This window comes from Aquila chrysaetos, chromosome 12 (assembly GCF_900496995.4).
Source record: "Aquila chrysaetos chrysaetos chromosome 12, bAquChr1.4, whole genome shotgun sequence".
Lineage (NCBI taxonomy): Eukaryota > Metazoa > Chordata > Aves > Accipitriformes > Accipitridae > Aquila > Aquila chrysaetos.
Window position 1 is genome coordinate 15,362,118 of NC_044015.1, and position 72,089 is coordinate 15,434,206.

General features: G+C 38.3%; 1 long non-coding RNA gene across 1 annotated transcript; it reads right to left on the reverse strand.

Annotated features, from left to right (window-relative positions):
* Positions 1-6,340: 6,340 nt before the first annotated feature.
* Positions 6,341-28,966, reverse strand: LOC121233718. Its single transcript, XR_005933729.1, has 3 exons — positions 28,884-28,966; positions 8,246-8,253; positions 6,341-6,350 (listed from the first exon to the last, which is right to left on the reverse strand). It is a non-coding gene; the product is annotated as an uncharacterized LOC121233718 (long non-coding RNA).
* Between the last annotated feature and the right edge of the window lie 43,123 nt (positions 28,967-72,089).

The window sequence follows — 72,089 nt, forward strand, 5'->3', positions numbered from 1 at the left end:
TTTGTTTTACTTCAGCAGGAACAATACCAAAGTCTCCAGTAAAATTCCACTACCTCATTACATTTTTTTTATATATATATAAAAACAAAGTTAATACATGTTCATACTATAAAGATTGTTTGACATAATAGTTAGGGAAGGGAATTTTTGTAACAACTGTCAGACTGAGTATTTCCATAATGCTCTTTTGAGTGCTCTTCCAGGATCCTAGCCAGTGATTTGTAAAAAGTACATTTTTCTTGATTGTCTTGTTTTGCCATAGAATATAGCCATTTCCTGTACAATGTCCTATACAATATCCTGTACAAGTAGGATATTTGCAGTGGCATGGCTGTCATTCATTACAAGCTCTTTTAACTTGGGATGATCTATTGTGCTCTTAGATTAAATATTGACCACCAATACGTATAACTTCTTACACAGACTTTCAAGTAGTTGTGGATGTTGACTATCATTATTTCTTTAGTATTTAACTTTCATGTCATTTTGCATTTCATTGCTATATCTGCATTTGGCAGATAAAACTGTTTGGAACACAACATTTTTGTTATGGTCCATTAAAATATATGTATTATAGGCTTGTAGCCCAGTAAATAATGTCCTGTTGCTGGTAAGAGGTCACGGTCTTTGTGTTACATTAACAACACAGGCCTCTAGACTTGGCAGGCTTTGTCTAGACTTGTCTTGGGCTGCCTGCAGACATGTAACTGCAATGAACTAATGACTGAGTAACTATAATCTACTCTGGTTTAGATTTTCTTTGTTTTATAAAATTGTGTGATGTAATACCTACTATTTTATCTATTTTGTAACTTATGGGTAGTTATAACTTGTAGTTATTATATGTAGCATGATTTGAAATCGGACATGAGGGCCTGGAGGAAGACAGGAACAATGAGTATAATGCTGAAGAAAAGTACGGACACTAGAAAGTTTGTCAATTTTACCTATACATAATTTGAAGCTTAAGTATCATTGTAAATGGACTGATAATTCTTTGATTAGGCTGTTAAGGTTTTAATTAGACTAATAACAAAGCCTTGGTTTTGTATATAAAATATATTGCTTTTACCTATAACAAGACCTTGAGTGTAAGAGAGTGGTAGGGGAATTCAAGAAAAATATTTTTCAGCTTGCACACAACAAAATGCAGAATTTCCCTTCCAGTGATGTCTAGATCATAATTAGCAATTCAGCTTAAACTTACCAGTGATATTTACTTACTAGCTTATTTGCTTACTTTACTTTCTCTTGAACAAGTAGAAACCTGAGTCTACCTTCTCTATTTGTAATCTTCCTTGTAATTCACTGAGAATGATCAAAGACACATTATACTGACAGTAGCTGCTGTTTGACCATTGTTCCATCCAACTAGGTTTTTTCCTCTCAGTTTATAAGCATACAAAAAATACTTTGGAAAATCCAAATAACATAACATCAGCTGGGAATTCCCCGTTGTCTTTAAGATATGGCAACAGAAAGTAAAATATTTGTTTTGGGAGGATTTTACATGTTAGGTCTAAAGATCATTATTTTTCTCTCTAACCAGACTTTTCAGCACAGAACTGTAAAAATATTTGGCCAAAATCAGTTTTAACAACACATTGGACACAAGAAGCCTTTCTAACTACTGTGAGAAGCAAGAAACCTCTCAAATTCCTCTGAAGTACTGCAGAACATAACAAGATGCATATGTGGCCCCAGTAATTCATTCATCAGGAGTTCAGAAAAAAACAGAAGAATAATTTAAAGGCTTGGGAGAATCCCATAACATAAAAGTTCAGGCTGTTCAGTTTATCAGTGAATGACTGACCTGATCAGGATCTGGAAGTGTCTAGGGACCTGAATAGCTGGTGATAGAGGATACATTCAGTCTAGCAAACAAAATTCTCAGTAGATCTATTGACTGACATTTGGAGCTAAATAAGAAATCAAGTGTAAAATTAAAGTAACTAAGCACTGGCAAATGATACAAAGAACACAGAACAAGGTTTTCGAGAACCTTGTTTGCTCAGGCTGTACAGTTGTTCTCAGGTGCCTGCGCTCCCTGTATGCTTTGCATGCAGCAGCTTTTCTGCAGTGCTGTGCACAAACTGTGCCCCAGGAAGTGGGCAAAGGTAAGTAAGTAATACAGACAGAGAACTGGAAGAGGACAGTGGCAAAGCATAGTACAAGGAATTAGGGAGAGGGAAATGTGGGGGGGACAGTAGCCTAAAAATAAGAACAATATGACAGTTACATCTTACTTGAGGCAGGAAGATCTGACAAAGTTAAGTAAGAATGCTAGCAGAAAGTGAGGAAAACAGTGCAAATGCACTGTCTGCAGCTCAATAACTTTTCCCTGAAGCTAATGAGACAAGTGTTTTCTGAGTCTGTGGCAGTTGTTTTTTTTTTTTTTTTCTTTTACCATGCTAATCTTACGTTGCTGCTCTCACAGCCTTGTACCTGCAAATCCCAAGAGTGTCGTTATGGTAGGTTCTCATAAGAAACAACTATCAGTGGTCTGAGAATCATCCTTAATCCTCCCACACCCATTGTTTCATAATTTTTAGTTTATATTTTAGAAAACTAAATGTTGTGCATAGCAAAGTTGATATTTATCAAGTACTAAGTAGTTAACCAGCAATATATGTGCACAGAAGCTGAACAACCATTCCACTTGCAACATTTACACATGATTAGCATGCTCCAATTATTGCTGATATTATCATAAAACAATAGGGAGTTTTAGAAGGTCCTGGCAAAAAAAGTATATAGTACTAAGGAAAAAAACATCACTGTGATCTCTGTTGTCACCACCTGCTGCACTGAAGAGAGCACCCAGACAATAATTCTTGTCTCATGATTGACTTTCCTAGATGGCAACTGGGAAGACTTTTCCCTTTCCTGCTTCCTCTCTCTAGCCTTATTTTTTCCCCAAAAGTAACTTTCACTGTTAGAATTAATGTATGTTGTCATCTACAGATCCCACTAATAAATCTTTTTTCATCCCATGCTAGCAAGATTTCTAGCTATATGCAAAAATTGCATGGTACATGATAGTCATGTAAATATTCTCTTGTAGCAGATGAATTTAATTTGAAGTTGCAGCTGATCAATGGTATTGAGGCCTTCATAATACCTAAACGACTTATACACTTAATCTTAAAACTGTGAAAAATATGCTTAAATGTTTTGTCCACCTCAATATTCAAATTTGCAAATTTTATTTTTCATATAGCACTAAATCAGTCCTGAGAAGGAATGTTTCTTTTCCTACAAAATAAAAAGAGACAGAACTTCTATTATACACTTTGGCAATCTTCCACAAGAGCTTATAGGAATGAAGACTCCTAGCCTATAAAAATCAGCGCACACAATGAACACCAATTCTGGTAGCTGAGAGCTACAATAACATTCATCTTCAAAATGCTTGTTTCAATCCAAACACTAACTTTAACTTAATCATGTCTTGAATCATGTTTGTATGAAGCAGACTGTGATAGCTCTAAAACTGCACTGCTTTCTCTCTAAACAATGAAAATGGCAGGACTAATTGTGAACATTTTTCTTCTTTACCTTGATTTTATCCCTTTCTTTATAAAAGTAACTTAGTGTTAAGTAGAATATTTTAGCTGTCACACATTGTCCTCTGTAAATTTTCAAGTGCTTTCTAAGGATATAATTTTTATTATCTTTTCTTATTTTCATGAAGAAAAATGAAAATTTTATTATCTTTTAAATTTTTATTATCTTTTCTTATTTTCCTCTACAGCAGAGGAAAGGCACAGAGGGAGAAGTATAGAGGGAGAAGTTGTAAAAGAATTTGGATTTTCCAGTTTCATAGTTACATCAAAAGGTCTTCTTTAACAATTTCTTGCTTTCCTGTTTCCAAGAATATAAACAAATATACTGTAATAACGTAGGGATAAATGAATCATTTTTTTGTATGATAGAACAGGTTGTAACTTCAGGTGATGAGAATGATAGTGTAAACCCCTGACAGGTTGAATTTGCTCTAAGTTGCTGTTGCACAATTCATAGAAAAGTAGCTGAATATCCAGTAAGAGAGAAATTAAGGACACTAATTAAATTATTCTAACAGCTAATATTTCAGCAGCTTGTTTATGAATAAGTAACATCACTGCGCCACAATAATCATCTTTAAAAACAGAGGCTGTAAGTGGTATGGCAAGATCTGATGCATGAAATGTTTTGCACAGGGCAAAGATATAAGAAATGGAAAAGCTTTGCCAAACTGGTTTAATGATTGGTTGATAGCAAACCAAGTCAGACAGGTAAGGTTGTGGTTTGCATTTAAGTAATTAACAAAAATGCTTAAAAACATTCCCATGAGGATCTGAGTTGAATATTGCCCTAAACTACACTGAGGTGAACGCTCCTTACCAGCAAGGTCAGTCTCAGATTAAATTAGGGAAATATTTCTCCATACATGCAGAAAATACTAAGTTTGAGCTGATTTCTTGTAAAGATACAGGGCAGGTTTTAGAGACTGAGAGAAATACTCCAGAAGGCATTTGGTAAGAACAAGGGTAGAAATTTTGATCATTGTTCTGGTGGGTGTTAATATCTGGGTGATGAAGTAATTTCTCTGTAGAATTTGAGGTCCAGAGCTAACTACATGTGATGCAATGATAATTTAATGGATTTCAAGATGAGTTATTTATAGTTCCCTTTACTTACCATCATGAATAATGCTTCATGTTTCAAATGTACCTTTTAAGCATATTCTTTCTATTAGAATTTTGTATGAAGACTCAGAGAATGAGTATCTTGAATCTATGTAAAGATAAAGGAAGCCATGTTTGGTGTTAACTGATAAACTACCAGTGGTAGTGAGGGGACATTAGGTGATAGAACTGGAATATTTATGGAGATTTATTGGAAGTTAACAGTAAGATTGTAGTAGAAAAAAAATCTTATTTCTTACTATATAGATTACCTGGAAAAGTAAAGCTTTGAGATATACATTGATAGATAAAATAGAGATATTCAAAAGAGAACCTTTTTTTTTCTGTTGGAAGGAAGTCTTGAAGTTAGATCTTGAAAGGTACTTGGGGATTTTGGCATAACTCAGAAGCTTCTGTGAGAAAAATCTTTATAGTGTTTGGAATACGATATCTGGAGAAACCACGTCTGATCAGTGCTTGGCCTGCAGACATTGCTATGCACGCAGTGTATCAGCATGGTGAGCTCTTATCTGTCCTCACACAGCCATCAGATTTCTCTGACAGAGGTAGAGAGACTTTTTGCTAGCTCTTTTTTTTCTCCAGCAGTAGAGTTTGAAAATAAAAGAAATGTCTGCTATAAGCAAAGAAGGCAAAGACAGTCCTATCATCAGATGAGCAGCTGTGAGCATCTAAGCAGACAGACCTCTTTATTGCTACTTTATTTTCTTAGCCATGCTGCTTTGGCTGCAGCTGCTTTAAGAGAAGATAGACAGTGCATGACATACTTTGTATGTTCATCTTGGGAGCGGTAAGTTGCCAAGTTAAACATGAGCACTCTGGTTTTGAAGAGGAGAAAAAGTCTGTGGTCTCATAGTTTACAATTCTGCTTGTCAAGTCCTTTATTGCTTTCATCTCTTCAATAGTTTCATTAGTTCAGTCCTCCACTTGGTACTTTTGTGGACGACAGAAGAGCGAGAGGCAAGGAGGTAATTGTGAAGAATATTATTCAGTATTCTAGACTTAAAATTTTGAGACAGAAATGTTGAAGTCTTCTTTTGGTATTTACATGCAAGATACAAACTAATACAAGAGAGTTTACCATAAGGTTTGTGATACACCTGGTGCTGTCAAGTTCAGTATTTCATTTTCTGCTAAGAGAAATATGGCTAAGAACACAAAAGCATACTAACATTCCTGAAAATGCAGGTTCTTATTTTCATCATTGAAGCTGGAATAATTTCTGATTTTTGATCTTGGGTTGATTAAAATAAGTCTTTTTTTTTCTTTTTTTTTTTTTTTTTCATAACAGTTGATGATATCTGAAATGCATTGTTGCAGACTGTAAAGCACTACATACCTGACTGATGCACTGCTGTCAGCACAACTGGCTGATTACCCTTTGTATGAGATAAACAAGGAAGTGCAGAATGTGTTAAATACTTGTTTTTTATAGAATCATAGAATCATTTAGGTTGGAAAAGACCCTTAAGACCATCGAGTCCAACCATTAACCTAACACCGCCAAGTCCACCACTAAACCATGTTCCTAAGCACCACACCTACACATCTTTTAAATACTTCCAGGGATGGTGACTCAACCATTTCCCTGGGCAGCCTGTTCCAATGCCAGACAACCCTTTCAGTAAAGTATTTTTTTCTAATATCCAATCTAAACCTCCTCTGCCACAACTTGAGGCTGTTTCCTCTTGTCCTATCATTTGCTACGTGGGAGAAGAGACCAACACCCACCTCACTACAACCTCCTTTCAGGTAGTTGTAGAGAGCAATAAGGTCTCCCCTCAGCCTCCTTTTCTCCAGGCTAAACAACCCCAGTTCCTTCAGCCACTCCTCACAAGACTTGTGCTCCAGGCCCCTCACCAGCTTCTTTGCTCTTCTTTGGACATGCTCCCGCACCTCAATGTCTTTCCTGTAGTAAGGGGCCCAAAACTGAACACAGTACTCGAGGTGCGGCCTCACCAGTGCTGAGTACAGGGAGACGATCACTTTCCTGCTTCTGCTGGCCACGCTATTTCTGACACAAGCCAGGATGCTATTGGCCTTCTATAAATTGTTAGATTAAGAGGTAAGGCATTAATGTCAAAATCTAGTCTCCTTTTTTTTTCCACCAGCTATTGAAAGTCAGTGCAGCTCATATTAGCTCTATATTTTTGTTCTTGCTTTTCTACTCTTATTTTACTACTTGAAAAAAGCTATGCTTTCAAATCCCAATGCTCCTCTCTACCGAGTGTATGCATATGAAACTAAAAATCTCTTGCAGGAAGCTTAAAAGGGGGTTTAATGCTGCTTTCATTTGCTTTTCATTTTAATTATAAATAAGAGAAGGGATTGGTATTGGGTATGTTGAAAATTTTGGTTCAGTTCCTTTCTACCATGAATTCCTTATGAAACATTGGAAAATGAGATAATAATATTTTCTTTTTTTTTTTTCTTTTTCTTATCTCATCTTTTCCTTTCCTTTCTCACACTGCAAGACTTTTGGGACAAAGTCTGTTTCTTATTGTGTGAACACCCTTGAGCGTAATGGACTCGGGTATTAGATAAGAACTTTTGTGCAGCTGTAACACAGGAAAAGTGAGAGATATCAAGTGTGTGAGCCAATTTAGTGTGAAATACCAACTTTTAAATACTTTGCTTTACTTCATACTCATGAACAACGAATAATTCCATGATAATGAAATGCAACCATCTGATACATATAACTTCTTTCTTTTTCTTCATTTAACTGCGTAGCTATGCTGTTTTTCTAAAAATAGGCCAATAAATGACAAAAGTGTCTTGGTAGTTGTTTTAGAAAATTTTTGTCTCCCATAGTTCACAAACAGTTTGATAGAATTATGTCTTGTGTATGAAAAATATTGTGAATAAATTGCATTCATAGTTAGAAAACAAATGGACAAATATATTGAGGCAATATTTATTGCCCTCAGACACTCAGCTCAAAATAAAAGAAAACATGATGGCATGACATTACTATACTTTCTTGCCTTTTTTTTTTTCCATTTTAAGAGGGGAAAATATATTGCATTTAGTATCAACTGGCTAAAAATAGGATAAATTATAGCAAATCAAAATATTTCTCAGTATGGAAGGAAAAGGAAAGATGGAGTGATATATATTTCCATTTTAGCAATCGGAAAGGGAAGAAATAGGACATGATGGGAAAGCTGACTAACTGTTCCATTCTCACATTAAAGGAAATGGGTCAAAGTCTGATGTCTTATAAATGTTATGATAATTAGCTGGCCTGGTAGGAAGAACTGCTCAGTAATTATGTGGATACTTTATTGACACACTACTCTTACTAATTATCTAAGCTTCAAATATAGAAAAATGTTGAAAGAAGTGAGAACAGACTATTTATCTACTTAGAATGATAAGGTCACAGATTGTGTGGTCCTTATTAAATGTCAGACATTGCTACTGCTAATTGCCTTCCCCATGAAAATTGAACTGTTTTTGACTAAGTAGAGAACACTGAAAATGTCTATACTTTGTAATAGACAAAACCCAAAAACTTAGAAGAGAGAAATAAACTTTATCGGCTCAAACTAAACATTTATTGCTGAAATTTAGAAAGGCCAATTTAAGTCCCTGGTATAAATGCACAAATGAGGGAAAGAAGGGAACAAAAAACTTCTCCTTTGCCATGTCTTCTAAAAGAGCAGTACTGAAAGTTACCTTATTCCTTCTTTGCAAATAAAATAACCACACTTGAATTTACAAACCAAAAACTTTACATGGAAAAAAAGCAGGGAGAAAAGAAGGCATACATGAAATTACTTCCTTTTTCAGATCAAGGGGGTTTGCACAGAGCAATGAGTTGAACACTATATGCTTCATTAATGTGGTATTCTAGGGAGCTTTACATATCAGTGTTCCTTCCATGTAAATCTTTCATTTTTAAGTCTATTTTTTACAGAAGCCTAAGGAATATTTGAGATAAAACTCTAGTTGCAGTTTTTAGCTGGGTGACAAAATTACATTAATTGTGCATGACAATCAGATCTCTTTACATTTCTGTTTCATTACAATTTGGAATTCAGGCTTTTAGCAAATACATTTCTCCAGGTGTCATAGAAATACACAGAAATTTTGAACAGAGGTACTTGATGATGTAACAGAGAATTGTATTATAGTAGACTAAATATATGTGGATGAATTTTTTTTTTCTCCAGGTTTGAAGGGAATATGTATTATTCCTTGTTTTAGGGTGGTTTTGAGGATTCCCGAGAAGGTAAACACACATACACTGACTACAAGGGAAAAAGCAAGTGTTTTATTAACTACAGCCATGCATTATACTAAAGGTATCTCACAAAGCAAAAAAAAAAAAAAGCAATTAACATACCGACCCAAGGACTATGAAGAAGATAATGAACCTTCTGTACATTCGGTACATTCTTGTGCCGTCTTGTGCCGTGAGCTCAGCCCAGCAGTCGGTAGGTGCCAGCTTTACGTGGACATCCCCACAGAGGCAACAGTGACCTTGCCTTACACCAGCCCACTGCTCTTCGGAAAACCCCGGTATCTTATACATTTGTGGAGGAACGGGTGTCGACACTCGCAGACAATGAGTGCTGAAACACGCCTCGATTGCAACATAGGGAGCCTATGGCACATGCGCCCACTGGCCAGGTGCGCTGCACATGCCATAGCCATCACTTCTATTTGTTCATGGGCTCTGTGTACGCAGCAAATTACCATAATCAGTCAGTCACATCTACTATGCTCTAATCCATAGCAGGACTTTTGCAAGGTAAGCAAAATTATGTGTGGTGCCTTGTATTCCTCCATCATTGCATATACTACCTCCCCTAACATTGCTCAACTTTCTTATCCCCATGAGCAGCATTTCAAACAATAGACAATAAACTGTCTGTTCCCTGTGTTGACTGTGTTTTTTAGTTATCTACTTCTTACTCAGTGTTCATCCACGGACCAAAATTCCATCTTTTAATCCTTCCGTACACATTCCTGCTCAGTGTCTTTTCAAATAGTTTAAGGGATATGTTAGTATTTTGTAAAATTTGATTGAGTTGAATATTAAAAATAAATGAAATTTTAAGAATTTTCTGAAATAATTTACAAAGCTGCATACCAATCAGGACAAAAGTGGACCTGAAGTTTAATTTGAATTGGGAACTGCCTGCTTTCCAGAATGTCTGAACAAGTATGAGTAAAAGTAAGACTATTTTTATGTTGTTGATGTTTTGCTCATTTTCAGAATCAATTATTTTAAAAATAAAGTCATAAAACTCATGAATAATGCACTGGTGAACCAAAGACACCTCTACTTCCTTTGAATGTAAATATAGACATTATTATTTCAGGACCTTCACACAGTAGTAATTCTTTCACTCAGTAGTAATTCTACCTTTAGAGATACAGCTTCATATAGAACTATATTTAGAAGCTTGACCACACAAACACAAAGTATTTAAGGATGGAATATATAAGTGTGTACAGAAGTGTAACTAGTAAGATTATGTGAAGCAATACTTAAACAATTGTTGTACAGAGCATAAGTAGGACACAAGATGAAATACTGTGTACGGTTTTGGACAGTAGTCTTTGAGAAGGATGTGGACCATTTAAATCCAGCAGAAAGCAATGAGAGCAGTGTTATGTATGGAGACTCTGACCTACAAGGACAAAATGAATTTATTGGGGTTTCTTAGTATAAAGAAGATTGAGAAGGGGAAAATGATATGGTAATAGTATCCGAATACATGAATGACTACTAGAAAGAATGGAGTAATCTGTATCCCTGCTGGATGGAAAAAGTAATGCATTTACATTTTAAAATTAGGAAGATTGAGTTTAAACATTAGAAAAGACTTCACGATGAGAAGAATAATGAGAAGGCTGGTAAAGCAGTGGTAAAACAATATTCTTTATACATATGGACAAATGAAGAAGTATTTGGAAAGAATACTCCACATGAGCTGCATCTTCATTCTGGGGAGTCCTTCCAGATTACACTGATTAGAATGTGAAGTCATTTACCTTCTACTCCTTATCATATTTTCTGTTGCATTTGCTAATTATCAAAGAAACTTGTAGATAATCACAGTTTGCTCCCTTCCAGTTCACTATTTTTACCTTATCTTGCAGTGAAGAAACTATCACTGAGGCATGATGTTACTCATTTCCATGGTAACCATTAAGGCAGTGGAATTTCACTGCAGGGAACATGGAAATTAAATGAAAACAAAAGCTTTTGTCAAACATAAATATTTATACCTTTGGGCAACTCTTGGAAAGTACAATAGATGGTTTTTTCAGAAACAGTAAGCTATACAGTAGTAATACTTCAACTGAGTAGGATTCCAGCAGTCTTTCATGGAAGCTTAATTAGGCAGCCTGGAAAGTTTCAATAACCTCACGTTAAAGTTTCTGAGATCTGAATTGTTCACTATGTAAAAACAACCATGAAGCTTACAGTCTCCATTTCCTGCTTGCCAGGCTGCAATGCTCTTAATGTGGTTAGGCCTCAAAAATATACATCCCAAAAGTCTAAGAAATAAGCAGTTCTTGACCTCAGCCTACCCTATCAGTTTATAGTTAATTTGTCTAATAATTATATTTGTAGATGGTTTCCCTTCTAAAATAACTCAAGTATAAATGTCACTTTAAATCACAGACTTTGGTTTCTGTCTTACTATGAATTCTTTTTTGTAAATTTGAATTTTACTTCAAGTTGTCAGTTATGTGTGTGTGTATGTGGTGATAATGTAACTATTCTGTGGCTAAAATCCATTGACATAGTACACAAACTGGTGTTTACAGAAAACAGTTGCTAGCTAAAAGGAAAAAACAGCCTGTTCATGTGGTTGGTTGTATTGAATTTCATTGAGAAAGCACCTCAGTGTATGTACCTTGACTTGTTCTCTTTAACTACACTTGAAGTTAATGACTTTGCTTCATATATTTTGCTTCTTTCCTTTGGAGCTGATGAAGTACTCCATTAGCTATATATTAGATGGCTGCTAATAAGTACCTAATGTTTTACTGGTCAGGATATCATTGCTACACCTGTTAAAAACTAAGATTCAGTTCTTAACTATCACCTGTTTTTTATCATTGCTATATATTTATTCATCCAGGAGGAACACACTAAAAATATTATAGAAGTCACTGCCTAACTTAAAGTTGTGTCAACACACTGAACTCACAAATAAACAGAAAAAAGTATCTTAACTCACTTTAAGATTTGAACCCAAGAAAAGAAGTCATGCCTATCACCTTGTACATTCCAAAATATTCTTTCACAACTTTCTGTTGCTTAAGTCAAGCATATAATAAACACTGTTCTAGCTAGCTGAAACCTATTTCTTCAGATGATGATTTTGACAAGTTATTTTCCTGTTGACACTTATAAAGGACTTCTATAGTTTGAGGCAATAGATAAAATATTCTCGTGTTCTACTGCTACAGGTAGGTGCTGTTTAAGGTATTCTGGTTCTCATAAGTCCAGGGTCAAGTCAAGGGTCTCTTTCTTACTCTTTTTTTTTTTTTTTAAATTATTATTTCACTTACATGATACTGACAGAATTTTTGTTCTACAACTTTTCCTACCCATGCCTTGTACTGTGAGGGCATGTCTGCATAATTAAGGAATAAGCTATCCAGAAAGGTGCCATCCTTACAGAATAGGGGACTGTATTTTCATATTCACTGACTAATAATATGTAACAGTTAGAGGGAATAAAAAAGTCATAGAGCAACCAGTGTCACACTCTGTTAAAAAAGATTTAGGTGGTTGTTCACGGATCATGCAATGGTAAACAATTAGTAGGAATAGAAATATGATTTTTAACTATGTATGATAGTTAAATCTAGATATATTTGGGAAACTAAATTAGAATACTGCATGCAGTTCTATTGCTTACATTGCTATATGGTTGTTGACCTCTAAGAGAAACTGCATAAACAAACATCAAATAGCCTAACAGTAGGGCAAAATGTTTTATACTCTGAGATAAATTGCAGAGAAAATGTCTTAGCTCAGGTAGCTTAAATTGAATCAGGATCAAAACAGTTTGTTTAATTTATAAATGATACAGTTAACTGCCAATCAGTGAACACTCAGGGTGAATATCAATAATACAACAGGTAAACCACAATACAAGATACAAAATGTTAAGACAGCCATAAATTCGTGAACACTGTTTTATAAATTAATCCCCTAAACCTATCTCTTTCCTCACTCTGCCTCACACATACACAGACACACATCCCCCACCCTGCTGTGTGTGCCATCAGCACACATGCCCTCTCCTGGCACTGAGTGTTCTACCTCTTGCACACCCTCTGTGACAGATGCAGGTGCTCCAGCTTCATAGGTACCCCTGCCACTCCTCACACCCCGCTGACCCACACAACAGTGGCAAAGTCCCCCAAGAGTCACCAGCACTCACCCAAGGTGGGTCCCTACATATGCTGTCACCCAATGAGCTGGGTGCCAGCAGATCATGGCATCTGGCAGGGAGGATGCTCTGCCTGGCCTGGGAAGGGCTAGCAATGTCATTGGGGAGATGTCTGGCAGTGTCAAGCCAGGTGTTGAGATTGTTGCTGCGTTAACCTCTGCTTACCCCAAGGTGTCTCCCCACTCTTACAAATTTCCATTCTTTTTTTTTACTTGTTTTTTTAAGCTCACTTTCTCTTTGTTTCAAAAGGTTCTGTGTAATCCCCTTGGTTACTATTTAATCCAGATGGTGGTTGGTTTTGCAAAACTCTATCACTGTTAATTTCCCAGTTTTTAAACAAACATCCTCTCAGACCAGTGTTTCCGGTATTCTGTTCTCACTAGCTGCTGGCAACAAAATTTCCATTACATCATCTGCTAGATATGTTATGAAAAATTACAAGGTAAGTGACACATCTTTAACAAAAAAGTGTAGCAATGTAACATCTTAATTTAGTTTGAAAAGTAGCATGTGACTGGTAGCTGTCCCTTATCTCCTGTCTCACAATGGCAAATAATTGTGCATTGGAATACAAAGAAATGGTGGATTATCCACCTCTTCCTTCCTCCCAAATAGGACTTGCCACGCTTATGAAAGATTGAGCACAAATGAATGAGCCCAAAATAGAGTACTTGCATGACATGTAAGAAAGCAGGGTATGGACAGATCATCTCCTTTGGTTTAAGCATTCTTTTTGGTCTTAAGTATCATGAATGAGGATGTCAGGGAACACCAAAAGCTGGCTGTTGCCTCAGGGTTGGGGAGATGGAAAATGAGGGGGACAACAAGGCTGGCAGCACAGGGTTCTGTTGTGTTAAAGAGTAAAGAAGTTTGGCAGAGAATAAACCCCCTTGCATTCCAGCTTTTCCTCAGATGTCAGAGGGGCTCGGGGTGGCTAGGTTTAGATTCTGAGTGATGTCCAATTCAACACTGTCAGTCCAGTTGCATTCAATATATTGAACTACCATGATTACAGATGCACTAGTAGCGCACTGTACTTTCACTTTAGCTGCATTCAACAAGCTAAAATGGCCAGAGTTTGGTCACGTTCAACAAACTGTCACGGCTAGATTAATGAACAGTACAGTTTATTAAAGTAACAATACAGGTTCTTTTGGATTGCTGGTGATAAATACACTGCCTGCAAAGCTCGTGCAAATGATAATACAGTCGACTACAGGCACATTAAATTATGAAAGAAAAGAGTTTTAAAGAATTCTAAGTTTCCCGGGGAAGTACTCAGTACAGCTGAGTGTTCAAATCTCACCCAATAGGCGTCCTTAGGGAGAGGAAGAGAGGTTCAGCCCGTCAACTGATCCCAGAAGTTAGCAATGTCCTCCCGACTTGTTCACGATGATATCTTCCTTAACAGTCCCCCTCTCTTAAGGCCTTTTATACTATTTTCCTATTTAGGTGGAGCTTGAGTGACTCAAGTCATACATACTTCTACTATGATTGGTATAAAAATCTCCTCGTTTTACTTTTAAAGGTACATGCTAAAAAAAATTCAGAGTACATGTTCAGTGTGGGGGTGGTCATACTTTGGAGGTGGGGAACTTTGGGGATGGAGGTGTGTTTTGGTATTATAATGATATTATAGTGAACAAAGTTCACCCAGAGAACATGATTTTGTGTGTCAGTACCCCAGAACAGGGCACTTCTGATATAAATCAGAAGTAGGGCATTAGGTTGACAGAACCCCCATTATTTTACCTCCTTGTTTCAGTGGATTCAGTGCAGGGACCTACTGTTCTTGTTCCTATCTTTTTCCCTGTCCCTCCGATAATATCACAGAGCCCGGCCACAGTGTCTCCACTCCGCTCCACCCTCTATGTTGCTTCTCTTAGGGTCAGCATACCAAGCTCCCTTGGTGTTGCTAACATCTAAAGTTGCAGGTTATGTTGCTTAGGGAATTACTGTGGAACAGATTCCTTGCATATCCACTGCATTCCACTCTGGAGGTTTACCTCCCCTTAAGAGCAGGGCGGGGGACACACACGTATCAATAAGTCACTTCCAGCAATCATTCCACAGTCCTTGCCAGCCAGGGCCCCTCTCACAGTACTGGAGAGAGTATCAGGCCAGGACTGGAGGCTGTGGCCAGGTTCAACCAAGAGCCCAGGTCATCAGGGAAATTCATGGTGATGAGGCAGGTCTGGGATCAAACCAGCGTGTCAGCCTACAGCTTGGGCCTGCCTCAATGGGGACCATGGCCAACCAGGGCAGGACAATGGCAGACCTGGAGACCAACACCCTATGGTCTTGTTGGGGCAGGGCTGTGGGCCCTGGGAGGTCTGAAACGAGGTCTCAGCCATGGGAAGGAAGTGGGAGCCAGTGGAGGCCAGTCAGGACCAGAAAGACCCATGGGTGTCCTCAGGGTCCTGACAGAGTCAACCTGTTGCCTGATAAAGGCCAAAGTGAAAGTGGTTTAAGAGAAAGTATCCTGGGAAAACAGATCTGGTTTAGGGTTAGGAATGAATTAGTCTCTCACGCCCTTATTCCCCCACTCATTAGCAGGTTTTGTCTGTTCTTCAGTGAAGCACAATAGCTAGACAAATTGGAGATCTGAGTGTTAAGGGCAGATCTCCACATGATCCACATCCATTGCTGCTGAAGGATGACCTGCCCTTGATTTATCTTCTATATGAATTCTTCCAAAATCAGCGCTTGTTTTTCATTGCTGCCTGGGAACAGTGGAAAGTAAAAGAGAAATTCCCCAAACTAACTCAGCTATAGTCTTTTTGTAGGTAGAAATAAATATTAGCCAAGTCTCTTTATCAACACCCGACTAGTTCTTTCACAAAAAATTTCTCTACAAAACTATCCACTAAGACTGGGAATTTCTTTCCAGGTAAAATATATGACTACATGCTTACACAAGCAAACATGAAAACAAACAGAAAGAAAAGCAGCTTTTGCCTTGAGCTCTGGTGATGCCTGCCATAACAACATGATAGATGTGCATACAGCACTGCTTTTTATTCTAATTTCAAAGTTGAAATCCAACCCCAGGTCTGTAGGCCAATGCATTCTGCTTTCTGTTTGTCCAGGGTTGGTTTATTCACATAACTATTTAATTTAGAAGTCTGATGTTTTACAGCAACACCTCCCCCCTTAAAGATATTAATATTGACTCCATTGGATGATAAACACAGGAGTAATACTAAACCTACTTCTGTTCTTAGATTACCATGAACTTTTTTCTAAATGCGTTAAGACACTATTCTTCCAGCTCCTAATCGTAAAATTAATTTTATCTCATACAAGCAAAATGTTACTGCTGGCTGCAGTGTCTTTAGGAAGCTTTTGATCCTACCTCAGGCAATGTGGCTGTTTGTAATGTAAAACTCCCAAATACAGTCTGTTATGACCCACTGGTCAGAAGTTAATTGGCATTCCCCTCTTCCCTTGCTTGCTTATCTGCTTCTATAAAGATATTCATCCTTTTGCTCCTCCTTTTGAGTAAAGAATATGGAATAATATTCATCCTTATTAATTATGATCCATTATTTTAATCTTTATTCACACTGAAGCAAGTGCAGCAGAATTGAACATTGTCAATATAAGACTATTTATTAAGCAAAAGCAGTTGTCATAAGCATCTTGAAAATTTCCCCTTATATTTAATCTCTTACTCCCTCTATTTTCTAACATTATTTTACATTTGTATCAACATGATTCATACTCTGTAATATGATATTATTCCATTTCTGTTTTCAGATATGAAGATTAACAAATAGAATTTAAAAGAATGAATAAACACATATTAAAGCAAGGAACAGGTCTTCAAAGTCTACCATCTCTACCTGATAAAAAGAAATACTTTTTCACCTATTTGCAAAATTCAGTAATGACTTCTAAACAGTTTCCCTAAAATTGAATTTTGGTAAATTTATTGTCTGTCAAAGAAATTGAACCTTGATGAGCTTGTAATTACATAGCTTTGCACCCTTCAAATTGTTTTAAATATAATGGCTTTCTCAAAAAATAAAAATAAAAAGTACCAGGCTATTGACAATCCAAATCTCTTACAGTTATAGAAGCTTTTAGTTTACTTCTTAGTTCTACTCAAGATTAACAATAACAAAAAAAATTCTATGGTATTACAGATATACCTACCTTAAAAGCAGGTTTCTAATTATGGAAAGTCACTACCATGTTCTAAAAGCAATATAACATCAACCACCAAAGTTTTGATTCCAATCATGTCATCTTAAGAATAACGGTAACTTTTTCTTTCACTTAATGATAATAGATTTAACAATAAACTAGAAATAAGAAGTTAGCTAATTAAAATTGTTAGCTAGCTCATTGCAGTTTATTTGTGGGAGACAGGAAGGGGAGAATACGTGACTATGCTTAGATATACTCTGGTCTATGCTTGCTACTACATTGAATGATCATGATCATGAGACTTTCATGATACTACCAAAAAAGACAGTGTGACATCTCAGTTTGGTTATCTGTGTCTGTTTTCAGGGTGGTGTGGGAAATGCCAAAACTCATAATTGTCCTAAACAATCTATCTGCTAAGATGAAATCTTAAAATTAATAGATATAGTAATGAAATTCTTCTGGATTTATTATCTATAAAATTTCATAGACTTTATAGACAGCAATTGGTAGTAAGTTTTGATTGAAAAGGCTTAATGTCCTCAGCCACAGTTACCCACGTCCAGTGAGCTTTGGGGTAGGTATGCTAGAGCCAAATTTGTCAGGATCTTAAGCCCAGCAGAATTCCCCCATCCCAGTCTAACAGATGCTTTCACTTCCTCTTAGGTCCACCTAGCAGCACTGAGCTGATATTCCCATAGGCATCCCCTTCCCCTAACACAGACACTGAAGCACAGTAGAAAACAGGACCAGCCACACTTGCCACATGAACACCAACAGTACTCACATAAACATAAACAATTCAGAAGACCTGGTCCTGTTTCTCCTCTCCAGCTGACCAGGACTGAAGTTCCCTGCACCCTACCTTCTCTGTTGATTCACAGTCTCATTCACAGTCAGACACCTCTTGAATATTAGTGTTGACTTTACGTCAAGAACCCATGCCAGGACCATGGTATAGTTATTTACACTGACTCAGTCTTGGGGTCATTCCCAATGCCTGCTCCTCCCCAAACTGCCTTGAGCCTTTCTGATCCCCTCCTGTGTACCTTCCTTTAAAAAAAAAAAATAAATAAATCACAGAATCACAGAACAGTTAAGGTTGGAAGGGAGCTCTTGAGATCATCTAGTCCAATGCTTCCTCATCCACTCCACTCTGCTCGAGCAGGGTCAGCTGGAGCAGGCTGCCCAGAACCATGTCCAGCCAGGTTATTAATATCTTCAAGAATGGATAATCCACAACCCCTCAAGGAAACCTGCTCCAGTGTTCAGCCAAAAAAAGTGTTTATTTATGTTTAAATGGAATTTATTTAATAGCAATTTGTGCCCATTGACTCCTGTCCTGTCACTTGATACCACTGAGAACAGTCTGGTTCCATCTTCTTCACTTCCCCCTTCATCAGTTATTTATACACATGGGTGAGATACTCTGAGTTTTCTTTTCTGCAGATGGAACAGTCCAAACTCTGTCACCATCTCCTCATATGTTCTTTTGAATTTATCCAAGTTAACATATTGATAGTATCTACTCAATGGAACAGAATTATACATTAGGACACTGTTATTATGTGGCAAATTTTGAGATGGGCACCATTAGACATAATTTTCAGATGAAGAAGTTATTTTTATAAACTATAAAATAGATAGAGCTCTCATGAAATACATGGAGACATAGATGCACATAAAAACCATCTGTCTTCCAAATGTATAGCCTTAGAGAAGTTTATAGACAATACAGATCTTTTGAACATGTTGTATATTTTGTATACTGTATTTTTTCACTAAATAAATGTTAGAACCAAACTTAAAAATATTTATCAGTCTACTTTGAAAAAGTTGCCAGACTTCACACTAGACAACTTCTAGTTTAATGTATGTGGTTAGAGAAGAGTAATATAGTCATGATGTGTTGAATATTGGTTGTTGTACAGGACTAGAAAAATGGGGATGAATTTTTATGTTAAGGAGAGAGAGGCTGTAAATCAAAGACAAAAAAACAGTAGCTTGAAACGATAACACAGAAAGGAAGAAACTGAAGAGGTCATGTGTTCCAGCATCTGAGAAAAGCAAAAATATGTAAGAAGAATCGCACCTATTCCCCCAACAGTTGTAAAGAACTCGAAGCTCAGGAAAAACAGCTAAAGTTGGCAAAACTAAAATCAGGAATTTTAGTGGGGTTCTACTAAAAATGAAATTGCAGAAATGTAAGGTACCTACTAGACTTGCAGTATATCTTGTCATATTTTATTCTTTCACAGTAGGATGAAGCTCTGTGCTTTAAAATACCTCTCTGTATAAAAGTATTATTTGTTTTTACAGACATAATCAAATCCAGTAGCATCATGATGGATAGGCTCAATCTATAGTAATGTATAACAGCTACTTTTTATGCACTTCAAAACTTAACTTATAGTACAACAATGAGGACACAAGAAACAAAAAATATTAATTCATTATTTTTTGATCAAAAATACTTACAAACCCATTCATACAATTAACAGGCTTTCTTTCCTCAAAATAATTTTACATGGATGATGTTTGGAAAGTTTTGGAATCTAAAAATTGAACTCTATTTTCTTTAGCAGTAGAAAAGATAGCTGTGGCTTTACAGCCATCCATTGATGTGAACTTTTCAGAAAAATCTGACTCCAGCTGCTGAGAACTGTTGCTGTAGAACAAAACCAGAAACCCAGTAATCAGCCAGTAATCTAAAATTTCTGTTTAAGAGAACTTCCTAATGATATAATAATAATGTCACATCTTTTGTGTTGAAAGGAGTGCCTGGAAAATGGAGGCAATACTAGTGTCCTTCTACATGTTAATTATAATTTGCTGCTGTGATAGAAACATTGGCTCATGCTCATGAGTATTTGGAGAGTAGTAGTATTACTGAGTAGTATAACCTGGTATTTTGTCTGAAGTTTTAAATAGAACTATTTTGATCCCTCCTTATGATCCTTCCCCTTTTTTTCATGACTAACTAAAATTCCTATCCAAAAAGATAATTCCCATGAAAAAAAAGGATCTCACTCTGCTAGTGGCAGTCTTTTTGGTGATCGCAGTCTAACATTTTATATACAATTTAACACTTGCATTTTATGCTGGCAGAAAACGCTTCGAAAGGTACAGTTTACAGGTAAAAACAAATGAGCTTTCCATAGATCAGATAGGCTGGAAAGCTATGTAGCAGTCTATCTAAATATTGTTGCATGCTTTTTTTCTTAAGTGAATATCTGTAAACTTTACTTCGGTAATTCTTCATATATGGAATATAGTCTTAGATAGGCTTTGTATTTACTCTACAGATAACTAAGTAATTAATCATACAGATGACAGATTAACTGATAAGAGATCATTACTCACTAATTAGAAATTGCTAATTCACGTTGGCAATCACCTATTTTTTCAAAACTTTAAGTTGCATATTGTTAGATAATTCCTTATCTGAAATATGACAGCACATGATGTTTCCTCAGCTGAATTAATGAAATTCCCCAGTCTGACAGGGATTTAAAAAAAAAAAAAAAAAAAAAAAAAAAAACCAGGCCACCAATAAGTTTAACTGGAACTATATTTGTGTTTTTGTTTTACTGCTTTGCTGCAAGAGAAAAGCAGGAAAAAAAATTCATTCTATAACTTTTTCCTTAAGAAATAAAAGTGATTTGTTTTATTTTTAGTTTAGCATAAGTAAGTGAAACATGTCACAAAACAAACCCACAGAGATTAAAAAAAATTTTTTGAAACTTTGTTAAGTAATATAAAAATAAAATATTTTGGCATTTATAATTGGAAAGATTCTATTTTAAAATAGTTTAAAAAAACCTCTAACTTTTCTTAGTTCCCCCAAATAACCTAATCTAATGCAAAATCAGGAAGCTAATTCCTTTTATTATTCAGTCAGTTTCATTCAGCTCTATTTTTCCTTCATTTAGAAGTGCTCTTGACTAGTCATTCACCATGAGATTCTTACCAATCTGTCTTACAATTATTCCTATCTTATGGTGATCTTTTCAGCAATGATTTTTTTTTTTTAATCTGTAGCTCACATGTAATAATTTTCATATTCATATTTTTAAGGATTTTATGGGGGGTTGTTTGCTTATTTGTTTTATTATGGATATCAACTTCATTTGCCTTTTATTTAGAATTGTATTTGTCTGCATTCTTCAAAATTATTTTCTGCAGCTCATCTGTGACTGTGGCAGTCTTCTCCTGTCTTCCTAATACCGTGACAGATGAGGACCTAAGGAAAACTTCCTTTTTGTTAACCACATTACAACAGGGCAAGGTCCTTACCAACCAGGGCCCCAGCTGAGCAGGGTGGTCCCAGGGATGGCAGACAGGATCAGCCAAGAGTCTTGATCAAGAGGGAGGAGTGTGGCCTAAAATCCTGGCATTTTCAGCAGGAATAACAGTAATCTTTAACCCCAGTACCACATATTTTACCCCTGAAAGATGAAGGGTCTGTAGTCACAACCAGAACAAGTTTCCAAAGCTTGAGGAGAATCTGTCCTTCTCTAATTCTATTTTTCTAGTCATCCACAGTATGTCAGGAAAGTAGGGAGTGGAAGAGGGATAGTTATTTAACCTTTATCTTTGCTTTTTATCTCAGTACAGCTACAGCAGGGAAAAGCCAACAGTTGTGTAAACTAGTCACAACTCGTCTTGAGCTTGTTTCTGGGGTTGCAACACACTTTGGTTGTTTCCTGATGTGTGTTACATACTTTCATTCAATTTTTTATTGACAAAGGAGGTCTCAAAAGCCTGCCAAGGAGAGATGTAAAAATGCCTTAGCAACAGCTAGTAGACTGATGAAGTGCTGTGTAAACTGTTTAGCAATAAAACTAGACTGATCTGCTGACACTGTGACTTGACTCTTGACTTCATAAAAGATTTTCTGTTTTCAAGCATAAGGTTACCGATTAGTCAACACACATGAACAAGTCACAGTCAAAATATTCAGAAGCGTAGATGGTGTAGAACCATTGATGCTTTCTCTAACAGTGTCCTGGTTTCAGCTGGGATAGAGTTAACTGTCTTCCTAGTAGCTGGTACAGTGCTATGTTTTGAGTTCAGTATGCGAAGAATGTTGATAATGCTGATGTTTTCAGTTGTTGCTAAGTAGTGTTTAGACTAAAGTGAAGGTTTTTTCAGCTTCTCATGCCCAGCCAGCGAGAAAGCTGGAGGGGCACAAGAAGTTGGCACAGGACACAGCCAGGGCAGCTGACCCAAACTGGCCAACAAGGTATTCCATATCATGTGACATCCCATCTAGTATAGGAACTGGGAAGTGGGGCAGGGAATCGCCACTGGGGGACTAGCTGGGTGTCGGTCGGTGGGTGGTGAGCAATTGCCCTGCGCATCATTTGTACATTCCAATCCTTTCACTATTGCTGTTGTCATTTTATTAGTGTTATCATTATCATTATTAGTTTCTTCTTTTCTGTTCTATTAAATCGTTCTTATCTCAACCAACGAGTTTTACTTCTTTTCCCTATTTTCTCCCCCATCCCACTGGGTGCGGGGAGAGTGAGTGAGCGGCTGCATAGTGCTTAGTTGCTGGCTGGGGTTAAACCATGAGAAACAGCTACATCAATCGTGTTATCAACAGCATCCCTTGCTAGACAAAACTGCAATGTCTGGTTTCGGAACTGCTTTTCCTCTTTGCTTTCATGGTGTCTATACATATGATACAAACCAGTCTTCATGATTATATAAAGTCTTTTGCACGACTCCCATTTTAGTGCCAGAGGTCATGAGCACCTTGCTTTCCCATAATAAAATAAAAAGATTCTCTTTGTGAGAATAAAGGGGTAAAAATTGTTACAGCACTGAAAAATGCCTTAGAAATAATATACAATGAAGTTTTAGTTCAGAATGAAAATGAAGATATGACTGTTACTGATAGACATGTTTTTACATTCACTCCCTTTCAGTCATCAATTTGAATAATTAATATTAGTCTGATAGAGCACTTTATAACAGCAAACATCTAGTGTCCTTTAATAATGAGTCTGCAATTTTTTGCTGGTTTCTATTTACTGCTCAATTTTCTCAATTTTTTTGTAAATTTATGTGTAAAGGAACAGGGAATATTGATGCTATTATATTGTTCAGAAACTGGGAGCAGGTGCAAGGCTAGCAGAATTGGTTTCACTGACAAGGTGGAAAGCTCCTTTCCCTCCTCTATGTCTGGTTGGCTCTTTGAAGCAAGCTGCCTCCACTTTATAGTCAAATTAATATAATATCCACCATATAGTCTCCTGTGACAAAATTCTAATGGTTATTTTGATATTTGCCTGAATACACCATGGCAAGTGTAACTGTGTCGCAGGTCCATCTAAATTACTTGAAGAACATAAAGATAAAATTTGTACTCCCCAGGGCTCAGTGAAAACTTCTGAAGGTTTCAGAAGGATTCTGAGATATGGGGCTTCTTAAAAAACGTAATCACTAGTATGGCAGTTTTCCTTTGAAACTGAGATAGCACAAAAATGCCAATCAATAGCTATGTTTCTTGATACTAAGGAAAAAATAGAAATACAATTTTTGAGTTGTCATATCAATAAGTCACCTCCAGCAATTATTCCACACATGATGCAGCTTGTGCTTATGTTGGCGAACTCTGGTCTTGGCATGGTACAGGTTGGCCAATCAGATATTTCTTCATTTATCTTACCTGATTTTATCCAACTGTTAACAGTTTCTGGCACACCAGGCTTTCTGCTGTTATAGTTTCAACCAATCATCTTAAAGGTCAACAATTAATTTCCTTTCTACATTGTCTTTGAGCTCAAGTTTGTTTATTTATTTCTCTCTCAGGCTTCAGATATCTAGGGCATGCTATATGGATTCCTCTGCAGTAGCTTAACCATTTTAGTACCTCTATACTTAGATTGACTGACAATCCCAACAGCCTATACTACCCAGCATTTCTGAAATTCCTATGAAATTTTGTGGATCTCCTTAACTTAAAACAGAGACAAGGACATTGAAAACTAGTGACAGTTTTCTCCTTCTCTGTAGATGTGTCATGTTACTTCTTTATATGCTCTCATAGATGAATTATGCAGAGAGGGAGAAGATTAAGGGATAGCATACATGTAAGGAAGATCTGGGTATAATTTCCTCATGAGCATAAACTTATATTGAAAATTACAGTTTCAGTGAAACTTCAGAACCATTGATATTTCTGAGATGAAATATTTTGTCTGGAAATTCTTTGGGGTTTTTTTCCAAAGTGCTGCCTTTGCAGGCAGAAGTTACCCACTGTTTCAGATGTCAGTCTGAGTATCTGCATTTTCATTGTATTCAGTAAGCTTTTAAGTGCTCTGTTACAGAGTACAGCTGTTGTCCCAAAAACAGGGTTCATTTACCTGGTGTGCAAGCCAATAACACACAGAGTCAAGATATTTTCAAATTAATTTCATTGATGCGCATGAATGGGTGCCTGTCTCAAGAAAGCACACCCTTGTCTTACTAAAATTCTCACATTTATACACTTAACTAGAATAGAATCATTAAGTTTGGAAAAGACCTCTAAGATCATCAAGTCCAACTGTCGAACCAACAGCACCATGCCCACTAAATCATGTCCTGAAGTGCCTTGTCTACGTGTTTTTTGACACCTCCAGGGATAGTGACTCAACCACTTCCCTGGGCAGCCCATTCCAATGCCTGACAACCCTTTCAGTAAATAATTTTTTTCTAATATCCAATCTAAACCTCCCCTCATGCAACTTGAGGCCATTTCCTCTTGTCCTATACCTAGTAACTTGATAGAAAAGACCAGCACCCACCTCACTACAACCTCCTTTAAGAGAGTTGTAGAGAGCAATAGGGTCTCCCCTCAGCCTCCTCTTCTCCAGACTAAACAACCCCAGTTCCCTCAGCCGCTCCTCATAAGACTTGTGCTCCAGGCCCCTCACCAACTTGGTTGCCCTTCTCTGGACATTCTCCAGGACCTCAGTGCCTTTCCTGTAGTGAGGGGCCCAAAACTGAACACAGTACTCAAGGTGCAGCCTCACCAGTGCCAAGTACAGGAGAACAATCACTTCCCTGCTCCTGCTGGCCACACTCTCTCTCATACAGGCCAGGATGCCATTGGCCTTCTTGGCCCCCTGGGCACACTGCTGGCTCATATTCAGCTGGCTGTCAACCAGCATGCCCAGGTCTTTTTCTGCTGGGCAGCTTTCCAGCCACTCTTCCCCCAGCCTGTAGCGCTGCATGGGGTTGTTGTGACCAAAGTGCAGGACCCGGCACTTGGCCTTGTTGAACCTCATACAGTTGGCCTCAGCCCATCGATCCAGCCTGTCCAGATCTCTCTGTAGAGCCTTCCTACCCTTGAGCAGGTCAACCTTTCCTCCCAACTTGGTGTTGTCTGCAAACTTGCCGAGGGTGCACTCGATCCCTGCATCCAGATCATTGATAAAGATATTAAACATAACTGGCCCCAATACCGAGCCCTGGGGAACACCACCTGTGACCCACCGCCAACTGGATTTAAATCCATTCACCACAACCCTCTGGGCTTATCCATCCAGCCAGTTTTTCACCCAGTGAAGAGTACACTTGTCTAAGCCATGAGCCGCCAGCTTCTCAAGGAGTATGCCACGAGAGAGAGTGCCAAAGGCCTTGCTGAAGTCCAGGTAGACAACATCCACACCCTTCCCCTCATCCACTAGGCAGGTCACCTGGTCATAGAAGGAGATCAGGTTGGTCAAGCAGGACCTGCCTTTCATGAACCCATGCTGGCTGGGCCTGATCCCCTGGTTGTCCTGCACATGCTGTGTGAACACACTCAAGATGAACTGTTCCATAATCTTCCCCAGTACTGAGGTCAGGCTGACAGGCCTGTATTACCCTGGATCCTCTCCCTGACCCTTCTTGTAAATGGGCGACACATTGGCAAGCCTCCTGTTGTCTGGGACCTCATCTGTTGACCAGGACTGATGATAAATGATGGAGAGTGGCTTAGCAAGCTCCTGCGCCAGCTCCCTCAGTACTCTTGATGTACTCCCATCCAGTCCCATAGACTTGTGAGCGTCCAGGTGGTGTAGCAGGTCATTAACTGCTTCCTCCTGGATTATGGGGGGTGTATTCTGCTCTTCGTCCTTGTCTTCCAGCTCAGGGGCAGAGTACCCTGAGGATAACTGGTATCTCTATTAAAGACTGAGGCAAAGATGGCATTAAGTACCTCAGCCTTTTCCTCATCTTTGGTGGCCATGTTCCCTTCTGCATCCAGTAAAGGGTGGATATTCTCCTTGGTTCTCTTTTTATTGTTAACATATTTGTAAAAACATCTTTTGTTGTCTCTTATGACAGTGGCCAGATTGAGTTCTAGCTGAGCTTTTGCCTTTCTAATTTCCTCTCTGCATGACCTAACAAGATCCCTGTACTCCTCCTGAGTTGCCTGCCCTTTCTTCCAGGGATGGTAAACTCTCCTTTTTTTCTTGAGTCCTAGCAAAAGATCCCTGTTCAGCCAGGCTGGTCGTCTTCCTTAGCAGTTCATCTTGCGGCACATGGGAATAGCGTGGTCCCGAGCCTTTAAGACTTCCTTCTTAAAGAACGTCCATCCTTCCTGGACCCCTATGCCATTCAGGACTGTCTCCCAAGGGACCCTCTCAACCAGTGTCCTGAAAAGGCCAAAGTTTGCCCTCCAGAAGTCCATAGTGGTGGTTTTGCTGACTACCTTCCTTGCCTCACCAAAAATGGAAAATTCTATGATTTCATGGTCACTAAGCCCGAGATGGCCTCCCACCATCACATTCCCCACCAGTTCTTCCCTGTTTGTAAACAGTAGATCTAGCAAGGCTCCTCCCTTGGTAGGCTCACCTACCAGCTGTGTCAGGAAGTTATCTTCCACACACTCCAGGAACCTCCTAGTCTGCTTACTCTCTGCCGTGTTGTATTTCCAGCAGACATCTGGCAAGTTGAAGTCCCCCATGAGAACAAGGGCACATGATTCTGAGACTACTGCCAGCTGCTTGTAGAATGTTTCACCTGCCTCCTCAACCTGGTTGGGTGGTCTATAACAGACTCCCAGCATGATATCTGCCTTGTTGGCCTTCCCCCTCATCCTTACCCATAAGCACTCAACATTATCATCACAATCGTGGAGCTCTGTACAATCAAAACACTCCATAAGATAGAGAGTCACCCCACCACCTCTTCTACCTTGCCTATCCCTTCTGAAGAGCTTATAGCCATCCATTGCAGCACTCCAGTCATGGGAGACGTCCCACCATGTTTCTGTGATGGTGACTAAGTCATAGCTATCCTGCTGCACAACGGCTTCCAGCTCCTCCTGTTTATTGCCCATGCTGCGTGCATTGGCATAGATGCACTTGAGGTGGGCTATGAATTCCACTCCCAACATTGGCATGCCTCCCCTAGGCTCATCTCTGGTGAGCCTAGGTTTATCCCCTTCCCACTTCAAACCTAGTTTAAAGCCCTCTCTATGAGCCCGCCATCTCATGAGCGAGGATCCTTTTCCCCCTTTGAGATAGCTGGACTCCATATGTTGCCAGCAAACCTGGTGCCGTGTAAACCTCGCCATGACCAAAAAAAACCAAATTCCACTGATGACACCAGTCTCTGAGCTACGTATTAATCAGGTGTGTTTTCCTACTCCTTTCAGTATATTTCCCTGCCACTGAAGGGACTGAGGAAAACACTACCTGTGCTCCTGATCCTTCCACTAATCGCCCGAGTGCCCTGAAGTCCCTTTTGGTTGCCTTTGGATTTCTCCCTGCAATCTCATCACTGCCAACCTGCACAACCAATAGCAGGTAATAATCAGAGTACCAAACCAGACCAGGGAGTTTCCTGGTAATGTCTTTTACCCAGGCCCCAGGGAGGCCACAGACTTCCCTGTGGGATGGGTCAGGTCTGCACATTGGGCCCTCTGTCCCCATCAGAAGGGAATTGCCTATGACAATTACCCTACTTTTTCTTTTAACAGAGGCTTTCAGAATGCATGGGGCTGACTGACTCAGCCTAGGCACCCTCCTGGATAGGCCTTCATCTACAGTCTGATCTTCATTTGCCTGGCCCTCAAGTTCCAGAGCCCCATACCTGTTGTGTAGGGGCAACTGGGAAGGTGAGGGAGACCGGCAGGGGATTTGCCTGCCTCCCCGAGCAGGGGTCTGTATCCATTCTCCTCCATCTCTTAAGTCCCCTCCCGCCTGGTGGAAAGAGGGTAGGGGGTCTTCTGCTTCTTGTGGAGCCTCCATCTGCTGCCTCTGCCTCAGGGATCGTAGAGTGTGGGTCCATCAATCTATCTCCCTCTCACACTCCCTGATACTCCTTAATCTTTCCACTTCAATACATATTCCTTTCCACTAATACATATTCATTTTTGTTTTCCTTGATGATTGGTTCTTTCTTCTTCACCCCTCATGTAAATTAGTGTGCAGACTCTGTCTTCTTCCTTCATTGTATTCTTTTGAGTAGGTAGTATCATTTGAATAGGTGGTCAAGGAGTCGGTGGTCACAATCTCCCCCTGTAGGAAGTACCTTTTACCTACTTCTTCCCTAATCTTGGCAGTTCCAAGCAGTTCTTCAACGTTTATTGACCAGACCACAATCCATTACCTTTTCTGACATAAACATAAACTCCCATTGTCTCGTAGTTAGTTCCTAAAGCCTAAATCATGTGTAGCTATTGTTTCCCTATTTTAAATATTAACTGATGGGGCGGAGGCGGCTGTACACAGGACTTTAGCAGCTCCCCGATTATTTCAATCATATTATACATATTATTTGATAACACAGCTTGTTTTCCATATATTCAATAAAAAAAGAAAAAAAAAACTTGACAAAGATAACATAAAGTTCTCTGAAATATTAACCAAGACAACTAGGAGGCTAACTATTGTTGTAATGAAATGACATGAATTATTTTAATAACAGCCATTTTTTTCTTGACTCTTAACAGCATTTCTTTATTTAAATTAATAAAAATTTTTGAAAGGTTGTCAGTATGTTATTTTCCTAGGGTAAGATATTTTTCAGCTGAATTCACTACATTTCATCATATCTTACCTATTACAAACTGAGTTTTTAGGTCATACTTTGAAAGGCAAAAATGAGACTGTAAATGTATTTTCTTGAAATGGTTGTGTTATAAACATATAATGATAATATGTCGTGTCTGTACTTTGTATTTCGCAAAAATACCTCATTAGTAGATTAAGAGAGAAAAATTTGGGAGAAAAATACTTGAAACATACTTGCTTATCTTAATATTCTTCTACAAGCTTTTGAAATCTTATTTTCAAATTCAAGTACTGAGAAATGTGGTGGAGATTTATTTGCTAAGTGCCCATTTTCTTTCAAAGTAGCTGTGATTTCAGTGCACTTATGAGTTCTTTCTTGAAGTGTCTTTACAAACTTTAACTGTCACCACAGTCCCCAGTTCACAGTAAGCAGCAATTGTTAAGTTTAAGACTGCCTAGCAGTTACTAACAAAGTAGTAAGAAACAGCATTCTTCATCTTTTAGTGAGGCATTTATATTTGTATGTTTTTCTTTGTCATGTGAATACTGAAATTACAGGTTTATCAGAGCTAAAGATCGGATGTTTGTATATCTTGAGCAAAACAACACATTAACTGCAGAGAGAGAGTTACATATTCACAGCTTTCTTACCTATTTCCTTCTCCTCCTTTTTTACACAATTAGTTTACACCCTTTTTCAAGCATGAGGTCTGTCATCCAGATTCTGGGGTGGAAAAGAGGGATCTTACTGGGAAACTATTACTGTGACAACTGAGAGGTGTCACAATGCTTTTGCATTGCACTGGTTTTCTAGGATGTTTTCTGTCTTTGCTCTCTTTGGTAGGAACTTAGCTATTCTGAAAGCCAAAAGAGTTGTCCTTAAAAGAAACACATTTGTTCAGTGTGTATAATAAAAGTATGTGACTTTGTTTCTGTCACAGAATAAAAAATGAGAAATTATGCTACTTGAGTATAGTTTTTCTTGAGGGAAATCTATAAGCAGCACATACATGGCAATTTGTTATTCTTACTTAATAAGAAAGCTTGCTGCACACAAAGGTGGTTCTTGAGTTTACTGGATTCTTTGTAGGATCATCAAACCAGAGCCAAAGTCTGAAATCAGGTATGCCAACCTAAAGTAAATCCAACTTCAGAATAAAATGTTAATAATAGCAACTTTAAGATTATAGAGTATTTTGGCAAACAAAGGCAGTAAAGCAAGTAGATTCATTTTAATCTAATTATATGAATTCTGTTATATATGGTACCACTACCATTCAAATTACTTCATTTGGAATGTTTTTCTAAAGTATGAAATTCAAGGTAAAATGGTCAGTGAGTGGATTTTGTTTACTGCTGTTTCTGCCATTAGGGATGGAATCTAATTCCTTTGGTTCATGACTTCTTTCCAGGTTAGTTATAAAGGTATTGTCAGAATAGCTGAAGTTTTGCACGTTTAAAGCCCAGTGGCAGGGAGCTGGAGAGTAAGAATAGAAGACAGTTGTATGCCTTGATCTCAATTAATTACAAAGCTTTGTGAAATAAAGCCATTTGTCTGTCCATTGCATCACCTCAGAATCTCTTATTAACTTATGTGCCAGTATACTTTAAAAGTTGCCAGCAGAGAAAGATATGATAATGCAGAAAGGAATAGTGGAATATAGACACCAGAAATAAAAACACACTAATGGCAAAAGAACAGAGATCAAAGTGATATAAAGTCACCTAGAAAGGAGCGAATGTAATGAAAGAAGAGGTAAATTGGACTGTGGCTGAAGGACAGAAAAGAGACACAGTCAAGTAAAACAACAGCAAACAGCTACCTAGGTGAGAGCTACCTAAATGTGCAAAGATCAAGTACTAAACAATTCTATGCAAGAGGGACATGTGCTGACAGAGGAAGATCAAGTACTTGAACACAGTGATCTACAAGATAGAGGCACTAAAGGAAAGAGATTAACTCCTGGCACGCTGCCATTCAGGAAAAAAAAAAAAAAATATGCTTACCAAAGAACTGGAGCACCAGAGAACACACAGATTGTACAACGTGGAGAAATGTATTATAGAGACAAAGAGAACCTTCCTTTGAGCAATAATCATAGTGTTTGGAAATATGTAAGAATAACACAAAACTAGATTTTTATTAGGATGGTTTGTGCAAATGTATGCTATGTATGCTATATATATAGGCAGGAAAAGGATAGGAAACCAGCTAAGTGACTGTGTAGTCTGCTTTTCTGTAACAAATGATGGTCAGTACTCAATTGCCATCAATAGGAGCCAATCTGCAGTCAAACAACAACAGTGATCCTTTGATGTTTCTCTGCTGCTCTGACCCATCAAGGGATAGTTGGCTATGCCCTATTTTATACACAAAAAGGCTATGCCCTATTTTATACACAAAATATGCGTAGGACAACCTGTGGCAGTACACCTCCTCCCCACATCCCGCCATCACGAAACGAAACTTCTCCAGGCAGAGAGAAAGGGAAGGAAACCCTGGAGGCCACAGGTTGAAATTTGAACTGGCCAATCGAGATGCGCCAGGTACACTGAGGTGACCCTCCTGGCCAATAGGGATTAAATGACCACAGGTCAGATTCGACAGGGGTATAAACGGGGTCCCGCTGGAGGACATGTTGGCAGTCCTCCTCAGAGCTGCGGGTCTGCAGTTGGGGACTGCCCCTCGGGTCGGGGTCACCACCCGAGGTAACTCCTCGAGGGAGAGAGCCCTCAGCTTTTAGGTGAGTGATACCTGTGTTTTGGAGCCATCACTTTAAATCTTGGGGATTCTTGAGTGGGCTGTGTAGTATTAATTCTCTTTACATCATCAAGGCTGTGGTTTCATAAAACGTACCAGACTTCTAACTAATGTTTGCTGAAGAATAAATCTGAGTTTTAACACCTGTTGGATTTGGTTAGTCATGCATCTGTAACATTTTAAATTGGCGTAGTCAGCAGGATGGCGTTAATAAAGGAATTATTACAGAAGCATGGCTGCAGCCCTTCTCCCTCAGGTCTGGAATGGGCGAAGGAGAAATGGTCCAACCCAGCAGCGGTCGTGGAGAGAGTAGAACTATGCCACGGAAGTAGTTGAGACGGCAAAGGCAGTGTGCGTGCCCTCCTGGGCGCCTGCTTGATTCAAGCACAAAACCAAAAGAGTAATTCTGCTAATAGGCAAGGGGAAATAGATTGTCTGAAGGTGGAATTGGAGGAAAGGGAGGTGCGATCCCTTATTAAAACAGAAAGGCACACGGATCCGCACGGTGGGAGCCCCCACAACACTATTTGCTCAACCCCTTGGTCGTGACTCAAACTCAGCGAGTTACAAGCCAAGTTTTCACGCAAACTGGGTGAAACTGAAACTGAGTATTTGTGGAGAGTTTCTCTAATGGGGCAGGATTGGATACTGTTGAGTGATGATGAAGTGAGAGGTTACTGGGGTCCAAGAGTGTTTCTGAGTGCTGGACTGGTGGGTGATCAGTCGATAACGTCCTGAGTAGCCTACTGGGCTGGGGGTGTGGACCCCAAGGAGAGAGGAGAATCTGTTACTATCCAGGTAAAGGGACCGTCGGAGTTAACAGAGGGCAGCAGGAAGGTATGCCCAGCCAGTTGTAAACCCCACCCTGAGCCGTCTCGAGCTCGTGGGCGGGTGGGTGGGAACTACGATCCCGGAAGGAATGATCTCTGGCGGAAGGCACTGGCACTGGGGGCACCCCGAGCTGAGCCGTGCTGCACAGAAGCCCTTAACATTCTGAAAGATGAGCTTAAGGCTTATCAGAGACTAGGCCCATTGCACCCACAAGATCCATTAAGGGTGGAATAGGGATTCGCTGAACATGCCTCATACTGTGGCGTGTTTCAAAAAGGGCCACAGGGACCAGCTAGGCCTTTATTATTCTCTTCCACTGCATTTAGAGAGACTGGGCAATGATATTCAGATTGGGAGAAGGGATTCTTTCCCTCACTGGAGCAGTTAAAGAGGCTGAAAAGCTGCGTACCTCACAGGATGTTATAGTACAGGGTCCTTTCCCTCTCTTAAATTCAATCCTCAATGGGTCCCCTCGTCTGGAGGGAGTAGCCCAAAAGGCCACAGTTAGGAAATGGTATGCATACCTAGAAAGGATAAGCCAATTGCTCCCACTAAAGGAGTGTCCGACTAAGGTTTCCAAACTACAGCAACCTGTAAACCCTGACTCAACCTTGTTGGGTCAACCGTGTAAACCTTCTCCGATTGAGGAGGCACCCGAATTTGTGGCAGGCTCAGATATGCAGGCAGTGCGGTTCACGGATACACCTGCCCGTCGAGTGGGATCAAAATGGCAATATAAAGCAGTGGCATTGGAAATTGGTACTGGGAAGACAGTCGAGGAAGAGCATGAAGGTAGTGCACAAGTAGGAGACCTACGGGCTTTATTACTGGCCATAGAGAATGGTGCTAGCATCATCTATACTGACTCTTACGCAACCTTTAAGGGTGCTACAGAGTGGATATGTCAGTGGGAATCTAGTAAGTGGGAAGTAGGTCATGCGAAAGTGTGGAGGAGAGAAGACTGGCAACGTCTCCTGGCAATAGGGAGATCCCGACCTTTAAAGGTGGGATGGGTGAAGGGACATGCTTGGGATGGAAGCCCAGCTGCGAAATGGAATCAGCAGGTGGACCACCTGGCCCAAATCAGGATGGTCACCAGTGAGAAGGAAGATTGGGATAGACTAGCAGAATGGTTGCATATCAAATGAGGCCACTCAGGGAAAGCAGATCTCTATTAAGAATGCCGATCTCGGGGTTGGCCAGTATCTATGAAAACCTGTGAAGCAATTCTTACAGCTTGCCCGCAACGCCGAATAAGGCTTAAGGCTAATCACCCAAATCAAGCTCCGGCCCAGCATATCAGACAAGGCAAGGCTCTTTGGAGCACGTGGCAGGTTGATTACATTGGTCCTCTGAGATCATCTCATGGGAGCGGAAAGACTCACCACATCAGTGCTCGGTGGACAATCCTGGACTTCTAACCTGGTTTTAAGACTGAAGCCTAGTTTGTGCTTTCTTTTAGGACAATGAAGAAACGAGCCATTCCAGTGCTTCTACTGGCAGTGATGATGGTGGCAGGCATGGATGGTGAAGATCTGGATGATAATGTCATGGCAAAAATGATTGACATCAATATATTGCGAGTCCTTGAGCTCGCATGAAAACAATGTAACAATTATAGTTGGAAGTTCAGATTGGATGGGGGAGGAGGCTATACTCATGTTGTTCATAGATGGTCACCAGATGCAGTAAATGCTAGTTCAGTATGAAACACCAGATGTGACTATATCCTCCAACTAACCCATGGGATCACGGGGTGGAGTTGGAATCATACTACACTATGCCCTGAAATGCCATGGGGGTGACTGTGTATGGTACCCAAGGGAACACCGATAGAGCACTCTAGAACTGAGTTTACAACTATCAACCTTAGCTAATGTTACATCTGACAATTTGGGAACTCTTAAACTATCAGTTATAACATATCGCTAAAATGACTATTAAAAATTGGGCTGTATTGGATTAGATGCCAAAGAAAGAGAAGGGTATATGTAAAGTTTTGAACACATCGATGGACAACTACTGTGTTCAGTCTAAATGTGTCAATGTGGCTTCAAGACTAAATCAATGAGAGAATACGGCAAGAGACTCAGAGGCAATTGCTTCTGCACCAGGGACCAGCTGGTTGGGAAAAGTTTTGATATGTTTGGATTTTCTTTCATGGGGTGGACGACCAGCCTTCTCTAATCATTAATTATGCTTGTAGTTATGATTACTGTAATCTATATTGCAATAAGTTCTATCAAACGCTTGGTAGTGAAGCCTGTACTAACGGTTAAGTATACTCCCTTTAAACCTGTCCATACACTGGATATTCCTGTATTTGATATTCCACTTTAATTCTAGACCAGAAGGGAATGATGGCCCACAATGAGCGTCAAACTCACCAAACTGCACCCCCTTTTAACTTTGGAGGCAAGAGGTGACTGTACCACCACTTCAAGGAAACCAGTCGAATCATGACTCTGGTCATGGACTGGATTGTGTGGCAGTACACTTCCCCCCCGGCCATCCCATCAGCAGGAAATGAAACTTCTCCAGGCAGGGAGAAGGGGAAGGAAACCTTGGAGGCTGCAGGTTGAAATTTGAACTGGCCAATCGAGACATGCCAGGTACACTGAGGTAACCCTCCTGGCCAATAGGGATTAAATGACCACAGGTCAGATTCGACAGGGGTATAAACGGGGTCCCGCTGGAGGACATGTTGGCAGTCCTCCTCAGAGCTGCGGGTCTGCAGTTGGGGACTGCCCCTCGGGTCGGGGTCACCACCCGAGGTAACTCCTCGAGGGAGAGAGCCCTCAGCTTTTAGGTGAGTGATACCTGTGTTTTGGAGCCATCACTTTAAATCTTGGGGATTCTTGAGTGGGCTGTGTAGTATTAATTCTCTTTACATCATCAAGGCTGTGGTTTCATAAAACGTACCAGACTTCTAACTAATGTTTGCTGAAGAATAAATCTGAGTTTTAACACCTGTTGGATTTGGTTAGTCGTGCATCTGTAACACAACCATATGTAAAACAGTAGGTATTGTTCCTAATGTATAAAAATTAAGTCGATACAGTACTTTACGAAATTAGTTTGTCCCAAAGACTTTCAGGACCAAATAAATAGCTTTTATTGCAAAACAGAATACTATACCTCGTATAACCCCTAATTCTGACAAGCAAGACAGAACATGTGTAAAATGCTAAACTGGAAGACAATTTTGTAGTCATGCTAAAGCAAAAGACCATTGTCCATTGAGAAGTTAGTGATCCACAAAACAGTTAACCTGAGTAGCTGCAGGCTTGTGCTGTGCTGCACATATAGCTTGGTCTTCAGGAGTGTGCTGTGTGTGCACACCAGCAGGCTACAGGACAAACTTAGCAGGCTGATCCTAACACCAGACCCTATAAGCAGCCTCCATATTATACCAATGATTACAATGCCTGCATATCCTTGTCCATATCTTAAAGTGAAGAAGCACACTCTCATATGAACATCCATTTGTTTGATAGTAGAAATGATGATTAGAATTGTTTTCACTAAAAAAATATTATAATCACTTAAAAGACCAAAATGTTGAGCAACTTCTCCACAGATGGGCTTTACACTGAATGCTGTTTTCTGATTAGAGGTCCACCTGATGTTGCCCAACTTGGGGTTCCCATTACTGGAAAAAACATAGGATTATCTGTCCTCTTCTTCTAGTGTTAGCTCCAACAAATGGTATTTTAATCAATACCTTATGGAGCCTGAGTGCTTTTCTTACTAGGATCATAACGAACAATAGCCATGGTGCCTTGCACCAGTGCACAACAGACTTAATGCCTTTCAGCCGGCTGTGACAGCATCTCAAGATCTTCTGTTAAGTCTGTGATATTGAGGGGGGTCTGGAATTAATGGTGATTCATTTATGCTGACTTCTGAAATGCATGCTAAACTGGCACACCCCCTTCAGAGGGGATTTCGGAACTCCAGAACACACAGAAGGAAGTGCATCCACTTTGTATGGTGTGTAAAAGAAGTCTGTTTCATGATACCTTGTGAAAGTGTAACTGCATGCTAGTTACAATGAAAGAGTACAGAAGAGAGTCTTTATTGTTCAGATTCTACACAAATTTCAAAAGGAAACTTTTGGAAAAAACAGAGATTGGCTAGGAAGCTAAAACTGCTACAGTATTGTAAAAAAACAAACAAGCAAACTAAAGAAAGTTACATGACTGATTGCATGGACACTCTGCTACTGCTTATAACTTTGGGGATTGAAGTCAAATTACCAAAAGAATTTAAAACTAATTCTAGAACAGAGAAAGAATACTTGTATGTTAACAAATTATAGGTGAAGGAGAATTTTGTTTAACTTATTGGAAAATAAGAAATCAGAAGGGAACAGAGATATAACAAGGAGCCCATGTGCTCTTCACATGAGCTTTTGAGAAAAAGTTATCAATACCTCTTTAATTAGATGGTGATCACAATGTTGGGATTGTAAGAATAGTATCTAGAAACAGTGGGATGTAAAATTAGGCTTTATTATATTTGTAGCAGTGAATAGTGTGGTTAAAATGGTTTATAATATATCCCCTTACTTACTCTGAATCTTTTTTGTTTAGTGGTAGTTTTTTAACTTGTTTAAGAACTCTGTACAAAGAAGTTGTATTCCTACCCAATGAGAATATGCAGTGTCATCTCTTGCAATTTAGAGTTCTGCTCTGCATTTAAGGTATTAAACTGCTCATATTGTTGTAACTAGGATATATTAAAAATGTTTCTTTCAAATCTTAAAGCAAGCTTTTTTTTTTTAATGTCAACAGACTCCAGCAAAAAAATGAACTTCCATTTTGATTGTAAGTGGACACAGTAAGAGACAGTAATTCCAAACACCATACAGAGAAAACTATTTATTGCAAGAACATGGTAGATTACTGAAATGTTGTTTTATTATATGTTTTGGCATTTCAAAGTGTGCTGAGGTCCTAAGGCTGCCTGTGGAACCCAGCAGCAAAACTACTGACCTTGGTTATTGGAAGTCTGAGTTATGTTCATGAGCTGTTGAATTTACTGTGATCAATAATAATAATAATAAAAAATGAATCCGGAAGTAGGCAGAGAAGAAACTTGGATGGAAGTATCTAAACCAGGTGTATTATATTTCCAGCTGAGAACCTGAGATGAAGTGACTGAATGACCAATCCAGTCTCACAGAAGAAATCTTTAGGACAGGCAAGATCTGGACACAAATTTTCAGAATTTCACAAAGGAACTTTCTCTTTAAATATCCCTATTTTAATTATAAAAGTAGCAGTTTATACTCCAAGGTTAAGGTCTATGTCTTCCAATGTAAAAGCCATCCCTTTCATTGAGAAACTAAATAGAAATATATGCTGAAGGGAAATGGAAAATCTCTTCAAGCATTCTTTTCATCCATCTAAAAGTTAGTAGCTTAGAAAATTAAGTAAACAGCTAGTTTTCGTAATTCAATCAGAAGTAATTTTTGTAATTCTGTTATTTACTTGAAAATGTGAAGGTAGTGATTATAGGATTATCTACAGAGTTTTATTTATTACAGCAATTATATAAAGAGTCATGCATTCTGAAAAGAACATGTAGACACACTGGCTAAATAACAACAAAGTGTTTCTGCAAATCTAGTTAGGTTTACTTTTATTTTATCATATACTCTCGTATTCTTTCCCTCACTCCTGTCCCTCTTCTCTCAACTCTAGAGAACATAAACTGTAAAACCTCTACATTACAATCTATATATAATTTCACTCAATATAGCATATTATTTAAACACCAAATCACACCCAATTGCCATGAATGCATATGTATTATTCTAGGTAGCTCTTCCTACCTGAGAAATTCTGAGAATTCTGAGAAATGAGAGCTCATATTTCAATTACACTATTCTACAGTTGAAACAGAGCATCACAACATCTACTGAGTGTTGTCATGAGGAAAAGCTACTCAATGCACACAGCTTGAACCAAATCAGCATACAAGTAGTTTAGTGATTTGTTTAAAAAACATCATTAAACAGCAATCAGTGAACATTCAGGATCAGGATCAGCAATGCACCAGATGAACCATAATACCAGAAAGTTACCAAAACTTAATAAACACCTAAACATTTATAAACCTTCTTCCGTAACTAACTCCAAATCTCTCAAACACTTGCCTAGCCCTCCACACACATCTCCCCCTCCACACGCCACTAGTGTGTGCTACCAGCAAACGTCCCTTCTCCTGGTACTGCAGGTTGCATACACTCTGTGGCAGATGTGGGTGCTCCAGCTTCTATATGCTCCTCGCCACACCCTGCTGACCCACAGGCCAGTGACAAATCCATCCAGAATTCACAGCTGCACACCTGAGGTGCTTCCCTACTTGCTGCCCTTGTGCTGTCACCCCATGAGCTGGGTGCTCACGGCATCCAGTGAGGATGATGCTCTGCCTGGCTTGGGCAGGGGTAGCGATGCTGGTGGGGAGTCATCTGGCAGTGTCAAACCAGATTGCTATTCCTGCTATTTCCACTCCAATACCTATACCTACCAGTTACAAAAATTCTTGCTTCTGTCATTCATGCTGGCAACTTTTCTTTCAAAACCCTTCATGCAATTCCTCAGTTACTGCTCAGCTCATGGTGGTTGTTTTCCTCTTCAGCATGACGATTTCTTGGCAAAAGCCCTCCAGACTTCCAGACTGTATTGTGTAGTGTATTTCTCTCTCCTACCATCCCTCCCCCCCCCCCCCCCAGTCGTTTATCTTACTAGGTGGTGGTATGCAAGGCATTTGCCAAGTGTGGGCTGTGCAAGCACCCACACATATGCTGACCTTGGTTTTGCCTCGCAGTAGCATCATTACATATTTGTTGGTGTAAATGTGTAGGGTTTTTTTTTTAATTAAATTCTTAAATAATTGCCCAATTTCAACTGTGTTAAGTAGTCTCATAAAAAACATAGGCTAAGCACCTTGATGAATCAGTGTGCATGTATACAAAAGATTAAATTTTTACTTATGACACACATTGTTATTTTACTATAAAAAATAGAACAGTTCAAAGCAATATGATTTACATAAAACTCCAGAAAAAAGTACCACTAATCACCCTAAAATATGAGTCATAATTTAACTCAACAAATCATTTGCATGTTAGACTCATAAATTGCTTTCTGGCTAGAAAAAAGTTCCTCATTATTAAACTTTACACTAATTTGAAACTGCTGGTAATATCAACAAACAATAAAACACTAATTGCCAGAGAGGAATGAAGCAAACCACATACAAGAATATATTTAGGTTTTATTCTGCTCCTAAAGGCAAAACTTCCATGGAAAACACACATGACTAATCCACTTTTTTGCGACTACTTAAGATAGAACTACAACATAAACAGATACGTTTAACTATCACACATTAGCCAGCAGTACAATGGGACTAGATAACACTCAGCACTGTGCAGGAAATGTACTGTTTATTCCCACAAGTTAGTGCAGGTATGTGTGAATTCATGAATATGCAATGGAGAATAATTTTATTCTCATCAATCGACGTTGGTTCTCACTCTCACTTTCACCATGATATTAGAGTATGTTTTTGGTAGTATAGTAAGTGACACAGCTAACTTTTGCTGCATCTTTCTCTCCCCTTTGCTTTGGAGTTTTGGCATGAGTCTGCTTGCTTCATTACTTGTAGACAGCTACGTGCTTATACCAGAAAAACCTCAATACATTTTGCCTTACAAGAAAGGTTTACTATAGTCCTTAAAACCATTCAAGAATTCATTCAAAAGATTAATTCCAGAATCTAACACTACCAAAAAAAAAAAGTCTTTCCCAAAGCAGAAAAAAAACAAATGTAGAATTCATCACAGAATAGAACAAATACTAGTTTGTCACAGTGCTGACTGCAGTAAAGAATGCATCTGAAATAGATTGTACATTATCATTTATTTGTAATGATATGTGAATGCTCCTAAAATTCCCTTTAGCAACTAAGCAAATAAAACTATAGGATTTTTTCAAATTTTGAATAGTTCTGTACTTATTGTATGAATGATCACCTATGTACAATAACTGATAATCAGATTTCCAAGCACTGAATAATTTTATTTCTTGGTCTTGTTTTGTCCTTTCTCAATGCCAATTCATGAGAATACTCTTAGCTATTAGTCCTCCCAGCCATTTGACAAAAATGGTTGTAATTTTTTCAAGAGTAGGTATACTTCTCACCTCACTGCAAAATAAATATGTTTTAAGCAAACCTAGACTCAGAGAGCAGGGGGAGAGAAGAGGAAAGAAACTCAAAGAGACTAGAGAAATATTATTGGAGGAGCTTTGATTAGCAATGATGAGAGGATTTGACAATTTAAGAATGCATTACAAGAAATACATAATCATCTGAGGGACTAGGTACAAATATGAATGTGTATATGTTCAGCTTTCTTTTATAGGAGGTATCCCCCAGGGCTTATTCATAGTGCCAGAGACTCTAATCAGATTCATTCTGCAGTGTTTATCTCCTTATCTTATTAGCAAATGTAAATTACACTGGAAAATACCTGTTAGTATAAAGATCCTTAAAGCAACCTTCATGTAAGGGTATATATCTCTGAAGTCTCATTTCAGCTCATACTTGTTTTGCACATGCCTATGATTTAGAGATAGATGAAAAGAATTAAGTATACATAAAATGTTTGATAATTATCATAGGTATGTGTGCATATGTACAAGTGATAGGCTCCTCACATTGATATGGGCACACCAAGTTAAAATTGCATAAAAGGTATAAACATGGACTAAAGCAAAGTATGTATTAATCTATCCCATATTCTATAAAATAGCTACTCTAGGTTCAGGATCTCAAAGAAGTTTCTTATTGTCAGCCTGTGTTTTTGTAATAACTAATGAATATTGCCAGCTGTACCCACCCCACAACCCTGTAATGAGGACAAAAGACTGAAACTATTTCAAAGCCATCAATTTCTTCAAATTAAAACTAGATAGTTTATAGTTCATGTTCTCATATTTATAGACACCAGTCATCTCTTTGTCTACTACAGCATTTCTGTTGTCAAGCCAATAGTACTTTGCTTGTGCATCCCATAGTGAGTATGTGGTGACACATTGTGTGTTGGTGCAGACAGTGCCAACAGCCCCTGCTGCCTTGGCTCAATGGCGTGGGTTTGGGTCTGCCAGTAAGAACATCCATAAGTACCCATGTACAATGTGGGTGCCTCCAGCAGCTGAGTGTCACCCTGTCTGCCCTGTAGCTGACACATGCTCACACACACACACAGAGTTGAACAGGACCTGCTACTGTGGTCTCACAAATATACACATGCACCCTGGCTTTCTCTGGCTGGTCCAGTCCAATATTTGCTGGCCATCGTACACTTGCACTCGCTCCAGTTGCTGGCACCACTCATACATGGGTCCCCAATCTGAGGTCCTACTCCAGTTGGACACTATGTCCCTCTAAGCACTGTTCTCAGCCTACTGTTCTGCTTCTCTTCCTCTGGGCTTGTGAAGGTGGGCCTTTGATAGGCTGGTCAATCTCCTGTGATGGGAGTAGCAGGGGCAGGATACTACTTGGGTTGTCCGTCTCTTATTCTTTGCATGTGCAGACAAGCTTTTTATCACTTCAGCTCATGCTTAGAACAAGGGGATAGTTAAACTTGTCTGGTGAATACCTGAACATTGAACAAGAGAGCTGCCCTTGTGGCTATGCTCCACTGGATTCAGTTCATTGAATGTTTCAGCCCTCCACTGTGCCTATGCATGGCAAGGAACACCTACCCAGAATCACCTCCCTACAGTGTTTTAAGTAAGCACAAAGTGGCTTTGTGCTCCCAGTAGAGCCAGGAGGAATCGCCAGGGGTTAACGAAGTTTCTGTTGGGTGCTGTAGGTTTTTATTCACCTTCATTGTCTATGTAAGTGAGGGGTGGAAGGTATTCCTGATCCTATCAGAGATGAGTCTTCATATGGTCAAGAGATATATAAGGTCCTTCATGTCTTGGAATGTCAAAGGGGGACACACCTTAAGACATGAAACATCAGAAAGAAGTAACACTTTCTAAGTGTCGTCACAGGGTTCACTTCAGCATTACTTCAAAATATACAGCCTTGCCTCTGGTCAACACTGGAGATTTGGGCTACCCAAAAATCCCTTGTACTATGCTTCTGATGGCCTGATACAGCTTTGACATGGCATCTACACATCTAAAGAGTGACATGTAGGTGGCTCATAGCTAAGCTGCTCCTTGTATTTTGAACCCATGTGTCTAGGTTGCTAATGATCTCCAATTAAGCAGGATGGATTTTGGCCTCAGATTTTACTGGATGTCTACATAGATATTCCTTCCCTTCTGTTTTGTTGTCTTAGCTTTCTTCAAAGCCTCTGAGCATCAATGCTAATGATATGTTTGTAAAGTAAGATGATTATCTCAGCTCCCATTCAAGGTGTTGACAGCAATTTATGAGACAAAACTCGTTGTTTTGTTGATGAAAGCAGCACCATACTACTTTCCAGAAGCATGTCTGGCTACTTGCATATAGTTACCAATAAACAGACTCCCTTTTTTCTTTTTTTTTTACCTTATTTTTAGCAAAAGCCATGACAGCTGACTGAGAGATGACTTTCCATTCCTGAGTCTTAAGCAGCATGACAGGGAGTTCAATAATCTTATCTTGTATACCCGAGCTCCAGGGGAGTGAAGTGTCTTGGATTAGTATTGTACATTAAACAAATATTTTCAGGGCCATTGTACCCGTACCATCACAAACAATATACTGAAAAAGTAGTCCTAACAATCTCAAGAAGACAAGTAATGCAAATTTGTGGGTTTGAAATTAAAAATTGTGACTATACATTTTCCATGGAAATTGGTGATTGGAAACACCCAAACCTTGATTGTAACTCATTCAAAAAAATGATGTCCAGTTCCAAAAGTTAAGTCCAGTAGACTAGTTGAAGAAGATATTTGGCCATAAGCAGCATGGATTTGAGTGTATAGAGCAGTAGGAACCAGATCATGGTGAGGACAGACCTTAGAATACTTTATCTCTCTTTGTTTTTTGCAGCAGCTGATGGATGGTGGGATAATAATGTACTGGAAAAATCCCTAGAGGAAAACCAATCTATAGCACAGCACATAACCTTCAGTATGTAGGAAGTATACCCAATCCAAGCTACATGGGAAAAAAGATTTGAACCTTTGAGCAATATACAAAGGGGTTTAAAGTTTTAAAGTTCCAACTACTGTAGTATCAAAGTCTGATTAAGAAAATATATCTCCACTTTTTTCCCCAGTCAAATATTTTTTGACTGCGTAAAACTAACTAACTCATCTTTCATGTGGAATTTTTCAGAGAGGATTTTTTTTCCACTTTGCTTGTTTTCCTTCTTCCCATTACATTTTCTGCCTGTATAAACAGGTGTAGTAATTATGCAAAGAACATAATATAAATAAAAACATTTTGAACCAGCCAGGCAGACAATTATGTCAGACTGTAGTTCATCAGTAGCTACAAATGGTATTTTGCAGCTGGGTTCTTAACCTGTTAAAAGAACACATAGGAATAGCATAATATTTTGGCTTCTGATTGAGTCTTCGGATTGAAAAGCTATATACTTACTGAAAAGCAGGGTAAGGCATAGAACAAGCACACAATGTTGCAGGGGATTAGGTTAGGGAATAATTTATTTTTCCTTTAAAACAGTGGAGATGTATTGAAAACAGTAAATCCCTAAAAATTAGAAATGGATCCTGTTCCCAGCTAAGCTTTGCTTTTCCTTTAACCAGCTATTTCCATTTCACCCTTTGTGTTTCAATCTATCTCCTTTATAATATATTTAAAAATTATGTGTCTGATATTCAGCAGGTGTAAATCAGCAGAGTTGTCTTTGCCTCTGTACTACAATGAGTAACAGGAATTGAGAATATGATTTTTTGGGCTGTGAGATCTAAACATGTATATGCACAAATGTGTGTGACTGCCTAGCTATCATGTAAGTGCAGTTATCTGGTGGATGAAAAATTGGACATGAGCCAGCACTGTCCACTTGTGGCTCAGAAAGCCAACAAAAGAATTGCACCAAAAGAATTGTGGCCAGCAGCTCAAGGGAGGTGATTGACCCCCTTTACTCCACTCTCTTGAGACCCCACCCGGAGCACTGCAGCCAGTTCTGGGGTCCACAGTGTAAGAAAGACATGGACCTTTTAGAGTGGGTCCAGAGGAGGGCCATAGAAATGGTCAGAGGGCTGAAACACCTCTCCTGTGAAGAAAGGCTGAGAGAGTTGGTTTTTTTTCAGCCTGGAGAAGAGAAGGCTCCAGGGATACCTTATTGTGGCCTTTCAATATATAAAAAAGTAATATAAGAAAGATGGAGAGAGACTTTTTTACCAGTGCCTGCAGCGACAGGACAAGGGGCAACAGTTTTAAGTGGAAAGAGGGTAGACTTACGTTGGATATAAGGAAGACATTTTTTGTGATGAGGATGGTGAGACTTTGGAATAGGTTGCTGAGGGAAGTTGTGGATGCCCTATCATTGGAAGTGTTCAAAGTCAGGTTGAATGGGGCTTTGAGCAACTTGATCTAGTAGAAGATGTCCTTGCCCACAGCAGGGCTTGGACTAGATGATCTTTAAAGGTCCTTTCCAACCCAAACCATTCTATGATTTGTTGATCTAATAACATAAAGCTGATAGCACATAAATCAGAGTAAGTGGTATGAATGTATAACACACAATATCATATATGTGTACAGTGCATGCTTTTAACATGTTATACAATTTAATTTTACTTTTTGTTCATACTTCTAAATTTTTATTAAAAAATCAGCAACTTTACAGTCTTTACCCATCTCTCAAACTACGCTACAAAAAAGCCAGTTCATTTAGTGTAATCTACTTACACTTTTCATATGTTTTGTTTGCCTATAAATACATATAAAACCAACATATAACACCATTTAAGTAATAATGAATGTTCCGTGTTATACATATTGCAGTAGAACCTTTATAACATCAGTCATAATAAATTACTCTAATTAATTAATGGTCTAGGAGTGGAAATATGATCTGTTGTATTAAATTAGAACACTGTGATGGAAGTAGTCTAATAGTCATTCCTAGCAGAAAGCTTAGATTCAGTTTCTGTATTAACATGTCCAATGAGACATTGAGAATATTTTTTCCTTGCTTTTCCTTTCTGAAATCAACTCAGTCAGAGGCACTGTAGTATAGACTTAACTTACTGCAACTAAAGTCACCAAAAAGCTCACACAGATTTGAGTAATCAGCATAGAGCCCTGTTGTGGGAACATATTTAGCTAACGGTCACAAGAGCATTCCAGACGCCTTTAGAAGGCCTTGAACAGAATAAACAAGAAGACAAAAATAAGAAAGATACCAATTAGAAAAAAACAGGTGCACATTCCACGATAAAGACAACTTGGCACAAACAACCTCAATTCGGCAGTTTATCTTGACCAATTAGACTGAGACAAGTCTCGTATGTTTTAGTTAGTTTAGCCAATTATGTCTTATGTTTATGCACATGTACAGTGTTGATATAACCAATCATTAGGTGTATTTAGGCACGTGGACAGTGCATGAATAATGTGTGTAACCAATAGTAAAATAGCTAAACGCATGTACAGATGTAACTAATGTATAAAATGATGTCTGATGCTCTAGTAAGGTGGGCTTCACCTGATCACATTGGTCTGTGTGTGATGTCCTGAGCCTCTGCAAAGCCCTATTACTGTTGCAGTTCTGGCCACATTGAAGTCCATGAATTTTGCCACTGACTTCTATCCAGTCAGGATTTCCGTATGTAGAATACAGATAAAAATTCCATTTGGAAATATATTCTCCCTGTAATCCTAGACTTTTTGAGTCTAATATGTTTCAGGATCTTCCTTCCTTTAATATATTCTCTGTTACTTGTTGTACTCATGTTACAGGGTAGGTCACTGCAATTGTCTCTATTTTGTAACACACAAAACCTTGTTATAGGTAAAAATGGAACACTTCCTATGTGAAAAGCAAGAGATCTAGTATTAATGAAATTAAAGTCTTAACAATGTAAGCAGGGAATTATTGTTAGTCCAGTTACAATGATACTAACACTCACAGTTCCAAATGTAAACACCTTTGGGGATTTGGGGGGATTTTGTTGAACTTACAAATGCAGAACATTTTTTTAAGATGATTGAATATAAATATTCTTTAAGATCCTTACTGGAATCACTGATAGTAATGATGCTCATATGTTTGGTTAAGATCTGATTCTTATATTCACTAACTAGCAGAGGAAAAAAAGAAATGCATAGTTGCACAGCTAGAAAATAACATGAAATCCTTAATGATGGCTCCTTTAAGACCAATGTTGCACACGAACAAAAGGTCTTAAAACTCTCATCTTCCCTTGAAATGCCCCCTGTTCCTTAATTCTGTTTTCCCAAAGATGTCGTCATTCACAATTACTACATGCCTATGCTGCCTGATGTGTGTGGTCACTCATAACTAGACAGTTCATTTTAACAGAATTTCTTAGAAAAGTCTACTTTGAGCATATTGTTCTCCTGGAGCAAAATGTAAGTCTTTAGCATTTTGAAAACTGGAGATTATATCTGAATAACAAAATTTTGTGAGTAGTAAAAAAATGTCTTAAATATATTCTATATACAGAAGCAAGGAGATAAAAGAAAGTAAATAATTTAGTGAAAATTTGTTTGTTCATGTCTACCAAGAACCCTGGATAAGCATTGACTTTGGGCAAATTACCCATCTTTAGATCTTCCACTATTAAATTAAACACAAATTAGTTATTACATCTGTTTTAGAAAATATCTAATAGGAAAATATGCACTGCAGAAATCTTTCTTCCAGTTATTAGGATTTTTTCAAGAACAATCAATAAGTGGTCTTCAGTTAAAAAATAGAATGTTCTGAAATAATGGTTTAAATCCTATTTTTTTCAGAAGCATTGATAAATTTTAGAAAAAAATAGTACATATTTAGATATTTTCAATAATAGACAATATGATATTTATATCAAATTTCCTCCTAATGTTCTTCTGTTTTATTTTCAATCTAGTGGATCAAAGTCTTGGTAAAAAGAAAAGAAAGAACCAGAATTTTAGGGAGAATGGAAAAGGATAGGAGAAGGAAGATGGGGAAAAGGTAGAGAATACAAATTCTTCACTTTTTTCTGACTTTTTTCTTTTCTTTCTTTTTTTTTTTCCATAACTCTGTACATTTCACCAGAAAAGTTGTCATGTGAAAAATTGCCCTCCAGGCAGAGCATCATGTAGCAATTCTCCAGAGTTTGAAAGAAAGATTTCAGTCCCTCACTGCTTTACAAACCTTTAAATTAAAACTTCCTAGAGAATACCTGAAGTGCATACTGTGAATTCCAGAAATGTTTCTTCTGGGGAAAGTCAGAAAGGAAAAATATAAGCAGAAGATGGAACTTATATTTGCTCTTACTGCCTCGTAACACTGGAACTCCTCACAAAGATTTTTATTCACATTTATCAAAGGATTTTTTGTGCTTGTTTTGATATGTAATGAGTGTGTTGTCCCAAAACTTGCAGGATCATTCACCTGGTGTGCAATAACGCACAGGGTCAAGGTATTAGCTCTTCATTGCTGGTTCTGCACAGAAAGGAGTGCTAGGGGGTATCCCTGCAAAGCTAGCACACCCAGCACTAAAACAATAATACATTTTTACATTGTAAATTAGCATAACTACCATACTCATTATTTATCAACCTTTTACTAGTGCCCATAATTCCATACCTTAAAGCTGATTGGTGTATAGTGTTCTTGTTTTCATTTAAAGGTGCAGTATCTTTTAATTTTACTGTGCCAGCTCAGTGGGGGAGGGTCTTCAGGTGGAGGCAGGTGTCCTAACTTCTAGAGGTGTTGTCTTCATATTATAATTAGTTAAGTTCACCTAAAGAGCATGTTTTTAACTGATTCATACGGTATAGCCAAGCTTCTTGGGCAATCAGTCCACTAAAGTTTCTGGTTCCTTGTTTTAGGTTGATTTGTTCCTTCTATTCCATTGTCTTGTCAAGAGTTGCTTGCCTAAGTGATTTACATTGATTACTTATCTTTTGTTCCCTAAGTTCGTAAAAAATTATGACCATAAAGATTTCAATATCAAGTGTACTTATATTTAAAATAAAGTACATATTTCAATGTTAAGGTTGTTCTTTGGGGTGGTTGTGGTATAAACAAAAGAACATGTTACCTAAGTAGTAACTGCCCTTTCTTTTCTTATTCCTAATGTTCACAGAAAACTCCCCCCTTGTGGCTATTTCAAAATAAAAAGCATCAGTCTTTTCAGAACAAAATGCATCAGTATCTCACATGATTTTTATAAATTCTTTATTAGAATAAGTATATTATATACATATTCATTCTAAAGCATATTTCAGAGATCTAAGCTGAGCGATGTTCATGTGATGCTTGACCTAATATTTTGTCTCCCTTTGCAAAGTCCATGTAATTATTTCAGTTCTTTTTTTGAAGAAGTTCAGTATTTTTATAACTTCCAGGCAAAAATAACAAAAAATAGTGTTCTATTCCTGATTTATAATAAATGGAAGTACAACAGATGATAGAGGAAAAGTGTTCAGAATAAAACCAGTTTTTAATTTCCAAAGAGATTAAAGTTTGCTTTTGTTATGTATGACATATTGTCCTAGTTTCAGCCGGGATAGAGTTAACTGTCTTCCTAGTAGCTGGTACAGTGCTATGTTTTGAGTTCAGTATGTGAAGAATGTTGATAACACTGATGTTTTCCGTTGTTGCTAGGTAGTGTTTAGACTAACGTCAAGGATTTTTCAGCTTCTCATGCCCAGCCAGCAAGAAAGCTGGAGGGGCACAAGAAGCTGGCACAGGACACAGCCAGGGCAGCTGACCCAAACTGGCCAACAGGGTATTCCATACCATGTGAAGTCCCATCTAGTATAGGAACTGGGGGCGGGGAATCGCCACTGGGGGCCTAGCTGGGTGTCGGTCGGCGGGTGGTGAGCAATTGCACTGCGCATCATTTGTACATTCCAATCCTTTCACTATTGCTGTTGTCATTTTATTAGTGTTATCATTATCATTATTAGTTTCTTCTTTTCTGTTCTGTTAAACTGTTCTTATCTCAACCTGTGGGTTTGGGCAGGAGAAAGCTCAACTCTTTCTGTTATGAAGGATATCCACATTCTCTTTTGGGGATTGTTGAAACTGAATATATCATTCTCTGTACATGTATTAGGGAATTAGCAATTGCTGTGATGGGATTGTTTAGAAGACTGACAAATCAGGCCAATTTTAAACTGTGAAATAAAACATTACTAAATGCCTTCACTAACAGCAAACTTCTTTTTAATGGTCAATACCTGCATAATATTAATCATCATCATTACATATGGAAGACTTACTATTTTAACAATGACATTCAAAATAGCTGTGAGCCTACAATACCACAAAATTGATGCCATGTTGTTAGTGTTGATGACTGTGGTCCACATTACCTCTCGGTTACAGTGGTCAAGGTGCTCTGCTGAAGAGCATGTTATGAGAGAAGTTGGAGCCCAAGTAGGCTTTTCTTCATCCATCATCTGTCTTTGCTTATGTCTGATGGTATTATATTATTTCCTCCCTCACCAAAACAGGACTCCCCTCTACTCCTAATACTTCTTATCTTGTTTTCTTTTGTCTTGCCAGTCTTCCTTCTGTGTGTTTGGGAGGATGTTCTGCCTGTTGGCAGTCCCTTGTGCTTACCTTGTCCTTGTCTGGCAACTTTTGTTACTTGGATGCCTCCTACATGCAGCTATGCCTGTCTTTGTCCCTTTGGTGTTCACCTTGCTCACATACTTAGGTAAAACTGTGTCTGCTGATACAGTCACATTATGTATTGTGAGTTACACCATTCTAGAATACTTGTAATTTGCAGGAGTCAGAGGCCTCTTTTTTGGCTACAGGACCATTTGATTTTTGGGCACAGTTAATGCTTCTGTTCACTTAGCAGATTTTACCCTGCTCACCCACCCTATGTTGCTTAAGTAAACTTACAATTTTTTTTAAACACTGACTAGACATGTATTCTAGGAGTGAAGTAGAATCAGTGCATTTCAGTAGGTGCTATAAGCAAAGCATTATGAAAGTGCTTAAAATCCTTTCTATATCAGTTTATAAATTTATTTTGTAACATAAATCAGTATTTGGTAACACTAGTTTTTCTAAAGGCCAACCTGCTGCAAGACCAGGACATTCTTACACTTGTTTTCTAAAAATGCTATCAAATAACAGCATCTGTCATAATCTCAGAAATGGAAATACACAAAGATGTGTCATTGGAAAAATGACTTGAATCAAAGATAATTCAGGCATGAGATTAATACAGCATTAAAGATGATTTAAGTAACTGAAGATAAAGAAATCTTTTCACAAAGTAAATATTCATGTAGTAAGAATAATAACAGCTAACAGTTAAACATGTAGCTTTTCATTCTAAAAATCTTCATCCTGGTAAGTTGTAAGACTGTCTACTATTTTTGAACAGTCAGCATACAAAACGAAAAAAAAAGTCTTTTTATTAGGAACCATAGTCACATAACAGATTTATGTAACAAAATATCTTGACCTTTTACTATAAAGATTTGGTTTGACTCCAGCTTTAATAGAAGTGACTGAAAGTCATTCCAAAGTAGTAATTATGAAAGGTCAGAGAAAAGTAGCTTAAAAGATGACTAGCCAATTGTTGATCACACAATTAAAAATGGAGGTTGGGTGGGAGAAAGAGTAGGTGGCTATTTTAGTGGTAGTCTTGTGAAATGACATAGGTAATTGACTTTTCTTTGTATTGACAAATTCATTTCTAGACAACTGACAGTGTTTTAGGGTGGTTTCAAGGAATCCTGAGAAGGCGAACACACACACACACTGACTATAAGGGGAAAAAGCAAGCATTTATTAACTACAGATGTGTGTTATGCTAAGGGTATCTTGTAAAGCAAATTAACATACCGACTCGAGGACTGTGAGGAAGATGGACCATCCGTACATTCTTGTGCCATCTTGCGCCGCGAGCTCAGCCCAGCAATCGGTAGCTGTCAGCTTTACATGGGCATCCCCACGGAGGCAACGGTGGCCTCGCCATACACCAGCCCGATGCTCTTTGGAAAAATCCCAGTATTTATACATTTGCAGAGGAACGGGTTTCGGCACATGTGGCCAGCGGGTGCCAAAACACGCCTCGATTGTAACATAGAGAGCCTATGACGCATGCGCTCGCTGGCCAGGCACGCTGCACAAGCCATAGCCACCCTGTCTATTGGTTCATGGGCTTTCTACATGCGGCATATTGTCATCATCCAGCAGCCACGCACCGATCATGCACACAGCTGTGCTGTGCAACAGCCTGCTGCCTGTGCTCCCCCAGTATTGCTCAGCAGTCTTATCTCCGTGGTCAGCATTCCAAGCAACAGGCAACAAACCATCCATTTTCTGTGCTGACTGCATTTTCCTTGGCTATCTACCTCTCCCCCAGTGTTCATCCATGGACCAAAATCCCATTTTTTAACCCATCCATATACAGATAGTAAGAGTGATTTCTACATGAAGTTAGAAGATATGAGCTTGAAAAACTATAAAGCTACAAATATTTTAGAACTTTAAAAAAACACTTTAAAAGCTCTGTCCTCAAGATGTATTGCTTGTCTCCTACAAGTTCTACAGTAAACTAATACTATATGACCTCACTGTAAATCATATTAAAATATACTTATCCTTGAAAAAAATACTGGAGCTTACAGAAAATATATCTAAATTAAGGACTAGCAAATAAATTCATAAAAGTGATTATTTTTTTTTCTTTTGAGCATGTGGTGCTTTATAATTCTTTTAAAATACTCATTAGAAATTGTAAAAAGTGTCAAAAAAATCTAGTGTGAACCTGTTTTAAACTAGTGTGTTGGTTTTGTTTGGGATAGAGTTAATTTTCTTGATAGTAGCTAGTATGGGGCTATGTTTTGAATTTGTCCTGAAAACAGTGTTGATAATACAGAGATGTTTTCCTTATTGCTGAGCAGTGTGTATACAGAGCCACGGCCTTTTCTGCTTCTCACCCCACCCCACCAGCGAGTAGGCTGGGGGTACACAAGAAGTTGGGAGGAGACACAGCTGGGACAGCTGACCCCAACTGACCAAAGGGATATTCCAGACCATATGATGTCATGCTCAGCATATAAAGCTGGGGAAAGAAGAAGGAAGGGTGGGGTGTTCAGAGTTATGGTGTTCGTCTTTCCAAGTAACTGTTACGTGTGATGGAGCCCTGCTTTCCTGGAGATGGCTAAACACCTGCCTGCTAATGGGAAGTAGTGAATGAATTCCTTGTTTTGCTTTGCTTGTGTGTACAGTTTTTGCTTTACCTGTTAAACTGTCTTTAGTTCAACCCACGAGTTTTCTCACTTACTCTTCCAATTCCCTGCCCTGTCCCACCAGGCAGGGAGTGAGCTAGTGGCTGTGTGGGGCTTAGTTGCCAGCTGTGGTTAAACCACAACAACTAGAAATAAATTTCAGTAAACATGCTGTAGTGGTTTAAGCCCAGCCAGCAACAAAGCACCACAAGGCCACTAGCTCACTCCTCCCCACCCCCTCTGGTGGGATCGGGAGGAGAATCAGAAAGGAGAAAGAAAAAAAAAATAGAACCTCATAGGTTGAGATAAGGACAGTTTACTGGGACAGCACAAGAAGAGAAGTTACAACAACAACAATAGTACTAAGAAAAGAATATACAAAATAAGTGATGCACAGTGCAACTGCTTATCACCTGGAACCTGACACTCCACCACTTCCCCCACAGAGACAGCACCCCCCAGCCCGCTCCCCACTTGTATACTAAGCATGACATCATATGGTATGGAATATCCCCTTGGCTAGTTCACGTCAGCTGTCCTGCCTGTGCCCCCTCCCATCTTCCTGTGAAAATTAACTCTATCCCAAACAAACCCAGGACACATGCCTCTCACAAACAGAGGTACCAAGAATATTTTGTCTTGGCATTATACATCAAGATCATTTTCTTGGTCTGTTTACTAGAAGATAGCAAACGGTATCTGTTATTAGCAACTTGCAAATTTTGAGTATAATGAAAAATGTTTTGCATCATCCTTTCTTTTGGGTGGTTGCCTTAAATTCACAGTTATCTATTTTTCAGCTTAATTTGGTAGTATCAACAGGTTATAACCATAAAATTGATATTTATAAACTTTTTTTTTGTTATATGGTTGCTTGTTTTATTTTATTAGGTATGCTACTATTTCCCCTCCAAATCTAAGCTTTCAAAAAAAGATGCAGGTGTTTTTTTGATGTAAATTTTCCCATTTATTTCTACCTTCATAAATGTTCATGGGATAGCACATGCCCCATTCTTTAGAAACCTATATGAACACAATTTTCTTATACAATTACTTTCATTTATACAGAGAAGCAGTTCCTATGCTATTCATTTGGTATCACCAATTTATAGAAACAAAACCCAACAGGTTGAATTAGAATTTCATTGTATAAGATGCTATAAGATTGTATTCTTATACTTTGTGTATAATGTTTTTATGTGGAACTTAAAGCTGTCATGAAGTAATAAGACATCTACTGGGTTTTCATGGAGATTTATGTGATTTGGCAATAGCCATTTTATTTGACCTTTGTCAAGCCATATAATTTCTTTGATATTCTATTCATTGTAAATCATATTAGGGTAATAAGATTTCCTTTATTCTATCCTTTATGAGCTTTGTGTAGTGTGCAAGCTATTCTGAAAAAGGGCTGTTGCTTGCTAATGTATTTAGTTACCTTAGATCTCGAATTCTGCTAGTATCTGTAAAAACCTGGTAATAGAATTAATAATATTATAAATATTTAAAATAGAGCTCACTCACCAGCTAGAACTTCAGAGCTCTTTGCTCTGAAGGATATGAGGACAGAAAGATAAGGTAAAAAGATATTTAGCTTCTCCAGTGGAGCAGAGCAAGTTGTAGAAAGGGATACAATATCTTTTAGATCAAAATTAGATGTCATCTTTTCATAAGAAGAGTTTGTCATTGATTCTGGGATAAGTGCACTAAAACCCAGAGTTTCTTTGCCACTGCCACCTCCTTGCTTCCCTTATATCATCTGTGGAACATCATTGTTATTTTTGGTGTTGTTTTAGGCAAATTGATTGATCATTAACTAAGAGGTTTTCACATAGAAGACACTCAATGAAATACATTCCAATTGTAAAAAAGTGATTCCACTAGAACTAGTTTTAAGCAAAGGAGGAACTATAGTGCATGGCAGTAGAAGCCTTAATGGGAAACCTTTTAGGTGGAATCTCAGGCATGCAAACTGTACTTTTACAAAATGTTATTTCTTTGCGCCATTGTCCCAGGTTTGGCTGGGATAGAGTTAATTTTCAGAGGAAGCTGGAGGGGACACAGCCAGGACAGCTGACCCGAACTAGCCAAGGGGATATTCCATACCACAGGATGTCATGGTCAGTATATAACTGGGGAGTGGGCTGGGGGGTCGAGGTGGTATCGCAGCAGGGGAAGCAGTGAAGCGTCAGGTTTGGGGTGGTGAGCAATTGCATTGCACATCACTCATTTTCTATATTCTTGTATTCGTACTATTGTTATTATTGTAATTTCTCTCCTTGTGTTGTCCCAGTAAACTGTCCTTATCTCAACCCATGAGGTTCTACCTTCTTTTTTTTCTCCTTTCTCATTCTCCTCCTCATCCCACTGGAGAGGGCAGGGAGGGGCTGAGGAGTGAGCGAGTGGCCTTGTGGTGCTTTCTTGCCAGCTTGGCTTAAACCATGACACCCATCCTTCTGCATGTTTATTATTATTATTGTTGTTGTTGTTTAAAAGAACCTTTTATAAAGAAATTAGAGAATTGAAAAATGTAACTTGCTATTGTTTCCAGGAAAACTGAAACTAGATATTTTTACCTATGGTACAGTCTCACCTGTTATAATATTTTAAAAGCCTGATTGAATGTCAGCAAAATAAGTCATAAGTAATTTTGTAGACCTAGTTAAAATACTAAATCAGGAAGGTTATACATAATCTTCAAGTGATATATTTTACATAAGATATTTTTTCTGGAAAAATGGCAAAAATAACCATGATCATTAGTGAATTTAGTGGGAAGGTTTTTTTCCTACAATACTTATGTCAGAAATGTTAAAAAATCACTGAATAATCTGTAATTAGCTTCAAAGATGACAGGTTTAGATGATAAATATTGTATTCCAAACAAAAAAGTTATGTTCAGTTTCTTGTCTTCATTTTAAAATGAAGAAACCATAAAGGATTTCTTAATCTTGTAGGGCCTCAGACTAATACTACATAGACTTGCTAAAAGGATTAATAGGAGTCATATGTGACTGAACTCCAGATTGGAGACATCTCTTACATGTTACAGCAGAACTCAAAAAACTTTCCAGGAGCTATTAATATATCTGCAGCTTGTGTTTGTGGTTGATAGATAACGAGATGTTGTTATTGAAATTGGTATACTGATTTGTTTCTATGTAACCATTCAGAAGGAGGGAGAAAATGACAAAAATGCAGGATGGGGGTGAGAGGAGAGTGTAGGCTTCCCACAGGAAAAGAATGAGGATTTTTTAGCACATTCTGAATCTGCGAAGCAGAAAAAAATAGTAGTTGGTTACATATTTGCACACTCTACAGCCTTCACACTCCTGACTGAATTATTGCTGTCTCTAAACTCTGACTAACACCAGCTATAAAAGCTGACATTAATTTATGTTAGTTCACACCAAAATGTGTGAAGAAAGAAAACCTAACCCCTTCCACATCAGTATATCTTATGAGAACTTACATGAATGTGGATTATGGAAAATGACTTCTGATTTCCAAAACTGCCAACTAAGCTACCAACATCTAGCAGGGAGAAAATCAGACTTGGAAAGTTTCTCTCAACCACAACAACAAAAGTTTTAACAAGAACAGGTTTGGAGGCTCTTGCCTGGAGTTATTGGCATGATTGTTCTTCATCAGTTCCTACTAGAATCAAATCTATATCTAAGTTTCTCAAAATTAATGTTACAAGTACAATTTATTTAATCCTAAAATGGAAATGTTGACATGGTTAGGCCCTGAGTCAGAAGTATCTGAGAGATAGAAGAAGTTTAATTATCATGCAGATCTGTGCATAATATATGTTGTGTTGTAGGAAAAGCAGTGGTAAATATGCTTTTCGCCCCCTGAGGTTCCCCAAATTTGCAGGAAGTTTAATGACTTTCCCATAGTGAGGCTTAGCTCAGTTATAAGGTATGAGCTCAAATTTGTATCTCCCCATATCATACAGCTTATTAAAGCAGCAAGTTTTCCACTTACTACATGACTAAATGCATTCTTAATCAGAGTAGCAGTTATTGAATAAATCTTTTTAAATTATCAGTGATACTGAAGAAGACAATTGTTCTTCATTTTGTCCTGTGGTTAATGCTGGACTATTTCTTACATAACCTGCCAAAGTCACAGCTACAAAGCATCATTAAACCCAGTTAAACAATTCATCGTCTTTCAGGGAAAAATATTCATCAGATGAGAGGACACATAGATTTCATCCATTTCTTTCTCGGTGCAGAAATGGATGGGAATTAATTTAGCATCCTCTCCTCCTTTCTGTCCTATGCAGTTTAATATTAAACATTAAGAAATCACTAACATCAGAGGTGATTGTTTTGGTTTCTAGAGTACACTTTAACCCCAAAAGTTGTCAATAATAGGGATAAGCTTGGTATGAATATAGGCTACCTGAGCAACTTCCTTAGCTATTTCCTTGTCTATAACAGCAAATTGCCATGAGGTTAACAGTAAGTCATTGACTTACACTAAATAGTTCAGTGTCTAGCTTCAGTCCCCCACACCAACTTTTCTCTCTGCAGTTTCTCCACTGTTCTATGTAGTAGTAAGATCCTGTTGTAATTCTCTGCTGACACACAGTATGATATTGCTATAATAAAAGTGCAAGGTGAGGCATGAATGTTACAATTCATTTGAATACAACCATCAGTTTGCTTGTTGGATAGCTATTATGGTTGAGGAACAAAATTTTTTAATGTGAGATCCATATAACTAAGCCTATTTTTTAGTTAGGACTTCTCTTATAGCCAGTTAATTTTTTTGTAATTTTTTTTTAAAGGGGAGGAAACTGCAGTACAGCAATACCACAGTGACAGCATATTTGTAAGAAAAAAATATGTATTGGCATGGAAGGCCTTTTATTAAATCTGTGCTTCTTGTGTGTCCTTGTAAACAAAATGCCAGTAATTGGTAGAATACAAAAGATTGTTTAAAAAGTCCTTTTCTTTTATTCAAATGTCAGGTTTTTAACTGGTTAGGATAGCTTAGATAGTCCTAACTTTTGTACCATTATTGAAGTGTTTAAAATTTATTTATTTTTAAACATAGATGGGATTTTTTTGGTCAGTTTTAGTTCTTCAAATAGCTGTCCTTGCCCTTCAGAATAAAAGTTTAATATTTAACACGCTACTCTAAAAAAAAACCCAAATAAAAACATGCAAAAATGCAGACTTAAGCTTACCTTTTTAAAAACAGTCAAAGTGGGGAGAGATTGTTAACTGACAAACTAAGTGGAAAAAAAACCCAAGCATTTTTAGAACTCATAATTCTTCAAATTTTCTTTGTTCAGACCTTCAAACAATTTCTTTTTCAAAAGAAAAAGCAATTATAATGGAAGTACCTTTCTTTTTTTTCCCTTTCTTTTTGAAATTTTGATATTCTGACTTCTGGAATATACTCTATATGCTTCTCATGTCTGAATTACATGATACAAGTTACTTACAGTCATCCAATATTTTGGTCTGTTTAAATACCACTGTTTCCCTGAAAGGCCACTGCATCTTTTTATAGTAGTATATCCAAAAGTGAGAGCAATTTCAAGCTCTTGTATCAAGACCTATATCAAGACCCTGAATTTTAGGAGAGCGAACTTTCAGTTGTTTAAGGAATTAGCAGATGGGACCCCCCTGGGAAACTGCCCTCAGGGGCAAAGGAGCAGAACTGCAGCTGTCAGTTCTTTAAGGACATTTTTCTTTGAGCACAAGAGCTCTTGATTCCCATGTGTAAGAAATCAGGCTCGGAAGGCAGGAGACCAGCATGTCTCCTGGTCAAATTAAAATATAAGAACAAAAATGCTTAGGCAGTGGAAGCAAGGACTTCTATCCTGGGAGGAGTATAGGGATGCTGCCCAGGTGTGTCGGGATGGCATCAAGAAAGCTAAGGAAAGGTTAGAGCTGAATTTGGCACGGAATGTGAAAAATAATAAGAAGGGCTTCTATAGGTATGTTGGTCAGAAAAGGAAGATGAAAGAAAATGTACCCAAAGGCACCCAAATGAAACCAAGATTAGTGATGCAGTTGGTTCACTAGAGGAAAGGGATCCCATCCAGAGGAACCTTGGCAGGCTTGAGGAGTGGGCCCATGTGAACATCACGAAGTTCAACAAAGCCAAGTGCAAGGTCCTGCACCTAGGTCAGGGCAATCTCTAATATCAATACAGAGTGGGGGATGAATGGATTGAGAGCAGCCCTGCAGAGAAGGACTTGGGGATACTAGTGGATGAAAAACTAGACATGAGTCAGCACTGTGCACATGCAGCCCAGAAAGCAAATCATATCCCAGGCTGCATCATAAGAAGTGTGGCCAGCAAGTCAAGGGAGGTGATTGTCCCCCTCTACTCTGCTCTCCTGAGATACCACCTGTATTACTGCATCCAGGTCTGGAGTCCCTAGTGCAAGAGAGACATGGACCTGATCCAGAGGAGGGTCATAGAAATGGTCAGAGGGCTGTAAAACCTCTCCCATGAAGAAAACCTGAGGGACTTAAGGTTGTTCAGCCTGGAGAAGAGAATGCTCCGGGGAGACCTTATTGTGACCTTTTGATACATAAAAGGGGCTCCTAAGAAAGACAGAGAAAGAATTTTACCATACCCTGTAGTGACAGGACAAGGGGCAACAGTTTTAAACTGAAAGAGAGTAGATTTACATCGGACATAAGGAAGAAATTTTTTACGATGAGGGTAGTGAGACATTGGAACAGGTTGTCCAGGGAAATTGTGGATGCCCCATCACTGGAAATTTTCAAGGTCAGGTTGGACAGGGCTTTGAGCAACCTGATCTAGTGAAAGATGTCCCTGCCTGTGCCAGGGGGGTTGGAGTAGATAACCTTTAAAAGGTCCCTTCCAATCTAATCCTTTCTGTGATTCTATGATCACCCAAAGCTGACTCCAAGATTCACTATAAAATTCTTTTCTGATTCTTGTAGCTAGTTGAGCTTGAATATATTTCTTAGAGTTTGGAAGTATTGAAATCCAGTCTCCACAGGTAACTGTTATTTCATTTCTTCTATAACTTCCAGCATATTTTTCTTTAATATTCCAGATAGACACTTAAGCCTAGAATTGAAATTTTCCAGCTGTTTAGCAATACCTTTTCCTACTACATAGCTATGTTCATGATGTTAGTGTATATCAAAAGAATGCCTATGCATTTGTACTGGTTTTGGCTGGGATAGTGTTAAATTTCTTCATAGTAGCTTATATGGGGCTATGTTTTGGATTTGTGCTGAAAACAGTCTTGATAACACAGCAATGTTTTCGTTACTGCTGAGCAGTGCTTACCCAGTGTCAAGGCCTTTTCCGTTTCTCACCTCACTAGCGAGGAGGCTGGGGGGGCACAAGAAGCTGGGAGGGGACACATCCAGGACAGCTGACCCCAGCTGACCAAAGGGATATTCCAGACCACATGACATCATGCTCAGCAATAAAAGCTGGGGGAAGAAGAAAGAAGAGGGGGACATTCAGAGTTATGGCGTTTGTCCTCCTAAGTAATCATTAAGCATGATGTAGCCTCGCTTTCTGGGAGATGGCTGAACACCTGCCTGCGAATGGGAAGTAGTGAATGAATTCCTTATTTTGCTTTGCTTGTGTGTGCAGCTTTTGCTTTACCTTTCAACTGTTTTTATCTCAACCATTGAGTTTTCTCACTTTAACCTTTCCGATACTCTCCTGTCCCACCAGTGGGGAGTAAGTGAGCAGCTGTGTGGTGCTTAGCTGCCTACTGGGGTTAAACCACAACTTCATTTAAGACCTTAGATATTAACTATTCATCTATTTGTGCAGCCATCACAATGAAGATTTTAGTTAATGAACAATCTTCGCAACAGAAATTCAACAAGAGTTTGTGACAAAAGAAAATAAATATAATTATAAATATAAGCTATCATTAAAGTCCATTAAATAGAAGTTAAAATAGTGACCAGGAGGGCATGTGTCAACCCTTGGCCATTGTGGAGTAGTTTTCTACAGAAAGTGGAAAAGGGAGACAAGAAGGGCAAAAAAGTATACATCTGCCTACTTGGAATCCTGAGTCATTCATTAGGGCAGCAAAGGGAAGGAATGCAAAGCTGGAGTCCTGGGTTCACCAAGAATCTCTTCAGCCTCTACCTCCTCTCCTGGGCATGCAGCAGCCTGTGCTCAAGGCCAGCTCTGAGATGCTGAAGCTACCACTTTCTTGGTAGCTGCATTTAAGCCCACGCTTTTGCCGTACACTTTCTCTGAGCTGTACTGTTGTGGCCTTTACCACCTCTGACCCTTACAGTTGTTTAACTTCATGGCTTGACCTTAGCCATTCTTGATCAGTGCAGACTTGTCTGGTGATTGCTAGGCTGTCAGGTGACTCTGATTACTGTCACCAAAGCTGTTCTGCTTTTCTCACTCAGGTTCAGCCACTCGACCCCCTGTCAGTGAAGACACTGCATCTGCATCTGCCTTGCTGTCACCCAGCTCACTTTTCCTTGTGGAGCATCTCATTCTCACTCAGTCACAAATTTTCTTCTCGCAGACTAGTTCTAATCCCCAAATATTGAAGCCCCATCCCTTGCTAACACTATAATTTTCCTATTGCCTAATAAATTGTCCCCTCTCAATAAAATGAATTATGCTATTTCCCCCCTCTTTACTTTTTTCTTTTGTTTCTCTTACTTTGTTATGCTGCCTGCCTTTTCCTGTCATAAACATTCATCTTTATCTGATATTGGCAGTTATACTCAATTTCACTTGTATTGTAGAAAATTCTGCTTCTTTCTTCCTGCACATTATATTAACATCAAAACTTTTATTTTTGTGAGGCGTAGGAAGCTATAAAATGAGAGAGAAATGGGAAAAGTTTAGGGAATACAACATGCCACTAAACAGAATCACCATAAAATTGTACACAGAAAGACAGTGCAAATGTTAAAAGACTGCATTAGAGTACTTAAGGAATTAAAATAAGTTTATGAGAAGCTTTCTGAGATCTCTGAGAATTTCTATGCTCTCAGAAAGATCTGGTAAAATAATCTGAGACAGATCTATTTTTTTAACATTTTAGTTTTGTTTTCTGATTATATGCACCATCTTTTTTGTTTTATTGTGTTATCTGCATGATTATTTCATAATCATTACAGAATGTTGTGGGGTTTTTTTTCAATCTTGAAAGTTTTACTTTATTTTCAACTTAATTTGTACAGTTTTTTGTGTACAAATGTTGGTTGCTGCTGGTTAATATCACATTTTGGGGATTAAAAATTGTATACAACAGTCCTGTGTAGGTTGACTGTTGTGTTACTATTTTTCACTCTTTGTTGAATATATAATCTATTTCAAACTAATATGAATTTATTGCAATATTTTTTTCAATAAAGCTATTGTGCATTTGCACTTCTATATGGTTTTCCTCCACCACCTTCTTTTTGCTAATGTATATTAAAACCTAAAGGCAGTCATTTTTGTTGTGCAAGTGTTAGCTTTTCCTTTGAGAACTGGGGGCTTTCTTGACTTTTTTTAAAAAATGCATATTGTGATGACAATTTTGTCATATCTGCCAATGTTGTGACCTCAGATGATTTAACTGGGCTGAAAATGAAATGTACATATAGGTCTAGCTGTTTTGAAACAGAGGTTATTTCTTTATATAACAAAATGCCAATTAGAAATATAATAGATCTAAAGATAGTGATTTCATTGTATCACCTTGGAATATTGAACTTAGTATAGGGACATATCATTTAACTTTCTGTATGGCTTATCAAACATTGCATCCTGGAGCAGCCTGCCCTCAAGGTTCCCCAGCTATGACTTTCCCTTTCCCCTTCCATTACAGTACTGCTAGACTCATTCCTCAAACAACTGATTTTGAGTGAAATTTCACAAGGGTTGGCTGTTGCCAGCTGTGTGATGTTTTCAGTCTAGCATGTGTTCCTCTTTACAGAAAGTGCATTCAGTTCTTCTCAAAGCCTCCAGAACAGATACATTTAAAGAAAAGGCTTTCTGTATGCTTCACTGGGGAATTTTATTAAGTAAAGATGGTGCACGTTGAAATGTTCAGTGAAATAAGATCTTCAGTTTACATGAAGGACTCAACTATACATATAGTTGCCACTGAAGGAAGATAAGGTGATGGAAAACTACTGATTTTGCAAATAGCACTCGATCCCTTGCATGTGTTTTCTTTTGTTTTAATAAAAGTTGGATTTTTAGTTCACCAAAGCATTCAGCAGATGAGGTCTGTCTTTATTCATCCAGACATTCAGTTACATGTTGCACTTTTAGAAATTCTGAAGCTTTATTGAAAAAAGTAGAAATTCAGTACTGTCTTACTGTTAAGCATGAGTGTAAATGTTTAACTGAATGCAAGTGCACAGTGGTACTATTAGAAACAGGAAAAGAGTCAAGATATCAGAATGGAAATGATAATGAAACTGTTTATTATATGGGAACAGATAGTATGAGTAGCATCAACTGAAGAAGTTATTACTCTGTAAAAATATTACTTGACCACAGTTTTCAATCATAACATAGTAATACTACTTATTATGACCCTAATATGTCCTTGATATGTGGGAGAGTGCCATTGCTGCTAATTTTTCTTTTCAAATACAAGCTAAACTTCGGATTTTGTCATTTCATCCATTAGCTACTGTTGTGTAAGTCCCTATTTTTCTTAATGACCATAAAATTGCTACCTAATAAATGTGCTCATGCACTGTAGATATTCGATGGCAATTACTTTCTGACATTTCTTAGGAGCATTGAAAATACTGCTAGCAAAAATCAAAATTTCAAGAATTCATTGCCATCATCATATTCAGGCTTCTGTCTTTCTCAGTTGTTACATGAGCTTCCAATAAAGTATCTTCAAATTAACTGTTTTCTTACTTTTGGATTAGGAAAAGATATACTAAATGCCTTTGTTGTTCAATACGGTTTTTGCTTTCAAGGGGATAGTTTTATTTCCTGTTAGACTGGTCTATAGACAGCTGTTAGTGATCACAAATTGAAGCCATCTAAGTTTACTGTTACTTTAAACAGTATGCTTTAAATCCAGCAAGTGATCAAACTCCAGGTTTGATATAGTTTTGGGTTTAGGGGGCTTCTTTGGGGTTTTTTGTTTGTTTGTTTGTTTGTTTGTTTGTTTTTCTCTCTGAGATGTTTGAAAGCTATACATTTTGCCTGTAAATCTAATCATTTGACAATCCATAGTTTAAAAAATCCATTCTTCAGCCTTATTCTGTCAGGGTATGAGCAACTTTCACCACCTTCAGCACAAATCTTTTCTGTTCCATGGCAAGTAAGAGGAACTCACAAGTTTTACTTTACATGTCTGCATTGTATAACTTTGCTATTCTGCTTTTGCAAAGATTTGTAACTTTGCCATCTGCAGCAACTAAGTAATTAAAAAGTATTTTTACTGCCATTCAGTCCAAGCAAGTATTGAAACTGTAGTGGTAGAAGTTTTTCTGTCAACACTTTGATTTTGACTCATCTTCCAGTGTAGTGTGGAGTTAATATTTTGACTGATTTTAACCAAACGGTGAAATAACACACAGTCTTCTCTATGGGGTTAGTAGTCTTTCAACGCAGATGCTATGTAGGATGCTGTGGCTAAGCTAAATGTGGAATTTCCCATTTCTGAAAAAACAATCATTGGGGCTGTGCCTTTGAACCATTCTGTATTAGGAAAAACTAAATTGATATTAAGGTAATATTTTGTATAAATCTGATGGGTAATATGGGGGAAAAAGAACTCCCATCATCTTCAGAGTTAAGCCCAGGAATTATGTGGATCCTAGAGTTCAAACCATGTTCCTTTACTGTGTGGGAATCAAAAACAAAAAAAAAGACCAACAACAACAAAGCACATGCAGAAGTCTGCACAGTATTTTACACACAAAGGCATATTTCTTCTACACATAAAGATGGTTCAAACTATTTTAACTGGTTGATAAGTGGGACCACCTCATCTGAAGCCAAAAGAAAGAACAAAAAATGAAGATATATTCACAAAATATTCATATTACAGGAAAGTGGAACAAGGAAGAACATGTGTAGTAACATCTAAGTTTCCTTGATCATTTGGATCTTTGCACTTCTACTGAAAAGCCAATGTAAATATATGAAATTCACATTCTTGTAAATTTTGATATATACGTGTGTACGTACGTTATTGAAGAGAAAAAAATATTATTTGTCCTAGTTATGTACGTATTTTCACAGATTTCATGATAACACAATAGTTTCACCATACATTGTGCTGTTCATTTTGTTATTTTTATTGCATAGATCTAAAGCAGCATGCAGTATGTTTTATATGTGTCCTATGAGACTGGAAATATTGGAAATAAGCATTTCTTAAAATGACACTTTTTTCTTTTACCTACAAAACAGCTGTGTTGCAGTCCAATTTCTTCAGAGCTTCTTATCCAGTAAGCTTTATATCCAATGTTTGTTCTGCATATGCATGAACATGAGAATAATTCAAATATGTCTCAAATTCTAGTGGTTAGCTAGAAAGGATTTGTTGTCTTCTGTTCATTTTTAAGAACTTAGAATTATATGTGGTTATTTGAAGAAAAATACCATTTTCAGAGTTAAGTTTTCAGTGGCTTTGAGTGGCAATGTCAAAGAAGAAGAAATACTAAAAAAATAATTGGGAAGCTAAGCAGACTATATTGTCAATATATGTAAAAGTTCTTTTCAAAACAGAAGGGTAGCTTTTGAAGTGTTGTAGAAAGAAAAATGGCAAGATTTGGGATGTATCTGGATGAGCATGGAGAGGGAATAATTATTATGAACAAATGTGCATCTGGAAAATATTATTTTATTAAGAAATGAAAACTGTAACAAATATTCAATGAAGCTTTGTATTACTTTTCCTAGTCACATAACAAAGGAATGGCTCTCACCAGCCTTGCATATAATTGCTAATATATTCTGGAAATATTTTAGAGGATTTCTTACATGCTGAAAAGTCTTTATTCTATGCCTTTTTTTCAGAAATAACATACTGGGTTTTCATCCTTATTGACTTAACCACTGCATGTCTTTCCCCACTTTCTTTTCACCTGTCATCTGTACAACAGGTGAAATCAGTGGAAGTTGGAAACATTATACATCTGCAGGAAAGGATGGAAAAATACTCAGCCAAGCATTTTCTTCCACTGGAATTTTTTGCAAGAAGCAAGGGAGAAAAATTGCTTTATTACAAATAAGGGTTGTGCATCTTGAAACATAGGACTGAATACATTTTTTCATGGAATTTAAAGATTTACAGATTTGCTAGACTAGAGGGTAAATGAACATTTTTAAAGGCAAAAAATAAACTGATCATTGATCAAGTTGAGGTGAGAATAGAAGATGAAATAACTGTCCCAATAAAGAGGAGTCCATTGTATTAGTGGAAGACAGAAATGTTGAGGATATAATTAAGGATTCTGGTATAGAAAGTTAAGGGATCTGAAGGCAAAGTAACCATCCTCCCTTGCCTGAGGGTCAAAAGAGGCTTTTGATCCTCCCTTATTATCTCTAGAGAAAATGAAACCTTTTAGATTCTTCTTTATCAAGACACCTCCAAATTGTGCTGTATGAGAGGGAGAAAAGAAACCTGACAGCTCTTCTGAGAGTTTAATTTCAAATTTGTTTAAGTACTGATAGAGGCATAGAGTATTAACTCTCATGAAAGAAGAAAACATGGCAGACTATCATTATAAACAAATGCACTTTTGCTCAGATTAAATTAAATCTTCCTCTTGTTGACTGACTTTATATTTTTGGCTCAATTTTTCTAACACATAGACCAATGGTGAAGTGTGACCTTATTTTGATAGGTGCCGGACTGTAGGAATGGACAAGTCAGGCATTTTTAGAATCTATTTATGTAGGTGTGACTTGTGTAATAACAGCCATAACCACTGTCTTTTTTTAATCTTTTTTTTTTTTTTTTTTCCTAAGCCTGTGCCTCGTTTTAATGTCAGTTTCATGCTGATGCACTGTTGTGTCTGTTTGGAGTGAATTACAGAACTGAGGTCTATATTTTAGTGTTCTTGTTTTCTGAAAGACCTCTCTGGCTGATCTGGTGCTGAGCCTGGTATGTCTCTGAACAGTTTTCTTGCCAGAAAAAAATGAAAGGAGTTCAAAACAGTAGTCATCTAAATTTCAGTTTGCAAAGAAGTGAGAAGTTTATGGAAGTTTGAGCTAGGGTTCTGCCTCTTTCTAATCACAGTGTGAGGTTCAAGCCAAACTCTCAGAAATCTTGATTGGTAGCTGGTTTTGGCACAGGCATAACTGTCACATGTTGAAGCCTTTGTCTTTTCAGAATTTCATTAAGACACTCCAACTCCTGTTTCCATAGTTTAAAAGCTTGAGACAAATGTAAACTTGAGCCATGGGGTTTGCCTAACTGAATCACAAGAGGGAGTGTCAGCAAATACTAGCAGCAGGCCAGTCCACATATCGTTGACACAGAAAAGAAATTAGTTTGGTAGAGGAAGAGAATCATCATGAACAAACTAACTCATGCACATGCACACACAAAGACACACAAATACAGCTTATATGTATATTTATATATAAATCGGTTTACAGAGTCACAGAATATTTGAGGTTGGAAGGGACCTCTGAAGATCATCTAGCTCAACAATCTCTGCTCAAGCACAGTCAGCTAGAACAGGCTGCATGGGGCAAAGCTGCTTTCCAGCTAGTTGGCTCCCAGTGTATTCTGGTGCATGAGGTTATTCCTCCCCAAGGGCAGGACTTTGCATTTCCCTTTATTAAATTTCATGTTTCCTGTCTGCCCATTTATCCAGCATGTTGAGGTGCCTCTGAATAACAGCACATCCACCCAGTGTATCTAGCAACCCTGCAAGTTTTGTATCATCTGCAAACTTGTTGACAATGCACTCATCATCCAGATCATTAATTAAAAGGTTAAACAGTGTATGATCCAGTATTGACTCCTGAGGCACACCAATAGTGACTTTGTGCTCCTGATCACAAGGCCTGGCAGTTCAGTCAGTTTTCAATTCACCTTAGTATCTAACTGTACTTCATTGGCTTGTCTATGAGAATGTCATGGGAGACAGTGTCAAAAGTGATGGTAAAGTTGAGAAACAATATTCACTGCTCTCCCCTCAACCACCAAGCCAGTCATCTTAAGGTAGAAAGCTGTCAGATTGCTTAAGTACACTTTCCCGTTTGTAAATCCATGCTGACTGCTCCCAGACACCTTGTCCTTTATCTGTTTCAAAATGGTTTCCAGGATAAGTTGCTCCATTACTTAGTTTGCCACTCATTGAGATGAGGCTGCCTGGCTTGTAGTTCCCTAGACCTCCTTCTTGCCCTTCTTAAACGTAGGAGTGACATTTGTTTTCTTCCAGTCCTCAGGTGCCTCCCCTGATCACTGTGGGCCTTCAAAGATAATTGAGAGTGGCCTCACAATGACATCAGCCAGCTGTCAGCACTCGTGGGTGCATCCCATCAGGCCCCCGGTATTTGTTTATGTTCAGTTTGTTTAAGTGTTCTCTGACCTGATCCTTCTCCAGCTAGGGAGAAGTATTCTCCAGCTAGGAAGCAAGTACTCCTTGCTGCAGACTTTTCCTCTGGTCGTAGGGGCCTTGGATTTCTGAAGGCTACCAGCCTTCAGAGGAATGAGGAGAAGGCATTAAGTAACTTGGCCTTGCCATGTCTTTTGTTAGGAAGGCCTCAGTCCCATTCAGCAGTAGGTGCATATTTCCCCTGGCCTTCCCTTTGCTGCTGATGGACATTTAAAAGCCTTTCATGTTGCCATGTTGCCCTTCACATCCCACATCAGATTCAACTCCAGATGGGCTTTGAGTTTCCTAACCACATTTACCAGTCCCTGAGAAATCTTCCTAATTAAGGAATTAGAGATTACTGTTATGAAGATGCTTAAAAAAAAAAACTGAAAAAAAAAAATCAAACCAGTTTTTGAGAAATAGGAACTGAAGCAGGACTGTCTTCTTCCTTTTCTCATTTTCCTTGCTTATGCCTGATGGCTTGATGCTATTGCATCCCTCACAAAAAGGGGGGGTCTCTTCTGTTCCTGTTACTTGTTTTTGCTTTTGCTAGTCATCCCTCCTGTACATTCAGCATAATGTCCTGCTTTTTTGCAGTCTCTTATGCTTTTCTTGTCCTTTCCCTGGCAATTTGTTGTTATTTGGATGACTTCTATGTGCACCTACACCCAACTATATTTGCAACTTTGGTGGTCAAGTGACTCACATACTTATGTGAAATACATATATGGTGCGTTTGGCTCTGTCATTAGAGAGTTACAAAATACATATATGCTGTTGCTGGTTACACTGCTTTAATATGCTTATATTTGGGTTTAAGGCAAAATAGTTTTAATCGTAACCTAACTAATACCTATCTAAACTACAGGTGTCACAGGCCTCATAGGCTGCAGAATACACTCAGTGGTGAGGCAAGGAGAAAAACCCCCGTGAGACACTTCCACTGATAAACTATGGGGAGGAAGAGAGGCCAGTTTCTGTCCTGTTTGTGAATATTCTGCATGACAACAAATATTTGCAAAATCAGCCTAAGATTCAAAGTAAATGTCTATTTGAAAATGAGGACATTTCATGGAAATGCTTAATAGTTCAGCAGAACCATGTATCATGGTCTGATTAATGTTTATTTGAATGTGATATTAGCTACTTTTCTACTGTAGTTTGACTCTTTTTTTTTTTTTTAAGTGACCTTGAGTCTTTCTGTCTGAAAACAAATGTTGAACATTTTGCAAACAGAACAGTGGGCATAAGTGTGAGCAGATGGCAAACTCTGCTGGAAAGTTTGAGTGCTGCTTTCTGAAAAGTGACAGATGAAAATGTGGCTTCTATTACAAACTCAAAAGCAAGACAGTCCTCTGAAAGTTCCTCCCTTTTTCCTCAACAGACTGATAACCTTTCAAGTGCAAATATATTCAGCATTTCTCTGTCGTGCTGTAGAACTGTATGCTGTCCTGATCCAATGTCAGGGAAGGTTTCGATATGATACCAAGAGCGAGATTAAGACACAAACGAGGTCAAATGCCGTATACCCAAAAGAGCTTTTATTATCAAAAGTAGAAAATAGTAGCGATAGGATAGAATGGAAGAAAAAGCAGAAATCAAGCAAGCAGTTGGGATAGAGTTGCAAGGATAGTCACCACCGTGGATCCAGTGGCATCCCGTTGGTCCTCAGTCTTCAATTCTTTGGTGGTGGGTGCACACCACGGCTTGTCTCCACGATATTTTATAGGGCATAGTCCGATGCATGCACATTCACACTGTTCATGCACTGTTCACGCACTACAGGTTTCATCTATCACACAACCTTCACGTGATCAACACCAGAAACCAGTACCTTATCTCAAAGACTACAGTTTCCATGAGAATGGTAGTCTCCACATTCCTGCATGCTTTGCCAGCTCCAGCCTGTCTCATCCCCTGGATGCCTCAGTGGCCTGGCAATCATCCTTATTGGACAGGGGAGTGTCCTGCTTAAACAAGCCATCCCAGAGACAAATGGCTCGAGATAAACAGTTCACATTTCAGTCTCTCACAGCAAACAATACTTCAGACAAATGGCTTGAGATAACAATTCAGTCTCTCACAGATGCTGATGCAATGGTTTTATTTTATTGAGAGACCAAGATATTTTTTTTTAAAACCTCATTAACCCATAGTATAAGGCTCAGATATTAGAACTCAGAGAAATACAATCGGTCACGGTAATAGAATGAAGACCAACCTAATTGTCTGTTGTGAATCAATGGTGTGTGTTGCACTCCGTGAATGATCAAACTAGTTAATATATTTTAAGAATTCATAAAGCAACCTGTTCAGTCAGATTCAATTCTTAACTAAAATTTATCTCTTTAAAAAATGAGGAAATTGTTACACTAACAGGATGTGGAGGGTCATGCAATTATTTTCTTAGCATCTTTGGGAGCTGCAAATTTATCACAACTGGAATCGCAAGTTCTGGCTTGTTCTTGCTTGATATAGACTTTCCCATAACACTTGAAAAAATGTGTATTTTGTTGTAAAGCCAAGCCATAGGGACACATTCAATATAATACAATAAATGTCACTACTGCTACTAAGAATAAAGATACTCTTAGTACTAAACCAGCCACATGACAAGCTAGATCTTACCTCTCTAGTGTGTCTTAAAGTTTTGGGTCAGCAGAATGATTGTGGAAAATGACTCTGTATTTAGTTGGGGAGAATTAGGTGCTCTCTCTATTATTTTTTTTTTCAGTGAGAAGTACATAATGTTTCAGCCCTGTTTTGAACTTATTTATTTATGTACTGATTTACTCTTCAGCTGAAATATTTCAAGGACATGAAATATGGCTTGACTCTCAATGTGGCATCAAAAGCACTAATGTCATAGTAAAACCACTATTTTTAGACTTTGATCCTACAAATGTTACTGGACAGGCAGGCAGTTGTAGGGATATTGCAGATCCTTTGCCACATATTGCCTGAACTCTTAAAAGGACTTTTCTTCATAAATTGTTAATTTCATCATTTGTACTTTTAATAGTTTTTGTAAAATATCTCTTATGATTGTACTTTGGTATTGAAAAGAATGCTTGGACATCACTGTATCAATATATTCACAAACCAAATATAAATAGGACCACATGCAGTTATGCACTGATGTTTAGGTAGATTAATTATCTGTATCTCTTAGGATGTTTGTTGGAACTTGTTCATTATTAAAAGTGAGATGCTGAATTGCTAGCAAAAGGCAGAGGATGGCAGTGAAAGAAAGAAGAAATTAATAGTTTTATACAGTCTTT